The sequence below is a fragment of the Dendrobates tinctorius genome, unplaced genomic scaffold (assembly GCF_039654945.1).
Source record: "Dendrobates tinctorius isolate UK_male_01 unplaced genomic scaffold, ASM3965494v1 ptg000232l, whole genome shotgun sequence".
Lineage (NCBI taxonomy): Eukaryota > Metazoa > Chordata > Amphibia > Anura > Dendrobatidae > Dendrobates > Dendrobates tinctorius.
Window position 1 is genome coordinate 8,424,723 of NW_027361899.1, and position 72,089 is coordinate 8,496,811.

Consider the following 72,089-nt stretch of genomic DNA (forward strand, 5'->3'; position numbering starts at 1 on the left):
AGGGCACAGCCTGAGAGGAAGCCCCCCGACTGCAATGGGCGGGCAAGTTTTTAAACTTGTTTTGGCTGGCATGGCATGAATGGCTGGGAGGGGGTCAGGGGAGGAGTTTGGGGTGGGGGCAGTCTGGGCAGTGGGGAGAAAGTGCGGGAAAAGCCACATTCGTCATTTGGGAGCAGAGAATTGAAGACCCACCTTGTAGCCCACGAAGAGGATGGAGTGCGTGGATGCGCTGATGTCCAGGCTCCACGACGTGGCTCAATCCAGGAGGGGAGGATGGCTCCAGACCCAGCTGTCCTCCCTCCTCTGGGCGGTGAATGAACCGGGAACCAGCCAGCGGTGGAGAAGGACACAGCCTCCTGAAAGGTTGTCACCGGATGTGACTGCGCGCAGCAGGTGCCGGCTGCGGAGCCCCTCCGTGGACCCTGTGGGCGGCGCAATTACCGGGTCAGCTTCTCCCCTTAGCGCCCGTCCCGGCAGTAATCCACGCAACCGGCCTGCGGGCGCAAGCAGGCAGTGAGCGGGAGCCGCGCAAGAACCTCAGGCCGGACCGGAAATGAGGACATCGCGGGCGGCAGCCGAAGTACCGCGGGACGCGGTGGCGCCAAGCCGGTCCCCAGGAGCAGGAGCAGGCCGCGGCAGGCCTGCATCTCAACGGCGAGGCGGGCAGCAGGTGGAGGCGGCGATGGTGAGGACGGTGGCAGCGGCTACCACGGCAGGTGCTCCCAGGGATGAGGCCCGCTCTGAGGTGCCTGCCAGATGGGGCGCCAGACAGAGCAGCGCAGTGGGCCGGAGGGGGCAGTTTGAGGACATCCTGCCTGGCCCCAGCCCTGCATGCAGGTCGGGGAGAGCGACGGACAGCCACAAGCAGCTGTCTGGCAGTCGGCTAAAGGGTGCTACGGACTGGACAGGCCGGTCTGGGTCTAGGGATCGTCACAGGTCCCGCTCAGGCGGGAGTCCCATGGAGCACCAGGAGTCACGTGCTCAGGTCCACCCTGGTGACGAGGAGGCCAGGGGCGCAGGCCGCAAGCAGCGGTGTGAACGTCAGGATTACGGTGGACGTCGGGATTCTGGATATTCGGCTGGCGGGGACACAGCACCCGCGCAGCTATGTGAGTATGGCTCCATGTTGTGTCTGTTGTCCGCAGGGGCTGTATTGCAGGAGGTTGGGGGTAGGTTGGGGGATAGTAGGGAGCAGAGAGGGCATAGTGGGCCTAGCGGGTCTGAAGTACCCGGGCTGAGGGATATTTTGGATAATATGTCGCAAATATTGAGGAGGCTGGAGGGGGGGTAATTGGGGAGGCAGCCCCATCTCCGGGGGGGCATGGTTAGTGGGTCACGGGTCCGGTACTCCGACAGAAGGAGAGGCATTATGCCCAGTCGAGTACGACGGAGGAGCATCGGCGGGGGTATCGGTGTCGGTGCAGACTGAGACGGACAAGGGAGATATGATAAAACTGGATGACAGGGCTAAGGGAGAGGTTTATGTATGCTTTGAGGGGCCTTTGGGTGCTCATTTAAAGAAAGAGGTAATGGAAAAGATCTGGCGGGGCGAGTATGTCGAGATATTCTCCCTCCTTCCGTTGGAAAAATTTAACCTGGATAAGGCGAAGAAGGACGATAGTAAAAAAGAGGAGGAGGAAAAGTGAAGGTGGCGGCTGATTCCACAGACGTTTGTAAACTGGATGCAGGCATTCGCTATTTTGGCGAGTGTCATAGGTGAAAAATCTCCAGATAATTGTTCTGGCCTTTTTTGTTATCTAGATGCTATTGGGGAAGCGCATCGTATTTATGGGGGGCAGGCGTGGATGCGATACGACGAACAGTTTAGACAGAGGAAGGCGGTGTGGCCAGAGATAAAATGGGATCAGAAGGATATCGGGTTGTGGCTGAAGGTGATGGCTCCAGTGAGGTATGGGCAGTCCTTTCACGGGAGCGGGGACAGCAGCAGTCAACAAGCAGGACACGGAAGTGGCGGTCAGGTGACCCAGGGAGGAAAGGAAAAGTCGGGAACGTGCTGGCAATTTAACGATGGGCAGTGTAAGTACAGGAACAGCTGCAAGTTCAAGCACGTGTGCTCCCACTGCAATGGTAGCTCCCACGGGGCTTCAAAATGTTTCAAAAAAGGGAAAGGCTAGCCACATGTGGGTGCCGGTCAAGGGGGAGAGCCCGGTGAGAATTCAAGAGATGGCCCCCTTTCTAAATAGGTACCCAGCTCTGGTAGAGGCCAATGTTATTTGGAATGGTTTTGTTGAAGGCTTCAGGATCCCACCTCCCGGCCACGTGGTTCCTTTCTCGGTTAAAAATTTGCGGTCGGCACCGATTCATTCGGAGGTGGTGGATGGGAAGTTGAAAAAGGAAGTGGAATTGGGCAGGATGGCTGGTCCATTCCCCACGGCTCCAGTAACGGGTTTGATTGTTTCCCCTTTGTGGGTAGTGCCAAAGAAGGAGCCAAACAAGTTTCGTTTGATTCAGCATTTATCATACCCTAAAGGTTTGTCAGTCAATGACGGTATTGATAAAGAGTTGTGTTCGGTGGAGTATATCTCCTTTGATACGGCCGTGCATTGGGTGCGATGTTATGGTTCAGGGGCTCTGTTAGCGAAGACAGACATTGAATCCGCTTTTCGTTTATTGCCGATTCATGCAGATAGTATCCCACTTTTGGGTTGTTTTTGGAACAGAGATTTCTACCTCGATAGGTGTTTGCCGTTGGGTTGCGCAATTTCTTGTTCACTTTTCGAGATGTTTAGCACTTTTCTGGAGTGGGTGGTAAGGGATGTTGCAGGCGTGCAATCTATCATTCATTATCTGGATGATTTTCTTTTCATCGGTCCTCTGGATTCACCGTTGTGTAGGAACGCGTTGGCAGCCATGGTTTGGGTGGCGGAGCGTTTTGGGGTGCCGCTGGCATCGGAGAAGATTGAAAGCCCTAAGACCGTTATAAGTTTTTTGGGCATAGTTGTCGATTCGGAGAAGATGGAGTGTCGTTTACCAGAAGACAAGTTGTCACTGTTGAAACAAGAAGTTGATAGGATTGCGAAGTTGCGGAAAGTGACCCTAAGGGAGTTGCAATCCTTATTGGGGAGATTGAACTTTGCTTGTAGGATCATGCCCATGGGTCGCATTTTTTCCCGTCGTCTGGCCAATGTGACAGCGGGAGTGAAGGCTCTGCACCACTATACTCGTTTGACTAAGGAGCATAGGGAGGACTTGATGGTTTGGCGTTTTTTGCGGAATTACAACGGTTGGTCATTGATGCAGGAGGAGACATTGAGCAATTTTGACTTTGAGATCTATACAGACGCAGCGGGCAGCTCTGGTTACGGCGCCTACTGTAGGGGGAAGTGGAGCGTGGGGCAGTGGCCGCAAGCATGGAAGTTGTTGGGCCTTACAAAAAACTTGGCATTGTTGGAATTGTTTCCCCTTGTGGTAACCGTTTCGGTGTGGGGTCCTATGTTTGCGAATCGGAGCGTGCGTTTTCATTGCGACAACGCGAGTAGTGGCGGTGATTAACAGCTTGTCGGCCTCATCTTCCCCTGTGATCAGATTGGTTAGGGTTTTGGTTCTTCGATGTCTGGAGTTGAATGCAGGGATTTATGCAGTGCATGTGCCTGGTGTTACAAATTCTATAGCACATTCTTTATCTCGTTTTCAGTGGGGGCGTTTTCGAGAGTTGGCGCCAGGAGCAGATGCCTCGGACGTGGAATGCCCTTCTTATCTGTGGCGAGTGATTACGGAAGAGCGGGAAGACTGATTCGGGAATCGGTATCGCACCAGACCTGGTCGGCCTACGAATCCTCGTGGAGAGTATGGCAGAGTTGGGTGTCGGAATGGGGCAGGGTTAAAAGCGAGGAGTATAGGATGTTGGCAGTATTGTTTTTAGTTGGGAAGGGGGCTGACAGCGGTTGGTCCGCTGCTAAGGTTAAGAAGTTCGTAGCGGGTTTGGCTTTCGGTTTCAGACTACAGGGGATGACGGACGTGACAAAGCAATTTTTGGTTAGACAGGCGTTGAGGGGGTTTCGCAGGAGTAAAATATCCTGTGACAAAAGGAGGCCTATTTCGTTCAGTACGTTGGAAAGCTTAGGTAGAGTCCTGGAGGGTATTTGTACTTCAGTTTTTGAGTCGGCATTGTTTAGGTTAGCTTTTTCTTTGGCCTTTTTTGGAGCAATGCGCATTGGTGAGGTGGTGTCAGGTAGCAGGGTTTCAGCCGGGGGGGTGTTGGCAGAAGACGTGGAATTTTGGGCGGGGGGCATTGCTTTTTGGATTCGGCGTTCAAAAACTGATCAACTGGGTAGGGGCAGAAGGGTAGTTTTGGGGCGAGTCGTAGGGGCAGTAATGTGCCCACAGAGGTGTTTGGAGTCGTATTGGGATGAGTGGGCAGGTAGAATGGGTCCTCTTTGTGCCATGCGGACGGCACCTATTTGTCTCGTTTTCAGTTCATTCCGGTCTTGAAGAAGGGATTGTCAGAGCTGGGCCTCCCCCCGGAAATGTACGGGTCCCATTCCTTTAGGATCGGGGCTGCGACTGAGGCTGACAGTCTCAGTCTGGGGGTGGAGGTAATCAGGAGCATGGGCAGGTGGAGGTCGGATCGTTATTTATTGTATGTTCGACGTTAATTGTCGTTGTTGAATGTTTAGGGATTTGTTTTCTCCATATTTCTGCTATGTTTTTTCAGATAGCGACCCCTTTCTGGCCAGGATATTTGGACACTCGTACGTGTATTGGGGTGCGCTACGAGCTGATGCAAGGCCTGATGGTAGGCAATTGGGCTTTAGGAGGGAGCAGGTTCTGATCCGTTGGTTGGGTTTTTGAGGTATGGTGTGGAGCAGGGTGCTCCCAGAATTAGCTAAGTCCGCTCGCCTGGATAGACCCCCCGACGTTCTTGTCATACATGCAGGGGGTAACGATTTAGGGGTCAGGCTGGTGAGGGAATTGATTAGGGACATACGTTCCGATTTTCTGAGATTGTGGACGTCTTTCCCGAACGTGTTGACTGTGTGGTCGGACGTGGTACCTAGGAAGAAGTGGAGGTCTTTAAAAGGGATTAGCAGGGTGAGGGTGAAATTGAATCGAGCAGTGTCGGGATTTGTGTCTAGGAATGGGGGCATTAGTGTTAGGCATTTTGAGTTGGAGGCAGGTGTCGGTAATTTCTGGTTGGACGACGGGGTTCAATTAAATTCTATTGGAATTGATTTGTGGGCATTGGCAATACAGGAGGGGATTGAGAGGGCCTTGGTGGCTTTGGGGCACTCACGAGCCTGAGGTGGTCAGGGCTGTTCGTGGTTGGCGGGGGGTGGGGTTCTTGGAGTTGACGATGATTGGTCGGGGAAGGATTTGGAAGTAATATTCCCAACAGTTTTCAAATGGTATTTGGATCTGGCTTTTTGGTTATGGGCTCTGGACAGGGTTTTATCGCGGGAGCTCTGGTGGTTAGTCTCCCGGAACGGGAGTTACGGTGCCTTCGAGCTGGTGATGGACGGCTGAGGGTAACATGGTGGACGAGTTTTTACATTGGTTTTTGGCCAAAAGGTTTTTTAGCCAGGTCTTTTAGCTCCAAGAACCCTCCCCTCATATTTGCATTATGATTAATATATTGATGCTTAGTGTTAATGTTTTGTTTGTTAATAAACTTGGCCGCTGTAGCCAAAAAATTATCCAAAAGAATTCAAATTGTAGTGTGTGTTATTTTAGGAGTGGGGATATCGGAAGGAGTTGGGTAGGTATTGGATAATGGAAAAGGGAAAACCGGAGTCGCCATATGCGGTCAAGAAGGGGGCTGGGGAGGGCACAGCCTGAGAGGAAGCCCCATGACTGCAATGGGTGGGCAAGTTTTTAAACTTATTTTGGCTGGCATGGCATGAATGGCTGGGAGGGGGTCAGGGGAGGAGTTCGGGGCAGTGGGGAGAAAGTGCGGGAAAAGCCGCATTCGTCATCTGGGAGCAGAGGATTGAAGACCCACCCTCCCTCCCAGTTATGCCGTAATACGGGGGTAGGTGGTGTTAGGGGACGTATAAAAAAAAATATATAGAGTTGAAGGGATTTATATGGATCGTTTGTTGTTGCTGTCATCACAGTGGCTAAGGGGCGGGGGGTGGGGTTCATGGAGTTGACGATGACTGGTCGGGGAAGGATTTGGAAGTAATATTCCCGACAGTTTTCAAATGGTATGGGGGATCTGGCTTTTTGGTTATGGGCCCTGGGTGGGGTTTTACCTCGGGAGTTCTGGTGGTTAGTCTTACGGAACGGGAGTTACGGTGCCCTCGAGCTGGGGATGGACGGCTGAGGGTAACATGGTGGTTGAGTTTTTTACATTGATTTTTGGCCAAAAGGTTTTTTAGCCAGATCTTTTAGCTCCAAGAACCCTCCCATCATATTTGCATTATGATTAATATATTGATGCTTATTGTTAATGTTTTGTTTGTTAATAAATTGTCCCCTGTGGCCAAAAAATTATCCAAAAGAATTCAAATTGTAGTGTGTGTTATTTTAGGAATCGGGATATCGGATGGAGTTGGGTAGGTACTGGATAATGGAAAAGGGAAAACTGGAGTCGCCACATGCGGTCAAGTGTTTGATGCAATACGGAACTTGGTAACCGTGGTTACATGGAATTGTTATAAAACAGTTTGGGTGGAACTGGATACTTGTGCTGCGAATACAGATGTGAATTCTCTGGACAAGGATAGGTTAATTTTAGTATTATCCTTTCTAGAGCAGGATTTATTGCTGGGAGATCGGTGTCAGTAATGTCGCAGAGATTAGTGGCATTGCCATTTTTAGTTACGTTGGAGAGGGTGAAGGATGTAAAGAAGGATTTTTTTGTAAGTCAGGCCATTAAAGATTTTCGGAAAGGGTCAGCAAGCTGGGAGAGAAGGAGGCCGGTTTCTTTTGTACAGTTGAGTAGGTTGCTAAGTTGCTTATTCTCAATATGAGGTGCTTTTGTTTTCTGCGGCCTTTGCCTTGGACTTTTGTGGGGCATTTCATATCAGTGAGTTGGTAAGTCCCTCACGGTTGGTTGAAGGGAGTTTACATTTGGGTGACGTTTGATAGTTAAATGACTGGGTGGAATGCGTATTACAATGATCTAAGGCACATCAGTATAATCGAGGTAGGCTGGTGGTGTTATATGCAATGCCGGGTCATGAGGCCAGCCCTATTGATGTGATAAAACATTTTGTGGAGATTCGTAGAGGTGTTACGATTTCATTTTTGACCACCAAACTGACTGTGTACACTGCCAGGTGTATGGTGACCACCAAGCTAATTGTGCACCCCACCAGGTGTATGGTGGCCACCAAGCTGACTGTGCACCCCGCCAGGTGTATGACCTCCAAGCTGACTGTGCACCCCTATGGGTGTATGGTGATCACCAAACTGACTATGCACCCCGCCAGGTATATGGTGACCTCTAAGCAGACTGTGCACCCCACCAGGTGTATGGTGGCCACCAAACTGACTATGCACCATGCCAGGTGTTTGGTGACCTCTAAGCTGACTGTGCACCCCACTGGGTGTATGGTGGCCACCAAACTGACAATGCACCATGCCAGGTGTATGGTGACCTCAAAGCTGACTGTACACCCCTCTGGGTGTATGGTGATCACCAAACTGACTATGCACCATGCCAGGTGTTTGGTGACCTCTAAGCTGACTGTGCACCCCTCCGGGTGTACAGTGACCACCAAGCTGACTGTGCATCCCGCCAGGTGTATCGTGATCACCAAGCTGACTATGCACCCCGCCATGTGTATACTGACCACCAAGCTGACTGTGCACCCCTCTGAGTGTATGATGACCACCACGCTGATTGTGCACCCCGACGAGTGTATGGTGACCACCAAGCTGACAGTGCCCTACGCCGGGTGTATGGTGAACACCATGCTGACTGTGCACCCCTCCGGATGTATCGTGGCCACGAAGCAGACTGTGCCTTTCAATGTAAATAATAAATCCCATTGATTTTCCACCACATTCTGTGAATATTTGAAGAATAACCCTCCATCTCCTCTTACACCTCATCATCACAGCCAGGGTGCCAGTCAGTGTCGGAATGACTCGGCACCGCACTCCATCAGTAAAATTGGTTTGGGTGGGTTGCATTCTTCAGCTCGGTGCCCGTACTAGCAGAATTCCCAGCCGCTGGTTCTCCATGCAATTCAGTGTAAAGCAGGCCACAGTATTGTGCGGTCATGTCACGACGAAAGTATAATGGTAAATGGGGTCTTGCACCTCCCCCTTGTCTGAGCTTATCAGAGGCGGCTTTTATGGAAAAAAATGCCAGGAGCTCTATAAGGGATGGAAGAACAGAAGACGGAAGGGGTACTTTAGGGGTACACTGATAAAAGAAGAAGCAGAACGTGCCACAACTCCTTTTTGGGGGGTCCAACAGTGCCAGGGGCTTTATAAAAGGCCAGACACATAAAATAAAAATGGTGGATGGGTTTCTTTAAGATGGGGCACAGTAGGATTGAGGGGTACTATGAAAAGGAAAGAGCAATCAAAATGTAGAGGTGAAGGGCAAAGGCTTAGAAGGCCAGAAGGTGTGAAAAGGGGTCTTAGAGGAGAAATGGGGATGAATGAGAAATGTATTGGAGGCCCTGTTGGATGAGGAGGACACCGGAGGTTATAGGGGGGTCTGCGGGGACAAGTAAGAGGTAAAGGGGGCAGTAGGGGCATGAAACATGATGTCTTCTGCCCCTGAGGAGACAGTGTTAGCTGATGTAGTGATGTGACAGACGGGCTTCCCATATAGAAAACATTTCCCATATCAGAAGTGAAGAACGAGTGCAGTGCAGATTGCCCCATCCTTGATTTAGGGCCCACCGGGGGTCTCGTCAGCCCAGGAGTGGCGTGTACACAGGTGCATCCATATAGTTTACTAGCAGCAGACTGATAGAAATTGCCTGGCACACGAGGCACAGATGATTGATGGAGGCGGACACTTAACCCTCCAATCTGCAGCTGAATTTCCATTTCTAATTCCCAACAAACAGGTGGAAATAGCGGCTCCACTGATTACAATGTAAGAACCGACGTATGGAAACCGAGGTGTGATGGATGGGGCCAGCGATATACATACGACCTGCGCTCAAGGTCGCATACATTTCCTCCTGCAGCAGCTCATCCTCCAACCTGTCAGAAGACGAGATAATTTATGTCTGGTTATGACTTAAGAAGAAGAAATTTCTAGAAATGTCAAAGGCAAAGAACAGCCAAAGTCTTCAAGAACACGGGCGCTTCTCAGAATTGTTGTTTTCTACCAGTTGATGAACTGGATAATTCACAAATCCACAAATTCTGCCCAGTAAACTCTGGAAAATATCTGAGCTCTGCAGCATCAAAGTCCTAGAGATAAAGATACTACTCCTGCGTTACACCCTGTATTATACTCCAGAGCTGCACTCACTATTCTGCTGGTGCAGTTACTGTGTACATACATTACTGCTCCTGAGTTACATCCTGTATTATACCCCAGAGCTGCACTCACTATTCTGCTGATGCAGTCACTGTGTACATACATTAGATTACTGATCCTGAGTTACATCCTCTATTATACTCCAGAGCTGCACTCACTATTCTGCTGGTGCAGTCACTGTGTACATACATTACTGCTCCTGAGTTACATCCTGTATTATACCCCAGAGCTGCACTCACTATTCTGCTGGTGCAGTCACTGTGTACATACATTAGATTACTGATCCTGAGTTACATCCTCTATTATACTCCAGAGCTGCACTCACTATTCTGCTGGTGCAGTCACTGTGTACATACATTACTGCTCCTGAGTTACATCCTGTATTATACCCCAGAGCTGCACTCACTATTCTGCTGGTGCAGTCACTGTGTACATACATTACATTACTGATCCTGAGTTACATCCAGTATTATACTCCAGAGCTGCACTCACTATTCTGCTGGTGCAGTCGCTGTGTACATACATTAGATTACTGATCCTGGGTTACATCCTGTATTATACTCCAGAGCTGCACTCACTATTCTGCTGGTGCAGTTACTGTGTACATACATTACTGCTCCTGAGTTACATCCTGTATTATACTCCAGAGCTGTACTCACTATTCTGCTGATGCAGTCACTGTGTACATACATTAGATTACTGATCCTGAGTTACATCCTCTATTATACTCCAGAGCTGCACTCACTATTCTGCTGGTGCAGTCACTGTGTACATACATTACTGCTCCTGAGTTACATCCTGTATTATACCCCAGAGCTGCACTCACTATTCTGCTGGTGCAGTCACTGTGTACATACATTACTGATCCTGAGTTACATCCTGTATTATACTCCAGAGCTCCACTCACTATTCTGCTGGTGCAGTTACTGTGTACATACATTACTGCTCCTGAGTTACATCCTGTATTATACTCCAGAGCTGTACTCACTATTCTGCTTGTGCAGTCACTGTGTACATACATTACATTACTGATCCTGAGTTACATCCTGTATTATACTCCAGAGCTGCACTCACTATTCTGCTGATGCAGTCACTGTGTACATACATTAGATTACTGATCCTGGGTTACATCCTGTATTATACTCCAGAGCTGCACTCACTATTCTGCTGGTGCAGTTACTGTGTACATACATTACTGCTCCTGAGTTACATCCTGTATTATACTCCAGAGCTGTACTCACTATTCTGCTGATGCAGTCACTGTGTACATACATTAGATTACTGATCCTGAGTTACATCCTCTATTATACTCCAGAGCTGCACTCACTATTCTGCTGGTGCAGTCACTGTGTACGTACATTACTGCTCCTGAGTTACATCCTGTATTATACGCCAGAGCTGCACTCACTATTCTGCTGGTGCAGTCACTGTGTACATACATTACTGATCCTGAGTTACATCCTGTATTATACTCCAGAGCTCCACTCACTATTCTGCTGGTGCAGTTACTGTGTACATACATTACTGCTCCTGAGTTACATCCTGTATTATACTCCAGAGCTGTACTCACTATTCTGCTGATGCAGTCACTGTGTACATACATTAGATTACTGATCCTGAGTTACATCCTCTATTATACTCCAGAGCTGCACTCACTATTCTGCTGGTGCAGTCACTGTGTACATACATTACTGCTCCTGAGTTACATCCTGTATTATACCCCAGAGCTGCACTCACTATTCTGCTGGTGCAGTCACTGTGTACATACATTACATTACTGATCCTGAGTTACATCCTGTATTATACTCCAGAGCTGCACTCACTATTCTGCTGATGCAGTCACTGTGTACATACATTAGATTACTGATCCTGGGTTACATCCTGTATTATACTCCAGAGCTGCACTCACTATTCTGCTGGTGCAGTCACTGTGTACATATATTACATTACTGATCCTGAGTTACATCCTGTGTTATACTCTAGAGCTTCAATCACTATTCTGCTGGAGCAGTCACTGTGTACATACATTACATTACTGATCCTGAGTTACATCCTGTATTATACTCCAGAGCTGCACTCACTATTCTGCTGGTGCAGTCACTGTGTACATATATTACATTCCTGATCCTGAGTTACATCCTGTATTATACTCTAGAGCTTCAATCACTATTCTGCTGGTGCAGTCACTGTGTACATACATTACATTACTGATCCTGAGTTACATCCTGTATTATACTCCAGAGCTGCACTCACTATTCTGCTGGTGCAGTCACTGTGTATATATTTCAGTGTATATCTTTCAGTGTATATATTACAGACCCCATAAACCTTCTGGACTTAATACCCGAGAATCCAAGGATGGGAACTTTCTATATGCCTCCCAAGATTCATAAGCCAGGCAACCCAGGGAGGCCAATCATCTCAGGAGTGGGAACACTCACTGAAAAAATCTGAGGGTGGGTAGAAAACATCCTCAAGCTGCTGGTAAGGAAGACAGCCAGCTATATACAGGACACTACAGACCTGCTGAATAAGCTATCCACGATAGGTCCCCTCCCCGACAGCACCATCTTAGCCACCATTGACGTTGAATCCTTATATTCCAACATCCCACACGAAGATGGACTAACCGTCTGCCGAATGTTTCTTGAGGCCAATGGGATCCCCTCTGCATCTATAATAACACTTTCCAGATTCATCCTCACACACAACATTTTCTCTTTTGGTGAGGAGCTATACCTACAAAGCAGCCGCACCGCTATGGGAAGTAAAATGGCACCCCAGTACGCTAACCTCTTCATGGCTAAACTGGAAAATGACTTAACATCCTGCTCCATCAAACCCTTTGCCTATTTCCGTTACATCGATGACATCTTAATAATTTGGACTGAGCCTGAACAAGAACTTATAAATATCCATGACAAATTCAACAAATTTCATCCAACCATAAACTTGACATTGGACCACTCAATAACAAAAATCATCTTCCTAGACACCACCATAAAAATCCAAAATGGTTCATTCCAAACACAAGTGTATCGGAAACCAATTGATCGTCCCACATACCTCAAATGGGACAGCTTCCATCCTAAACACATTAAGAAATCCATTGTCTACAGCCAGGCCCTCAGATATAACCGTATCTGTTCCAGTCCCAAGGACAGTGATGACCACCTAACCCAGCTTAAAATGTCATTTTTAAATCAAGGTTACCATCCCACCTCCATTGATGATCAGATCGTTAGGGCCACAAGGATCCCTAGAAGTCAAGTACTTCAATACAGAAAAAAGAGGAAAATCATTGTGTACCTCTGGTAGTGACCTACAACCCACAGCTTGAAATACTGAGAAAAATGGCTAAGAAACTTCACCATATCCTACACAAGGATGACCGGTTAAAAATACTATTCAGACCCCTCCTTGCTGTGTTACAGGCAACCTCCCAATCTAAGAAACATCATTATCCGAAGTTCAATGCCCTCAGATTCACCAAGAGGAACATATCCTTGCAATGGGAGAAGATGCAAAACCTGCGTTCATATAGAGACCAAAGACAAAATCCAATCCCCAACACACAGCAGGACTATAAGATCCCCAGGACATTCACATGTTCCTCATCCAATGGGGTGTATTTAATTCTATGCAATATATGTCCTGTGGGTGGCCTCCATGTTGGAGAAACAGGACAGAGACTGAGAGCAAGGATGAGGTCTCATCGTCATACAATTACAGACAAAAAATTTTTTACCTGTGGCTAAACATTTCTGTGGTCCAGGACACAACATAGACAATATGAAAGTTGTCATTTTAAGAGGCAGTTTTAAATCACAGAAACATAGCAGGACATGGGAACACGAATTCATTACAATCTTTAATTCTATTCACACAGGACTCAATTTGTCAGGAGGATTCATGACCCATTACCATATCTGAGCTATTTCCTCCAAACAGCCCTTTGATCTCACAGAACTTTCACACCACTTATCTAATCTTACCTACTTAAGGATTCTCTCTTCAAGCTCAGTGTTTATTGAAATGTCCATGTATCACACCATGCCTGTGCTCTCTGCTGTATATAACTAAGGTTTCTTCAAATATTTTGTTATATCATCCTGATGAAGGGACGTAAGCAGTCCTGAAAGCTTGCTTTGTAACATCATTCACTATTATTTGTTAGCCATGAAAAGGTATCATACCCACAAGATTCCTATTTTGTTTCTCTCACTGAGAGCACTTTATATATATATATTTCTCCCTGTGACTACAGCACCGATGTCCCTTCCTATTACTTTGCTGTATGAGCCGGCTGGCATATTCTTGCCGTGCGGCGCGGTGTGGTGGATGAGCCGCCTCTTGTCTGTGTTCACAGTATTGCGGGTCTTGTGCACAGGATGATTCTGTGTGTCTTGTGCTTGATGTGAATGTATTTGTGTTATGGGTCCGGCGCGGTGGAAACAGATAAGACTTGTATTTGTATATGCAGAACCTGGCGCCGGTGATCAGAACCTGCCGTATAATGAGTGCGGAGCACCGGCGTTTGTTCGTTCTGGTGATGATGCTCCGTCCTTTGTCTCCTGTATATTGCGCCTTCTTACATTCTGGGCCATTGTGTTACTTTCTTGCTGAGTCAAATACAAGCAAAAGAACTAATGAATATGTTTGATGTTTTCTCGGCTGCGGAGAATAAACGATTGTCAGCAATTCTGGAGACAATCGTTTACTTATAGGACGCCGAGATTCTTATAGAAATCAGCGCTAATCATCGGGGGCAGAGAGTTCTGCAACTTTATAAGAAACTCTGCGATAGAATTCTTCATCATTTCAAATATCACAGTATGTGGTCTGTTAAGAGTAGAGTTGAGCGATACCGTCCGATACTTCAAAGTATCGTATCGGATGGTATCGGCCGATCTTTAAAAAAAAGTATCGGTATCGCCGATTCCGATACCGGAAGTCCCATTCAAGTCTATGGGACTTCCGGTATCGGAATAAGAAAAACCCTTTCCTGCCCTTGTACAGCCTCTCTGGGGTCTGTACGGGCCTTTCGGGGGGCTGTGCCGGCCTGCCAGGGGGTCTGTGCAGGCTCCGGTGGTCTGTGCCGGCCTGCCGGTGGTCTGTGCAGGCTCCGGGGGGCTGTGCCGGCCTGCCGGGGGGCTGTGCCGGCCTGCCGGGGGGCTGTGCAGGCTCCGGGGGGCTGTGCCGGCCTGCCGGGGGGCTGTGCCGGCCTGCCGGTGGGCTGTGCCGGCCTGCCGGTGGTCTGTGCAGGCTCCGGGGGTCTGTGCAGGCATCGTCCGATGGGACTACAAGTCCCATCGGGCGATGCCTGCTACCATGACAGTGATTGACACATTAGCCAATGATGGGACAGTAGTAGTCCCATCATCCGGCTAATGTGTTAAATGTAAAAAAAAAAAAAAAAAAAAAAAAAAAATTACATGCTACATACATACAACATGCATACTACATACATGCTACATTCATACTACATGCAACATACATACTACATATATACTACATGCATGCTACATACATACTGCATGCTACATACATACCACATATATACTACATACATACTACATGCATGCTACATGCATGCTACATGCTACATACATAACACATATATACTACATGCATGCTACATACATACTACATGCTACATACTACATATATACTACATGCATGCTACATACTACATGCTACATACATACTACATATATACTACATACATACTACATACATACTACATGCATGCTACATGCATACCACATACATAACACATATATACTACATGCATGCTACATACATACTACATGCTACATACATACTACATATATACTACATGCATGCTACATACATACTACATGCTACATACATACCACATACATACTACATACATGCTACATATATACTACATGCATGCTACATACATACTACATATATACTACATGCATGCTACATACATACTACATACATACTACATGCTACATACATACCACATATATACTACATACATACAATACATTCATACAATACATACATAGACATACAGTACATATAACATAGAGTAACATACTTACCAATACTTGTCACATTGTTCCCCGAAGCCATTGTCTTTCCGGAATAAATATTAACATAACAAACCACAAAAATACTCACCCACGATCCGAAGCAGTCCACGAGTGTGTCCCACGACGATCTTGGGTAGAGAACTGCAGCATCAGATGATGCTGCCGTTCTCTACGGGCTGCAGGAATCCAATGACGGAAGGTAGGTATCCTTCCGCACTGTATTCCTCCGCCACTTAAAAAAAAAAAAAGTCCCTAGTCTCACTTTATGCCATTGCTGTGTGGGAAATTCCCACGCAGCAATGGCATAAAGTGAGACTAGGGACTTTTTTTTTTTAAGTGGCGGAGGAATACAGTGCGGAAGGATACCTACCTTCCGTCATTGGATTCCTGCAGCCCGTAGAGAATGGCAGCATCATCTGATGCTGCAGTTCTCTACCCAAGATCGTCGTGGGACACACTCGTGGACTGCTTCGGATCGTGGGTGAGTATTTTTGTGGTTTGTTATGTTAATATTTATTCCGGAAAGACAATGGCTTCGGGGAACAATGTGACAAGTATTGGTAAGTATGTTACTCTATGTTATATGTACTGTATGTCTATGTATGTATTGTATGAATGTATTGTATGTATGTAGTATATATGTGGTATGTATGTAGCATGTAGTATGTATGTAGTATGTATGTAGCATGCATGTAGCATGTAGTATGTATGTAGCATGCATGTAGTATATATGTAGTATGTATGTAGCATGCATGTAGTATATATGTAGCATGTAGTATGTATGTAGCATGCATGTAGTATGTATGTAGCATGTATGTAGTATGTATGTAGTATATATGTAGTATGTATGTAGTATATATGTAGTATGTATGTAGCATGCATGTAGTATGTATGTAGCATGTATGTAGTATGTATGTAGTATATATGTAGTATGTATGTAGTATATATGTAGTATGTATGTAGCATGCATGTAGTATGTATGTAGCATGTATGTAGTATGTATGTAGTATATATGTAGTATGTATGTAGCATGCATGTAGTATGTATGTAGCATGTAGTATGTATGTAGCATGCATGTAGTATGTATGTAGCATGTATGTAGTATGTATGTAGTATATATGTAGTATGTATGTAGCATGTAGTATGTATGTAGCATGCATGTAGTATGTATGTAGTATTTTTTTTTTTTTTTTTTTTAACATTTAACACATTAGCCGGATGATGGGACTACTACTGTCCCATCATTGGCTAATGTGTCAATCACTGTCATGGTAGCAGGCATCGCCCGATGGGACTTGTAGTCTCATCGGACGATGCTTGCACAGACCCCCGGACATCAGCACAGCCCCCCGGCAGGCCGGCACAGCCCCCCGGCAGGCCGGTACAGACCCCCACAGGGTGCACAGACCACCGGCAGGCCGGCACAGCCCCCCGGCAGGCCGGCAGAGACCCCGGGCAGTCCACACAGCCCCCCGGCAGGCCGGCACAGCCCCCCGGCAGGCCGGCAGAGACCCCCGGAAGGCCCGAAATGACGGCGCATCATGATGCGCACACACCGCGCATCATGATGACGTCAGGCCGTCAATCAACTGAACTTCCGATTCCGATGCCGAATTCCGATATTGAAAAAATATCGGAAGTCGGTATCGGAATTCCGATACAGCAAGTATCGGCCGATACCCGATACTTGCGGTATCGGAATGCTCAACACTAGTTAAGAGACATCCACCTGCATCACATCAGTATTACAGCTGAGGGTTTGTTACAGATGTATCAGGTGTATACCTCCATATCTATCACCTCAGTCATACAGCTGAGGGTTTGTTGCCATTGTATCAGGGGAAGACATCCATCTTTACCATATTGGTGACAGAACTGATGCTTTGTAACAATTGTATCATTCTTTGAAGTTGCTCTGAACAAATGTCTCTCCTGTTCTGATTGTTTGGTACAATGTGTCAGTCTGGGCTGCAGTAACTTTTCCCACCTCTCTGGTCTGTACTGGGTTGAATAAATTGGTTTTATACAATGAATGTTGTCGTTTCTTTACAGCAAGCAGAGATCTTGATAATGGTGAAGAATGAGCCTCAAAATATTAACCCCTTTCTGACATCAGACATACTATCCCGTCCATGGGACCCGGGCCCCTATGCCCATGGACGGGATAGTACGTCTAGCGCGATCAGCGGCGCCCACGTGGTGAGCACCACTGATCGCGGCCGGGTGTCAGCTGATTATCACAGCTGACACCCGGCACTATGTGTCAGGGGCGGACACGGACCGCCCCTGACACGTTAACCCCTTGCACACCGCGATCAAACATGATCGCGGTGTACCGGGGGTTAAAGGGAAGCATCGACAGGGAGGGGGCTCCCTCCGTGCTTCCCTGAGCCCCCCACAGCAGCGCAATTTGCAGCGCTGCTGCGGGGGGCTCCTTCCCTGCAGGCCCCCGAATCCAAGATGGCGACGGGAACCTTCAGGGGTCTGCAGGGAGCTGACTTCCTCACTGCCTACAAAGCACAGGCAAGGAGGAAGCCTTCAGCACTGCCTGTGACAGATTGCTGATCTGTCACAGTGATCTGTGATGTGACAGATCAGCGATCTGTCACAGGACAGTGATGTCCCACCTGGGACAACCTAATAAAGTTAAAAAAAAAAAAAAGTGTAAAAATAATTTTTAAAAAATCGCTAAATAAAAAAAAAATATTCCCCCAACAAATTCATTTTTTGGAAATAAAAAAAAACAAAAAACAATAAAAGTACACATATTTGGTATCGCCGCGTCCGTAATGACCTGTCCTATAAAACTGTCCCATTAATTAACCCCTTTAGCGAACCCCTTAAAAAATAAAAATAAAAAACGAAGCAAAAAATAATGATTTATTATCATACCGCCGAACAAAAAGTGCAAAAACGTGCGATCAAAAAGACGCATATAAATATCCTGGTACCTCTGAAAACGTCAGCTTGTCCCGCAAAAAATGAGCTGCCAAACAGCATCATCAGAGAAAAAATGCAAAAGTTATAGCTCGCAGAATAAAGCGATGCAAAAATAATTATTTTTTATATAAATTTGTTTTTATTGCATAAAAGCACCAAAACATAAAAAAAACGACCTAACTGAGGTATCGCTGTAACCGTACTGACTCGAAGAATAAAACCACTTTATTAATTTTACCACACGCAGAACGGTGTAAACGCACCCCCCCAAAAGAAATTCATGAAACGCTGGTTTTTGTTCATTCTGCGTCCCAAAAATCAGAATAAAAAGCGATAAAAAATGTCACGTGCCCAAACATGATACCAATAAAATCGTCAACTCGTCCCGCAAAAAATAAGACCTAACATGACTCGGTGGGTCAAAATATGGAAAAATTATAGCTCTCAATATGTGGTGATGCAAAAACTATTTTTACAATAAAAAGCGTCTTTTAGCGTGCGACAGCTGCCAAACATAAAAACCGCCATAAATAGTAAATCAAACCCCCCGTTATCACCCCCTTAGTTACCAAAAAGTAATAAAATTAAAGGAAAATGTATTTATTTCCATTTTCCCATTAGGGCTAGGGTTGGGGCTAGGGTTAGGGCTGAGATTAGGGTTAGGGGTGTGTTGGGGTTAGGGTTATAATTGGGGGTTTCCACTGTTTGGGCACATCAGGGGCTCTCCAAATGCAACATGGCATCTGATCTCAATTCCAGCCAATTCTGCGTTGAAAAAGTCAAATGGTGCTCCTTCCCTTCCAAGCTCTGCCATGCGCCCAAACAGTGTTTTACCCCCACATATAGGGTATCAGCCTACTCAGGACAAATTGCAAAACAACTTTTGGGGTCCAGTTTCTTCTAATACCCCTAGGAAAATAAAAAATTGGGGGCAAAAATATAACTTTTGTGGAAATAAAAAAGACTTTATTTTCACGGCTCTGCATTTATAAACTTCTGTGAAGCGCTTGGGGGTTCAAAGTGCTCACCACACATCTAAATAAGTTCCTTAGGGGGTCTAGTTTCCAAAATGGTGTCATTTGTGGGGGGTTTCCAGTGTTTAGGTACGTTAGGGGCTCTCTAAAGGCAACATGAGACCCGCAGACCATTCCATCAAAGTCTGCATTCCAAAACGTCACTACTTCCCTTCCGAGCCCCGATGTGTGCCCATACAGTAGTTTTCTCCCACATATGGGGTATCAGGGTACTCAGGTCAAATTGGACAACAACTTTTGGGGTCCATTTTCTCCTGGTACCCTTGGGAAAATAAAAAATTGGGGACTAAATGATCATGTTTGTGGAAAAAATACAATTTTTTTATTTTCCCACCCGGGCATTATAAACTTCTGTGAAGCTCTTGGGGGTTCAAAGTGCTCAACACACATCTAGATAAGTTCCTTAGGGGGTCTAATTTCCAAAATAGTGTCATTTGTGGGGGGTTTCCACTGTTTAGGTACATCAGGGGCTTTCCAAACACGACATGGTGTCCGATCTCAATTCCAGCCAAAAAAGTCAAATGGCGCTGCTTCCCTTCCGAGCTCTGCCATGCACCCAAATAGTGGTTTACCCCTACATATGGGGTATCAGCGTACTCAGGACAAATTGCACGATAACTTTTAAGGTCCTGTTACCCTTGTGAAAGTAAGAATTGAGGGTGAAAAGATCATTTTTGTGGAAAAAATATGATTTTTTAATTGTACCACTGTATGCTATAAACTTCTGTGAAGCCCTTGTGGGTTCCAAGTTCTCTCCACATATCTAGATAAGTTCCTTGGGGGGTCTAGCTTCCAAAATGGGGTCACTTGTGGGGGGTTTCCACTGTTTAGGTACATCAGGGGCTCTCCAAACGTGACATGGCGTCCGATCTGAATTCCAGCCAATTTTGAATAGAAAAAGTCAAACGGCGCTCCTTCCCTTCTGAGCTCTGCCATGCGCCGAAACAGTCGTTCCCCCCCACATATCAGGTATCAGCATACTCAGGACAAATTGCACAATAACTTTTCTAGTCCAATTTCTCCTGTTACCCTTGGTAAAATAAAAAAAATTGAACCTGAATTATTTTTTTTGTGAAAAAAAGTTAAATGTTCATTTTTTTTAAATATTCAAAGAATTCCTGTGAAGCACCTGAAGGGTTAATAAACTTCTTGAATGTGGTTTTAAGCACCTTGAGGGGTGCAGTTTTTAGAATGGTGTCACTTTTGGGTATTTTCTATCATATAGACCCCTCAAAGTGGCTTCAAATGTGATGTGGTCCATAAAAATAAAATGGTGTTGTAAAAAATGAGAAATCGCTGGTCAACTTTTAACCCTTATAACTTCCTAACAAAAAAAAATGTTGGTTCCAAAATTGTGCAGATGTAAAGTAAATAAGTGGGAAATGTTACTTATTAAGTTTTTTGTGTGCAGTATCTCTGTGATTTAAGGGCATAAAAACTCAAATTTGGAAAATTGCAAAATTTTCAAAATTTTCGCCAAATTTCCGTTTTTTTCACAAATAAACGCAAGTTATCTGAATGAAATTTTACCACTAACATGAGTACAATATGTCACGAGAAAACAATGTCAGAATCACCGGGATCCATGGAAGCGTTTCAGAGTTATTACCTCATAAAGGGACGGTGGTCAGAATTGTAAAAATTGGCCCGGGCATTAACGTGCAAACCACTGTTGGGGGTGTGTAAAATAATGCATATCCTGTAAAATACTCAGGACTAGTTACCAGATAAAAATATAGTGGTTTATTTGGATTCTTCCATCAAAGAAAGGTTATTACAGAAAAACAGGTGAATAAAAATAAGTGAAAGAGAAATTGTCCATTGTTCATAGCAAAGCAACATGTATTCTTCTTCTCTCCGAGATCTCACATGGCAAATGGCGTCTGTTTCTCAGTTCGGCTTCTTCGTAGTAAAGTAACATACCAGCTGTTATGTCATGTCATGGCCCAGAACAGATGACATCTTCGTGTCTGTCTCTCATGATGGTGAGGGAAGAAGAGCGACCTCTACAGTTAGCCATGAATTATATACGTCTCCTAAAGCACGTGGTCTCTACATATATGGAGCTGTCTTTCTACCATGAGCCAAGCTTAAAAATAGCCTATGTCGTGTAAGCTAAAGCAATGTACAGAACTGAGTCTTATAAGAAATTAACGGATTATTAATATTTAACAATTCCCCCTTTTGAGGGAGACAGACATTAATTGGAACCCTTCTTTCTTCTTTTCTTCTTCTTTGACAAAATAATTTAATATCAATAATAATAATAATAATAATAATAATAATAATAATAATATCAGATTACCGTTATAAGTACTCAATGACATAATTGATGTGAATTCATGTTATGGTAAGCCGTGAACAATATTCATATAAAATATGTATAATTATACTTCCCTAAGTCTAAATTGAAGCATCTCAGGTCCAGTCATCATCTGATGTCATCTGGTCTTCATTTTGATGTCTTCTGTCTTCTTCTTGGTTCTTTTAAAAATACAGTTTTCTTATAGCATATAGATGTTGTAGAAATCGTGTCGTGTATCAAATCAAAGTCCATAAATTCAAATGTTAATACGAAAACAAAGTCTATAGATGAAATGCAGCTTTAATATCTGTGTAGTGTCACCTTTATAAACCTGGGCTTACATTGGCTCGCCTTGGATATTCTGGAATCCTCCATCGGTACTGGTCTTTGAACAGATGTGACGTCTTTGGTCAGCAAAGCAAGGGTTAAAATGACTCTTCCTTGCTAAACATAGCACCATAACCAGTCCTTGTCCTAATGCACAGGACATATGTCAGGGTTAATTACCTTCATTGTTCACCAGCCTTCATCAAAGCTTTCCAGGTGATTGAAAACTTCTGGAACTTGATAAGAACGTGATAACACAGTTCATCTCAGCATCATAGGATCATCGTCCTCTGGTTGTCAGGTTAGACACTTTAATCGTGACTGTCAGTGGTGGATACTGCACTTGTAAGTAACACAGTATATTACCCGGTAATCATAGCTTTGTTACCTTCTGGGACTTCTGGATCGCGGCATTCTTCTTCTTGCAACTGATAAGAATCAATGAAGTTTAGAAATGTGAAAAGTCTTTATTAACGTAATTTCAGTATCTTGCTTGAAGTCTTCATTCCCTATTCTATACCAAATCTGGTAATTTTCCTATCCTATAATATCACAGCGTACCATAGCAATCAGTAATATCCATATAATTATTATCAGAATTTGTACCATATATGGATTTCAATATTTGAAATAATAATCCAATAATAAGTGATAATACATTATTATCCGTATTTTTCATGTGATAGAACATTTTTTATGTCATAGGTGTAATTACCTTTTTCAACCCATAGGTGTCACTGTGTTTTATGTAACCAGTGTTATCATCTTTATTAATAAGGAATATATTTATTATACTAATAATATGTAGGAATGTAAAGCCATGAACCAAAATAAGAATATATGAGTGAGCGAATTAATGAATAAAAGAATTGTTGCATATAACTCAGAAGTGAAACATTTCCTTAGTAATAGAACCATATAATTGCTATATTTAATGAAGCAATATTCTCAGCAGATATTACTTTACTAAATATTGCTGAAAGAATTAAAAATAATGAAAAATAAGAATAAAAATAAAAATAAGAATAAGGCCTTTATGTTGATGCAGAGTAGTTATGTCTTCAGTAACATATACCCTTAATATTTCCATGATCTGGATTATTTCATAATTGTCATAAACTTGTGTTACCAAAATATTCAAATTATGCAACTTTGCATGTAATTCCTCTTAGTGTAAAGAAATGACTCTTTATAATACTTGTTATTATACCCAATACTTATACCATTGTACCTTATTAATATTTTTTCCTATTAAAATGTGTGAAGAAGAGGTATTAATCAAATGTGATGATGTAGTCAGGATCAAAAACATATTTTCCCCCTTAATACCAAAAAATATTGTTCTATGAAATAATTCATTTATCAAAACCAAAATTAAAAATAATTAATGTATAAATTATGTGAATTTATACTTGCTTATACCATTATTTGTCTGAAGATGTGTAACCATCAAAATTAATTTGAATATCATAAAATTATCCTTTGGAAAAATTAATTTGCATAAACCATTTTGATGTGCGATTGCACTTTGCACTTATCCACTATTAACTAAATCAAGAAATAATAATTACTATAGAAATATAGAAATATATGTTGTATAGATAATATTTCATTATGTATCTTAATATTCTAATAATTTCCTAAAGATAAAAGCTTTTGGGGTTTTTTTTTTCTTTCTCTCATGCATTCAGGATCCTGAGGCCTCACAAACGTATCACATTACTCGCTCAGCAGCTGCTCATACACTCAGTCACTGTCACTCAGACTGTGTCACATATTAAGTTTAAACCAAATACCTCACATACGAAGGTGTGATGAATACACGTATTTTAACCCGAATTATCCTAATTATCAATGCATTGTAAACTATTTCAATTTAGTCTCTTAATATTTCTTTGAATATTCCCCAAATACACATGACATAAATATATGTATATGTATAGCTATACTTGACATTTAGGCCTGGAAAAAAAAATTCCATTGCTTTGCAAAAGTTGAGACCCCCTTTAAAATTCTTTTCCTAAGGAACAGGGACATAGTATACTGGTCTGGTATACTTATTATTAGAACAAGGTACAAATTCCATATGCTGTGGTAGTCATTCAAGCCATGCGGAAAAGGCATACACCCAGAACACATTTAAAAATGCAATTAGTTATTTCCTTTTAAGGGTTAGATATATAAAATCATGCAATTATTGCAACTTCCTGTGTAAATAAAGGCATAAATCCTTATAAGAGAATTTTTCCCGATTAAGTCCTGCTTTGAAATGAAAATTCTAAGGAAACATAAAAAATAAGGTTAATATCATATTCATATTCTAAATATTATTACTGATGTAGATTTTAATTTTCATTAAAAAAAAATACAGTTCTACTATTTCTACTTCTACAAACACTCTATATATACAGTATGAATATGTATATATCCACAAACCATAAAACTACAGGATTATAACCTATAAAATAATTACATATAACTCACTAATTGTATAACACTGTTACACAATATATATATATATATATAATTACTTTTTCTAGCCAATTCCTACACCCATACTTATTTCTCTGCAAAAAATATCCTGAAAGGTTCTTGCCATTTTAAAGCTGATAGATTCTTGGAGCGGAGTATTCAGTTTACAGGCCATGATGTCACTCACCACCTGTTTCTGTCTGTCAAGTTCGGCCATCTTGGTTACAGAAAGAAGATCAAAACTCATCATTTTTCTTAATTCAATTTGTGTCTTTTCGGTGTTCCTTTGCATCATTCCATATGGCTTATAACAAACATGTGATTTTCTTTTTCTTTCTTCGTAGATTTGATTTTGGGGAAAACTCATTTTAGAAGGTTTTGCTAATACAGGCTTCTGATAAGATTTTACTCTGCCTGTCTTCACAAAATTAGCACAATTTACTTTCCTTTCACGATTCTCGTGTTTTCTGGCAAAATCAAGGGATTGCGCACATTCAAACAAAGAATCTTTTTGTGACGCAATAACACGAGATGCAGGATTTAAAAACCAAAATTTGCTTACAAAACTCCTTATGAGGGACGGTGTTTTGACATTCTCACTCAGCATTCTATACAAACGTTCATATATGGACATGAACGTAAAAATACATTCCTTCCGACCAATCCTTAATTTTTGAAGAATATCAATATCTGGATGATTTTCATTTGATGAACAAAAAATGAGAATTTTTAATCTGTCTTTATCAGTTAAATTCTCATGTGTTTCACCAGATAACTTTAAAGTCAATCTCCTAGCAAAGTTTACAGGGATCCACATTTTGAACAACTGATTCTTCTCCTCGTTAGATAAATCAAATTTATCAACACAACTTTCAAAAACCTCAGAGTTTCTACAAACATCTATTTTGTTTTCATATGCAGGAATTATTTCGCATATCTTAAGCAAAATTTTTCTTACTTTCTTTCGGGTTTGGGCCTGTGAGTCGTCTATTTTTAGTGGTACGTCTTTCCCTTGTACGTCCTCTACGTCAGTTCTGAAGTCTCCTCCTACTTCTCCATCTTGTTCCACGTCTGCAAGGTCACCTTCCATGGCTGCTGCTACTTGTAACTGTTTCTCCACATTACAGTAAATCTCGGGAATATCACTATCCTCTACACAATCATTTTTAGATTTCTCTGACACAGATCTATGAAATATATACCATCTGTAGAATATTTTTTAATCTCTCTCTTTCTCTATTGAAAAACTTAGAATCTTACCTTTGATTCTCGAGTTCACACTTGGCATATAAACTCAACCATAAAACTTCTGAATTAGAATTGTCTACAGACTTAAATTTCAATCTACTCTGCTTAGCATAAGAATTAATTACATCCATTTCTCTTACCTTGAAATTTCTCAGCTTGTTCCTTTGATAGACAACGCTGGGCTCTTGTCTTGGTTTCAGCACGTCTGGCACTTTGGCACTTGTAGTACTTCTCAATCTATCTGGCAATTCTTACTTCTAGGTTCTGTGTGATTCTTGTAAGTAGTGGAATTCCCGATAACTTGCACATATGATTTGACGTTAGCAAAGTCCAATCCCCCTTGTGGGCAAGTTGAGGGAAATCCGCAAAAAAAAGTACAAAAATTCAGATCTGGCTGGCTCTCCAATGTAAAATAATGCATATCCTGTAAAATACTCAGGACTAGTTACCAGATAAAAATATAGTGGTTTATTTGGATTCTTCCATCAAAGAAAGGTTATTACAGAAAAACAGGTGAATAAAAATAAGTGAAAGAGAGATTGTCCATTGTTCATAGCAAAGCAACATGTATTCTTCTTCTCTCCGAGATCTCACATGGCAAATGGCGTCTGTTTCTCAGTTCGGCTTCTTCGTAGTAAAGTAACATACCAGCTGTTATGTCATGTCATGGCCCAGAACAGATGACATCTTCGTGTCTGTCTCTCATGATGGGGAGGGAGCGACCTCTACAGTTAGCCATGAATTATATACGTCTCCTAAAGCACGTGGTCTCTACATATATGGAGCTGTCTTTCTACCATGAGCCAAGCTTAAAAATAGCCTATGTCGTGTAAGCTAAAGCAATGTACAGAACTGAGTCTTATAAGAAATTAACGGATTATTAATATTTAACAGGGTGAAGGGGTTAAAAAGCTGCAATACTCTATTATACAATTAATAGAGTGTTATTTCACTGTTACATTTAATTAGAATGTTCTTCAAAATTTGACTACAATCTACTACTCACTGTTATCAGCCACCAAGGCCATGAAGAAGCTGGCTGTATGAAAGCTTAAGATCTACTGCTCCCTGTTATCAACCATTTCATGCTGCAGAGTGCTGATTGTACGCCTCTGTTTCTTACTGTGCATCACATACCTCCAAAGATTAGAGTCACGCAGAGTGCAAAGGATTTCAGGAGAGGAGAATGTTTGTTTTGCATGAGGTCACAGTCACTCAGAGCAAAGTGGAAGGAGTAAGGATCCCCAGTAGTGCAGAGTATTTCAGAAGAGGAGAGTGCTTATAATATGGAAAGGCAAAATTGCACAGTGCAAAATGTAGTGTTTTCCAGCAGTACAGAGTACAGTTGTGGCCAAAAGTATTGACACCCCTGCAATTCTGTCAGATAATATTCAGTTTCTTCCTGAAAATGATTGCAAACACAAATTCTTTGGTATTATTATCTTCATTTAATTTGTCTTAAATGAAAAAACACAAAAAGAATTGTCCTAAAGCCAAATTGGATATAATTCCACACCAAACATAAAAAAGAGGGTGGACAAAAGTATTGGCACTGTTCGAAAAATCATGTGATGCTTCTCTAATTTGTGTAATTAACAGCACCTGTAACTTACCTGTGGCACCTAACAGGTGTTGGCAATAACTAAATCACACTTGCAGCCAGTTGACATGGATTAAAGTTGACTCAACCTCTGTCCTGTGTCCTTGTGTGTACCACATTGAGCATGGAGAAAAGAAAGAAGACCAAAGAACTGTCTGAGGACTTGAGAAACCAAATTGTGAGGAAGCATGAGCAATCTCAAGGCTACAAGTCCATCTCCAAAGACCTGAATGTTCCTGTGTCTACCGTGCGCAGTGTCATCAAGAAGTGTAAAGCCCATGGCACTGTGGCTAACCTCCCTAGATGTGGACGGAAAAGAAAAATTGACAAAAGATTTCAACGCAAGATTGTGCGGATGTTGGATAAAGAACCTCGACTAACATCCAAACAAGTTCAAGCTGCCCTGCAGTCCGAGGGTACAACAGTGTCAACCCGTACTATCCGTCGGCATCTGAATGAAAAGGGACTGTATGGTAGGAGACCCAGGAAGACCCCACTTCTTACCCCGAGACATAAAAAAGCCAGGCTGGAGTTTGCCAAAACTTACATGAAAAAGCCTAAAACGTTTTGGAAGAATGTTCTCTGGTCAGATGAGACAAAAGTAGAGCTTTTTGGGCAAAGGCATCAACATAGAGTTTACAGGAGAAAAAAAGAGGCATTCAAAGAAAAAAACACGGTCCCTACAGTCAAACATGGCGGAAGTTCCCTGATGTTTTGGGGTTGCTTTGCTGCCTCTGGCACTGGACTGCTTGACCGTGTGCATGGCTTTATGAAGTCTGAAGATTATCAACAAATTTTGAAGCATAATGTAGGGCCCAATGTGAGAAAGCTGGGTCTCCCTCAGAGGTCATGGGTTTTCCAGCAGGACAATGACCCAAAACACACTTCAAAAAGCACTAGAAAATGGTTTGAGAGAACGCACTGGAGACTTCTAAGGTGGCCAGCAATGAGTCCAGACCTGAATCCCATAGAACACCTGTGGAGAGATCTAAAAATGGCAGTTTGGAGAAGGCACCCTTCAAATATCAGGGACCTGGAGCAGTTTGCCAAAGAAGAATGGTCTAAAATTCCAGCAGAGCATTGTAAGAAACTCATTGATGGTTACCGGAAGCGGTTGGTCGCAGTTATTTTGGCTAAAGGTTGTGCAACCAAGTAATAGGCTGAGGGTGCTAATACTTTTGTCTGGCCCATTTTTGGAGTTTTGTGTGAAATGATCAATGTTTTGCTTTTTGCTTCATTCTCTTTTGTGTTTTTTCATTTAAGACAAATTAAATGAAGATAATAATACCAAAGAATTTGTGTTTGCAATCATTTTCAGGAAGAAACTGAGTATTATCTGACAGAATTGCAGGGGTGTCAATACTTTTGGCTACAACTGTATTTCATAAGAGGAGAGCGCTTACCTTGTGAGATGTCAAAGTTACACAATGCAAGAAACAGCTTTCCCCGCGGTACAGAGTATTTCAGAAGTGTCGCTTTGACCTTGCAGGAAGAGCAGGCTATGGGCCAGAGACATGCTATGGATATGAAGAAGCCGAACACTTCCACTGTCACAGCGCGGACTCCGTGCCCCCGCGCCTGTGATTAGCGCAGTACATTAATATGCAGTTACTCATTTAATACTTTTTTTCTTAGTAAGTTTGTCTAAAGATAGTGAATGATTCACTGCAGAAATATGCAAATTGCTGCTAATTATATGTATCTAGACGGTAATTGGTCACATCAACAGGCTTTAAACAAACAGAACTTTATGGCTCATGTTTTGTAACGAGGGACTAATTGCCGCGTACATTATAAAGAGTGTGTCATTATTATATTGGATCTTGGAAATTACATTCAATAACAAAATGACTCAGATTCCGACTCAATCACCACAGATGGGAGAAGGAGGCGCCGAGAGGAACGTGAGATACAGTGGAGGCGTCCAGCTGTAGATAGTAAGAATCCACCTGACGTGGCCTAAAGTAGCCGATGTCCAATCATCACCTCCATGTGGACTCCGCCGGGCCTGCATGGAGCCCACCCTCATGGCAACATTCACCTTTCGCTCTGCCTGACCTGTGACCAAGCTCCACATCTGGGCACTCAGCCGGCACAAGGAAATGGTGCCCGAGACTCATCCAGCTCTCCATGACCTGGAGAAGTGGTGGACATGGATAGAAAAGGTCCCTATACAAGAACAACATATGGGCCCTCTGGGGCCCAATAGCTCCTAATAATGTACAGCCACCTACTCTGTAGGTGGATGTGGCCCCCTGATCTCTGTGGCCACTATGCGGCTGCACAAGTTGCATCAATGATATGTCCGCCCCTGATCTGGAGGGATGGATGGAGGATGGCAGACGTTGAAGAGCTGTGGTAGCAGAGAGTAGTCCTACTAAGAGGTGGCAAAATCGGTAAAGAATGGTGGGGGGAGGGAGGTGTGGTACTGTGAATTAGACAAAAGTGGAGTCAAAGTAACTCAGCTCAGGCATAGCAGGAATGGAGTAGTTAGACGAGTAGTCAGAGGAGTAGTCAGAACAGTAGTCAGAGGAGTAGTCATAGGAGTAGTCAGAGAAGTAGCCAGAACAGTAGTCAGAGAAGTAGCCAGAACAGTAGTCAAGTAAGCCAAGGTCATGTAACAAAGCACATAAAGATCTCTGGTATTCAGAAGAGTAGTCAGATAAGCAAACGTCAAGTAATAGGGCTTAGTCATGACCGGTACATGGTACGTGGTGTAGCCACGAGTCAGGGTAAAAAAGCAGAGCTTAGACAAAAATCAGTATAGAGAACTAAGTAGTCATCAGAGTAGTCATCGGAGTAGTCAGACAAGCTAAGATCAAGTAATAGGGCTCAGGCATGACAGGTATGGGGTACATGGGGTAGTCAGAGGAGTAGTCAGAAAAGCCAGATGGGTGTTGCAGATTACAGACAGCGGCCAAAATGGAAAATAACCAATATAATCAATTCAGAGTCATCTAAGATCCCTGGGTCATCCCCATGGGCCGGGTGACCCCCCCATAGGCTTGGTGATCCCCATGGGCAGTGTGATCCCCATGGGCCAGGTGATCCCCATAGGCCCGGTGATCCGCATGGCAAGGTCATCTCCATGGGCCGGGTGATCCCCATAACCAGATCATCCACATGGGCCAGGTGATCCCCATTGGCTGGGTGATCCCCATAAGCCGGGTGATCCCCATGGCCAGGTCATCCCCATTGGCCAGGTCATCCCCATGGGCCGGGTGATCCCCATAGGCCGGGTGATCCCTATAGGCCGGGTGATCGCCATGGGCTGGGTCATCCACATGGAGAGGATGACCATGATGTGGGACAGCACATGTGCCATCTTGCAGCCGATGCAGACTCTAAGGTGGACAAGCCTTTGAAGTTTATTGGTAGCACAGTCTGACTGAGGATACCGTAGGTCAATCACCCCCATAGTATTACAGGCCGGCAAGGAGATGTGGATCGATGGACAAAACTATGAATGTATAAACTTTGTCTATGTTACAGTAGCATTTAGTTCCTAGGAGACGTCCAAAGACAAGACGTTGGGTACGTGCGGAAGAGTATGAGATGTGGAAATGCTTCAACCTCATCATGAGCCCTGACAATGGTCTCAGGCATATAACAGGGTTACTGGACCTTATATAGGGGCATGTAACAGAGTTTGCACTGGTCCGCTCTGCATGCAGTTGTACAAACTGGAGAGAAGCGAATCTCTACTAGAACTAACATCTTTTCTTACTTAATTCATACAAATCCAGCAAAAAGATAGCTGCCCACCATTGTGCTGTAATTAGAACGGCTGGGAAGGAGTTAAATATAAAATATTACTTATCCAGCCTTTATCTGTCTACTTTGGTGCAGTCAGCGGTGTTGTCGTCACTTCGCCATCTTCAGCGTCTTCCAGCACCATTCTCCTGCCTGGACCACAAAGTCTTCACATGACATCAGCGGAGAAGACGCCAAAGATGCCGATGCCGGACAACGCTCCCTTGAAGATCACATCAGTGACCTCACCAAAAAGAAGCCCAGACCCAAGCAGAACTGAATGGCAGGTGAGTATCATTTTTTTTCACATCATTGAATAAATTCAACGCAAATCAAATTTCCTGCCCAAATTTGAGTGAATGCAGAATCCGAGTTTTGTCAGATCCGCTCATCACTAGGACTTACCTTGAGGTTAGTGCTGCTGGGAGAGGGGAGGAGAGCGCTGCCTCCACCATTGTCTGGACACAGTGTTTGTCATAGAGCCATTGTAGAGGCTGCAAAATGGTAAAACTGGGGGAAATTCGAAAAAAAAAGTGATCCTTTTGCATGGGACTGCGTTAGTCCCCCTCTTATTTTAGGGGTTAGGATTAGGAACCTTCAGCTTTTTTCCGGCAGAATTCTGTTCTTACAATTATTTTCAGAGTCTTATTAAATATTGCAGACCTCTGGCATGGCGGTGATGCCACTAAGCCGCAGCGGCCGGAGTAAGTCGCTTGTTATTTGTTTTCCGGTAATTGAGTCTCCTTATTGGAAGTGGTTTTTTATTAAGGAATAACTCAGCTTTATATAAGTCTGAATCTCCACAATCAGAACTTTCAGCCCAGGAAATCCCAGCTCTTCTCTTCCACAATATCAGAATTTTATTTCTTCTCTTTTTTAAGATTTGCTGTATTTTATGTCAGAAAGTTGGAAGCTGAAATACCGAACATAAAGCATTAAATTGTAACTCAGCGGTAACAATGTCGTTCATCGTTACGGATGGCTCACATCATCGGATAATGAAATAATACAGAAATGTATAGAAAAAGCACAAGAAAAACTCCATCTGCTAAAGGAAAGCTACAAAATAAGCAAAAATTCCTTTGTGCCTATTCATTAGGGAGTCCTCGAGATTTTTACCTTCCCTAATGATTTTTTTGTGCCTGTTTGTCGCCAGATAGTGCTCCGTATATGCATCCAGCCCGTTGCCTAGCAGCAAATTCTCCGTCCCGCGGGTGACACAGCTGGACACCCGAGCTCCCATGGAGAATAACGGTGTCGCTTAATGCAACAAAGAAGGAAATCCTCAGAATTTGTTGTTATTTTTATTTTTCATCTTTTTTTACATTATATTTCATTTTTGAAGCTGGAGAGAGGCACGACCATCATGGAGTTAGTGCTACATAATGTCACGTTAAGAAAAAGCTATAGTTGTCTCCTGTAGGTCTGGAAGTTTACAGTAAAATCCACTTTCTTCTCCTTTTCTCATTATTTCTGCTTCCTTTGCAAAGAGAGACAGCAGTTTCTGTGCCTACATGATTTACAGGGTGCGAGAGAGGGAGGCAGTACTATCTGTGCCTAAATAATAAATCAGGGGAAACATGGAGGCAGCACTATCTGTGCCTAAATAATATATTAGGGGAAACATGGAGGCAGCACCATCTGTGCCCAGATAATAAATCATGAGAAACATGGAGGCAGCACTATCTGTGCCTAAATAATAAATCAGGAGAAACATGGAGGCAGCACTATCTGTGCCTAAATAATAAATCATGAGAAGCATGGAGGCAGCACTATCTGTGCCCAAATAATAAATCATGAGAAACATGGAGGCAGCACTATCTGTGCCTAAATAATTAATCAGGAGAAACATGGAGGCAGCACTATCTGTGCCTAAATAATAAATCATGAGAAACATGGAGGCAGCACTATCTGTGCCTAAATAATAAATCATGAGAAACATGGAGGCAGCACTATCTGTGCCTAAATAATAAATCAGGAGAAACATGGAGGCAGCACTATCTGTGCCCAAATAATAAATCATGAGAAACATGGAGGCAGCACTATCTGTGCCTAAATAATAAATCAGGAGAAACATGGAGGCAGCACTATCTGTGCCTAAAAATATCAGGAGAAACATGGAGGCAGCACTATCTGTGCCTAAAAAATAAATCAGGAGAAACATGGAGGCAGCACTATATGTGCCTAAATAATAAATCAGGAGAAACATGGAGGCAGCAATATCTGTGCCTAAATAATATATCAGTGGAAACATGGAGGCAGCACTATCTGTGCCTAAATAATATATCAGGGGAAACATGGAGGCAGCACTATTTGTGCCTAAATATATCAGGAGAAACAAGGAGGCAGAACTGTCTGTGCCTAAATAAATCAGGGGAAACATGGAGGCAGAACTATCTATGCCTAAATAATAAATCAGGAGAAACATGGAGGAAGCACTATCTGTGCCTAAATAATATATCAGTGGAAACATGGAGGCAGCACTATCTGTGCCTAAATATATCCAGAGAAACATGGAGACAGAACAATCTATACCTAAATAATAAATCAGGAGAAACATGGAGGCAGCACTATCTGTGCCTAAATAATATATCAGGAGAAACATGGAGGCAGCACTATCTGTGCCTAAATATATCAGGAGAAACATGGAGGCATCACTATCTGTGAGTACATTTGGTCAGTACTTTACATTAATATTTGTAAGCCAAAACCAGAAGTGGAACAATCAGAGGAAAAGTCTAATAGAAACATGTCACCTCTTTTGTATTTATCACCCACTACTGGTTTTGGCAACAAATGTTGATGTAAAGTACTGACCAAATACTGAACATGTGAATGTGGCTTTATAAAGAGAAACAGCAAGCCAGCAATATCTGGAGAAACAGCAAGGTAGCAATATCTGTGCCTACATAATTTATCAGGTGAAAACAGGGAGGCAGTGATATTTACATTAATAACAGGGAAGCAGTACTATCTGTCCCTACATTTTTTATCATAAAGAGACAGGGATCTAGTACTCCTTGTCTACATTGTTATTAGAATAAATGAGGAGCTAGTACTTTTTGTGTACACATTATGTAGTAGGAGAGACATTGGTATAGTACTGTCTGTGCCTGCATATTTTTGAGAGAAAATATGAAGGCAGTAATATCTGTGCCTGCATAATTTATCAGAAGACACAGCAAGGAGGCAGCACATTTTGTTTGTGAATGCAATTTGTTTCTATGTAATTTACACAAAGAGACAAGGTTTCAGTAATATCTGAGCTGCCATAATATACAGAGAGAGAAGGGAAAGCAGTATTAATTTACAGGTAGAGTGTCATGATCCATGCTGGATCATGACAGATAAAAAGCACATGTAACCTGTTTTTTTTCCTTAAGCTGTGTGCTTAATTTTGGTTTTTGCCCCGGTGACCAATAGGATTATTACACAATGGTATCTTTTGTTCTAGTTTGCCCCCGGTGGTGGTGAGCATCATTGCACTCTGGTTTCTTTAGCTTAGTGCATGTGATTAAGCAGGTGTGATTGCTGGCTCTTACCTATAAAAGAGTGTCAGGTGTTGCAGTCACTGTTGTTGATAGTGTTCATTTCAACCATCCTTGGTGGAGGAAGGATCTAGAGAGAGGTCCTGGCAGCTCAGTCAGAGCCCTGTTGTGCAAGGAATAAGAGGGGATTTCCTTGCAGCTCTGACAGAGCTTGGTGGCAGCTATTCAGGAGGAAAGCTGCATTCTGGTGGTGGACTCTGTTGCCGTCTGTATTTTTCCCTGCTGTGTATTAGTACAGCGGTGGGGCCAGTGCCTGCATCACCCAGCTCCCTAGCAAGGGATAGGTGTAGGGGGTGCTAGGGTGACAGGTATCCTGATCGGCGCCCAGTGCGGAACCGGCCTAGGAAACGTTTGGAGTGTGAGGGACACTCACTCAGGGGAGTGCAGGAGGTCTCCACGCCCCCGTTCCCTATCGCAGGGTCCACCGTTGTAACTGTTTTCCCTTCCCCCGTTTCTTGTTGTCTTAGTTACCGACCTGCGGGTCATTTCACACAGGACGGGTCCACGTGACATAGAGATGGGAAGGCAGCATGATCTGTGCCAGAATCATTTATAGGTTAGATAACAGGAAGACAGTAGTACAGAAATCAATGCAAGGGAAGGGCAGGGAAGCAGCATTAAATGCGCCTTTATAATTTATTGAGAAAGAAAGGGAGATGGTACTATGTGTGCCAAATCATATACAGGGAGAGACAGGGAGACAGTACTAGCTGTGCCTTCCACATTTATTAGAAGAGACAGGGAGGTAGTATTTTCTATGTTTGATTTAAAGGAAAGACAGTTGGGCAGTACTATCTTCTGTACCCCCGACTTGTATTAGGAGACACAGGGATGCAGTATTGACAAGGAGTGAGGGGGAGGCAGCACTATCGGAGTATAACACATCCAGTCTATATTATGTTCTTGGAGTTGTCACCATCATTGTCTTCACCATGTACAAAGCAGAGGATGACACTATTGTGCCTACTAATTTTTAGACAACCAGGACCCAGAGAGACACAGAGGTGGCTAATTATTGTGTTATAGTATGTATCACCTAAATATGTATCACCTAAATATAGACTAGAGGATCTCTGCATGTGAGCAATCTTGCACTGCTGCATGGACACTCCAGATCTTCTAGAATTCTGGCACTGTTACGTGGGGTCTTGGCATCAGTAGACCCTGCTTCGCACTGTTTTTGGTACACGCTGTTGTATGCTGTGATGTAGATCCTCTGTCACTGTTTACATGGGTACCTTGCATCACTAGACCCTTCTTGGCACTTTTCTTGGCACTTTTTTGGGGTCACCCTGTCACTGTGATGGGGCGACTGATCTGATTTCTTTGAGCAGACATTGACAAATCCAGAGGCGAGTGAACACCTGGACATGGCGGCACCACTACCATCTGTATTCATGGAGTCTCTTTATTTGTCACTGTGATGGGTCACTCTTTTGTAGATCCATTGGTCTTGGGGTCTCTCGCTGGAAACCCTTTGTTCACAGATGCTCTTGTCAGGGGGGATCAGAGGGGGTACGGAGAGGAAATGCTTCTTTATGGCCCATATGCCCTATAGCTTCTATACCAGCCCCTTGTATCAGTGCCCCCTCAGCAGGAGACCTGAGCCCTCGCTCCCTGTTTGCAGGTCGTTCTGTACATTTTTCGTACATTTCCTCCGGGCAGGATCTGGGGGCGTATTTATAGGAGCGTGCACGTTATCGGTAATTATATCTGCCGAACAGCGATGTCTGGGACGTCCCTGTTGTGATTGGAGATGACATGGCTGCTTGCTTATTCTGCTGGAGTAGAGGATCTCATCATGCTCCTTACTGCATAATTCACCTGCAGCCCCCCGTGGGGTCCACAAGGTTACGCGGCTGCTGCCTTTCATTATTTTTCAGACGCAAGGTATTTGCATTCTAAAGTCATCGGCGGCGCTCTCCCCGCTGCTGGCGTCGGGCTCGATTATTCCTCTTACACCTGGCAGAATGCAGGTGGGGATGGATCGCGTCTGCTAAGTGTCTGTTTCTCCACGTTGTGAGGAAGAAGTCGGAGTCGATATTAGAATGACTTCAAGGGTTTGGCCGATCATATACAAATAAAAATGTATTACTGCAAAATCAAAAGTTCTCCAACTTTTTTTTTTTTTTTGCAGGGTAGATTTATGCAGACTGGAGCTTCATATACCAATATTAAAGGGGTAGATGTATTCTCCGAGTAGGTCATCAATATCAGGTCAGCAGGGGTCTCCCACCAACCAGTTGTCGGCACCTCCCGATGTATGCTGTGTACAATGCACCCCGACTCCATACACTGACTACAGGCCGCTTGCCGTACAGCAGATCTAATCACATTTGCTTTTTTTTGGAATCTAAGTTGCAGTACCAAGAATGGCCATTATACAGAGTGTGGCGCTGTGCTGCTCAGGCTCCATGCACTGTACAGTACCGGCCACTGCGGGAGCTGCTAATGGAGGATTAGTGGGGTTGTCGGGTGTCGGACCAATTGCCCATCAATATCAAAGTCCTGGTCAGCCCTTTTAGGTCCTCAATGTCTAAGTCTGTTAGGTCTTAAAGGGGTATTCCAAGAAAAAATTACTAGATTGGTGAATTGGGGGGGGGGGTTTGTCACAGGTTTTAAAGAAAAAGTGGACAAGCATTGCTGACTCATTCATTCTCTATGTGACTGATGGGGTAAGCGGAGTCCAGTGCTCGGCTATCTTCACCATTTCGTTGGGTGCCACAGGCAATGGAGGTGCAATATTTCACTCCCCTGCTCCTTTGACACATAGTCTGTACTGTGAAGAAGCAAGCGTGCAGTGAGTGCCCACCTGGAGCTGCCTATGTAGAGCTCAGCAGTGAGATGAATTTGTCATCGGCTGCTGCACTCTGCATAGGCAGCAACTGAAATGACGAAAATCTCATCATAATGAAGTGAGCTTTGTCCTCTTAATTGTTGCTCATGCTGAGCATAGCAGTCAAGTACAAACTCACCCAAGTCTGCTGCGCTCTGCATAAGAAGCAATAGAGGTGACAAGAGATGAGAAAATAATGAATGAAGACAATAAGAGTTCTCCGATTCAGTTTCATTCCATTGCTTCTCGTGCTTCCATGTGTAAATGAGAATAATGATGATCCCTCTACCCTGTGACAGCCTTTCAGATATTTGTAGACAGAAATTAAGTCTCCTCTTAGCCTTCAGTTTTGAAGCTTAACATTCCCAGATAATTTAACCATTCCCTGCAAGACATACTTTGCAGTTCGCTCACCATCCTGGTCGCTCTTCTCTGAACTTGCTCCAATGTCTTTTTTATAATGTGTTGCCCATAACTGGACACAGTATTCCAGATGAGCCCTTACCGGGGAGGAGTGGCAGGGAATAATGACTTCGCATGATCTAGATTGTATGCTTCTCTTAATAGATCCTAGAACTGTGTTTGTCTTTTTGCTGCTGCATCACACTGATGACTCGTGCATTCTGTGATCTATTGCATACAGCCAAGTAAGAAGATGAGACAAGACGGAGTCAGCGGTGTGTGGTGCCCTTTAAGGCCGGAACTATCGGGACTGTCACCACTGCTAGCGGGGGGAGATTTCCTCTGAGAGGGAGAGACCATCTAGTCAGACAGCAGGGGATATGGGGTACTTAAGGGGGCCTGAGCATGAGAACGGGTCAGACTTGGTGGGAAAGCAACAAGAGATGGTTGACTCCCTTTCCGCAGCTTCTACTGACGACTCCCCTGTTTCCAGACCTCCGTGTCCTGACTTGGTGATTACCCCTGATGCTATTAAGTTACCGTCTATATCCAAACCACTGAATACCTCTGCTGCACCTGAGATGCCGGTACCACAAGTCAGAGACTACTCCCAAGAAACCACGGATTGTTGTGGCTAGTGCAAGTGTTCATGACCCGTACCAGCGCCATTTCTGGGACATTCTTGCAAAAGATTGTTTCCTCGTTCCAACACACAAGAGACAAAGAGGACTGAATCCTTCGGCACTCTCGGGCGGCAGTGATGCTCGTTTCTTCGGAATAGAGCCAGAGACTGTGTGCACCGTTTGAGACACTGCCGGAGATATTCCTGTCTTCCCCCTGTCATAACCAATAAGTTTACCATTTACCTTGTATATTCTCTTTGTTATTATCTTTACCTCCCTGCAAGGAGTATTGCTGTTATCATTGTTTAGTAAAAACTTGTTAACCCCTTCTCTGTCTCCGGTTACTCACTGCATCAAACCAACTGCTTTCTCCACTTACAGCCACTTACAGGGTGCACATTAGGTTACCATGTTAAAACTGATGTACAGTTGTGGCCAAAAGTATTGACACCCCTGCAATTCTGTCAGATAATACTCAGTTTCTTCCTGAAAATGTTTGCAAACACAAATTCTTTGGTATTATTATGTTCATTTAATTTGTCTTAAATGAAAAAACACAAAAAGAATTGTCCTAAAGCCAAATTGGATATAATTCCACACCAAACATAAAAAAGAGGGTGGACAAAAGTATTGGCACTGTTCGAAAAATCATGTGATGCTTCTCTAATTTGTGTAATTAACAGCACCTGTAACTTACCTGTGGCACCTAACAGGTGTTGGCAATAACTAAATCACACTTGCAGCCAGTTGACATGGATTAAAGTTGACTCAACCTCTGTCCTGTGTCCTTATGTGTACCACATTGAGCAAGGAGAAAAGAAAGAAGACCAAAGAACTGTCTGAGGACTTGAGAAACCAAATTGTGAGGAAGCATGAGCAATCTCAAGGCTACAAGTCCATCTCCAAAGACCTGAATGTTCCTGTGTCTACCGTGCGCAGTGTCATCAAGAAGTGTAAAGCCCATGGCACTGTGGCTAACCTCCCTAGATGTGGATGGAAAGGAAAAATTGACAAGAGATTTCAACGCAAGATTGTGCGGATGTTGGATAAAGAACCTCGACTAACATCCAAACAAGTTCAAGCTGCCCTGCAGTCCGAGGGTACAACAGTGTCAACCCGTACTATCCGTCGGCGTCTGAATGAAAAGGGACTGTATGGTAGGAGACCCAGGAAGACCCCACTTCTTACCCCGACACATAAAAAAGCCAGGCTGAAGTTTGCCAAAACTTACCTGAAAAAGCCTAAAACGTTTTGGAAGAATGTTCTCTGGTCAGATGAGACAAAAGAAGAGCTTTTAGGGAAAAAGCATCAACATAGAGTTTACAGGAGAAAAAAAGAGGCATTCAAAGAAAAGAACACGGTCCCTACAGTCAAACATGGCGGAGGTTCCCTGATGTTTTGGGGTTGCTTTGCTGCCTCTGGCACTGGACTGCTTGACCGTGTGCATGGCATATTGAAGTCTGAAGACTACCAACTAAGCTGGCTGTTGCAACAGAAGCATGGAAAACTTACAGGAAATCTGTCAGTAATATCAACTCTATAAAAATGAGCTGTTAAGAGCTCTGGGCTGGACATAGATCTCCCTGAGAATTTGCCTCAATAGATTATTGTAAATGAACGATGCTATTACCAGTGTCAGACATGTAGATCAGGACAGAGGACTGTCTGGAGGCAGATTCTTGGGGAGATCTATGTCTAACCCATAGATCTTAGCAGCTCTTTTATATTTTAAGGAAAAGCGTGGATTTCTCTGGAATAAGACATCAGATCATAGATATCAAGGTATCACTTTTTTCCGCTTTCTATGACCTGTGTGCCCATATAGACAGGTTAGGAAGGTTGATTCTACTGACAGATTCCATTTAAAGCCGATGTTGGGAAATATCCTGGGAAAATAATAAGCTACATTTACAACCCCTGGCTTTCCAGTGTCTGGTGCCAGTTGGGACCCAGCTCTATTGGGTCTATTGGGAAGTTCTTAGTGTACAATCTGCTGAGACTGATCCAGTCTGAAATATAACCCTACAACGGTGAGTCCAAATTTTGTTCTGCTTTCTTAATTACATTTCCCATCTCGACTGTGTACAGAGTAAAATCCCCAGACATACGGCAACGATACAAAGGCGAATCTCCTGCTCCGATGATCCTTTTATGCCTCATCACAAAGAGCGATCATAAAAGGTTAAGGATGCTACAAAGGGCTGTTTTTATACAAGGTTTGTGTCTTCTGCTTTGAAGCCTTTTTCTTTCCATGAGAATAGTAATGATGGGTGCAGACGAGAGGTACCCCGAGCACTTAAATCAATAACACCAAAGCGAGCACGAGAGCTCCACTTCAAGAAACCTCAGAAAGTAAGAAGGAAGAAGGAGTTCAGCGTTAACTAGATTTCTGAGTAATGGACCGTATAATTAGAGAGCGCTACTTATTCAATCAGTTGGACGTAATACTGAGACATGTGCAAAAGTCTCATCTGCAAAGCCAGAGGGATGGGATCAGTAATGGCCGACAGATGTGCGGAGCTCTCACTTCTTTCCTTTTGAGAGGAGGTACCGACAAGCTTAGGAAGTAGACAGTCCATTGAGGTACAAGGCAAGGTGACCGCAGGGTCACAACCTGGCTTCTCCGAACATCTCCATGGAGCCAGGTGACCGGTGGGTCCCAATCCTGGCTTTCCCAAATGTATCCATGGGGTTAAAGTGGGTCCAAATCCTGACTACCACAAGCATATCCATGGGTTCAGTGATGGTCAATGGAGCAGATCTGTATTCTTTCAGCTGGGACCTTGGTCCCCAAAGCTGGCATCCTGTAGAATGTCAAATCTGTGTCCCTGGTTCTATGGGTAATCAACATATCAGCAAACATCATTGTTCAGTAACCCTGCATCCCTGTTTTGCAAAAATAGCAGTACAATAAACTGTCGGAGCTGATACTAAAGGTAAATAACAGCCATTCATCAATTTACAAATATCAATTTAATCTACAAGAAGAGCCAACATTTCAGATTCTTGACCAATCAAATAAAGAAAACTTACATTCAAAAGTCAACATATAGATAACAGTCTATGCTTCCTGGCTTACTGAAAATAGACATCTGGATAATTGTGACGACTCCTGGAGTGGACCCTCTGGGTCGTGACACCAACCCTCCTAGGGTGAGCTGACCTAGTGAAGACCACCCCCTATACAGGGAGTGTCAAGGGCAAGCCCCAGGGGGTGAGGTACCACGACTGCTGGCACCAGGCGGCCGGCTCACAGGAGACACGAGTGGGTGAGTGTGTCTGCAGGAAAGTGTAAAGCGTGGACACGGGAACACGTGGTATACAGAGACTTCGTACGTCCAGGTGTGAGTGAAGCAGGATGCGTGCAAGGAGCATGTCAGAGCACTGAGTCAGGCAGCAGGTGTGCCAGGAGGTGTAACAGAGTACAGGAGCAGGGTGTGTGCCAGAGGGCACAACTGAGCATAAGACAGAGTGCAGGATTGGAACGTGTGCCAGGAGGCACAACTGAGTAAGAGACAGAGTACAGGATCAGAGCATGTGCCAGGAGGCACAACTGAGTATGAGACAAGGCACAGGGTCTGAGTGTGTGCCAGGAGGCACAACTGAGTATAAGACAGAGCACAGGATCAGAGTGTGTGCCAGGAGGCACAACTAAGTACAAGACAGAGCACAGGGTCAGAGCGTGTGCCAAGAGGCACAACAGAGTGCAAGGCAGGGGACCTGAATACAGTGCACAGCCAGGCAGGGACACGGCAGACCAAGCCAGGAAGCACAACAATTATCAGGCACTTCCCCTAGGAAGAGGTAGCCTTTTATAGCACATGATCACGAGAGCTTCCGGGTCAAGTCCTCCAGTACCATAGAGAGGACTGACCTGGAGACCGAACTGAGAAAAGCGCGCAAGCGCAGACATAACATGAAGCAGACAGGGACCTAGGTACGAGAGGTGCGCGTGCGCACCCGGCGGGACCCCCGGAGTGACCGCAGCTCCGGAAGAGATGACGTCGGGGCTGAGGTCCCGCCCCCAGGTGAGCGCGGCGTGACAATAATTAAGATAAAATGCTGTGTTGTCACAGTTAAGAAATATATCATAAGACAGACGTGGTAAGCAATGAAAATGTAGCATATTTAATGTATAGAGTGTGAAAAGTGTTGTTAGTACAGTATGCAATTTACAGTGTTGTGAATATAATCTGCCCAGCTACATACTGTAGGGAGAGACATAGTTAAAGTTTGGGACTAGCCCATATTGAAAGGGATAAGTCTCATAAAAAGGGACTGCTTCCAGATAGTTACACATTTAGGAAGGTACCAAGTTAAATTTCAAGTGCAGTGGACTGCTAGTTGCCACAGGAAGCTATCGTTTGAGGCAGTGGGAGGCCAACCTGGAAACTCTTGTGGGCATTCCTGCAATGTCTGGCGCACAAGACTCAGTACAGGTACGATGAAGAGTTCCATATCCTCTAGTGTACAGGGGACGATGGACGTGGAATCAAATGAAAGAAAGGAAATGGATCCCTGGTGTACTGCGAGAAAAGATGGGAAATCCCTGGGGCTGAAGGAATCAGTAAGCGTAAGGATAGTCCAGGAAGAACAGATAGCAATGCTGAAAATCACCTGTACTAAGGAAATGAGAAACAAAAAGGGTTGTGCCCAATACTGCGCTTTACAATCTGCTGACCTTCAACTGTCTAGTAAATTCTTGGTTGTTAAAATGAACCGGTGACACTTAAACTATGTAAGGCGATGCCTGAAGATGAAGGCCTGGAGACAGCGGAGGCCTGCGGCCTACAACACCCCACACATGACAGCACATTGGGACTGGAACACTGTATTCCTGAAAAGTGCCAGGGTGTTATGGAACAGCACAACCATGACTATGACCCATGGTCACCTTACATATACGGTGACTGCACCACCAGAATAGTGAGTGCAGCTCTGGAGTATAATACAGGAGGTAACTCAGGATCAGTAATGTAATGTATGTACACAGAAACTGCACCAGCAGAATAGTGAGTGCAGCTGTGGAGTATAATACAGGATGTAACTCAGGATCAGTAATGTATGTACACAGTGACTGCACCAGCAGAATAGTGAGTGCAGCTCTGGAGTATAATACAGGATGTAACTCAGGATCAGTAATGTAATGTATGTACACAGTGACTGCACCAGCAGTATAGTGAGTGCAGTTCTGGGGTATAATACAGGATGTAACTCAGGATCAGTAATGTAATGTATGTACACAGTGACTGCACCAGCAGAATAGTGAGTGCAGCTCTGGGGTATAATACAGGATGTAACTCAGGATCAGTAATGTAATGTATGTACACAGTGACTGCACCAGCAGAATAGTGAGTGCAGCTCTGGATTATAATATAGGATGTAACTCAGGATCAGTAATGTAATGTATGTACACAGTGACTGCACCAGCAGAATAGTGAGTGCAGCTCTGGGGTATAATACAGAATGTAACTCAGGATCAGTAATGTAATGGATGTGCCCAGTGACTGCACCAGCAGAATAGTGAGTGCAGCTCTGGAGTATAATACAGGATGTAACTCAGGATCAGTAATGTAATGTATGTACACAGTGACTGCACCAGCAGAATAGTGAGTGCAGCTCTGGATTATAATATAGGATGTAACTCAGGATCAGTAATGTATTGTATATACACAGTGACTGCACCAGCAGAATATTGAGTGCAGCTCTGGGGTATAATAGAGGATGTAACTCAGGATCAGTAATGTAATGTATGTACACAGTGACTGCACCAGCAGAATAGTGAGTGCATCTCTGGAGTAGAATACAGGATGTAACTCAGGATCAGTAATGTAATGTATGTAAACAGAGAATAGTGAGTGCAGCTCTGGAGTATAAGACAGATTATATTGTATACCGATTTATCCAATTGTAAATGTGATAAGTAGAGTTGAGCGAAACAAGTCGAAAAAATTCAAAAGTCGCCGACTTTTGGCAAAGTCGCCGACTTTTGGCAAAGTCGGGTTTCATGAAACGAAACCCGACCCTAGGATGTGGTCGGCCACGAGGTTGGCGACTTACGCGCCAAAGTCGCGTTTCAAAAGTTTGTTTTGCGCTCTTTTTCAGCCAATCAGGATCCACGGACACTGTGGGCAACGTGATGACATAGGCACGGGTCACCACCATCTTTCAGAAGGGCATGCAAGTGATTGGCTTGCTTTGGTGGGCGTCACAGGGGGTATAAAAGGGCGTGCACGCCGACCGCCATCTTACTTCTGCCGATCTTAGTATAGGGAGAGGTTGCTGCTGATTCTGTAGGGAGAGCGTTAGGCAGGGAAGAAGACAAAAAAACTGCTTCTGCTGCTAGCGATTTGGCCTGCACAACACACCAGTCACTGTGTGTGCAGTGCAAGGGGAGGCTATATAGTGGTGTATCAGTGGTGTTGGTTGTTGGGCTGCCTTCTAAGGCTTCCTGACTTTCCTGCATTGCTGTTTACCCACTGCTCCGCAAACTGCTTTTTTAAAAGCAATCCAATCTCCCTTATCCTCTAGTCACTTTTGTCACAGCTGTGCCATCGAGCCTGTCACATAGCGCTCAGATGTTCATTGGGCCTCACACAATCCAAAAGTGTCCAGTGTCCAAAAGTGTGTGCAGAGATTCAAAATCTCCCTTATCCTCTAGTCACTTTGGTCACAGCTGTGCCATCGAGCCTGTCACATAGCGCTCAGGTATCAGTGGGCCTCACACAATCCAAAAGTGTCCATCCAGTGTCCAAAAGTGTGTGCAGAGATTCAAAATCTCCCTTATCCTCTAGTCACTTTGGTCACAGCTGTGCCATCGAGCCTGTGACATAGCGCTCAGATATCAGTGGGCCTCACACAATCCAAAAGTGTCCAGTGTCCAAAAGTGTGTGCAGAGATTCAAAATCTCCCTTATCCTCTAGTCACTTTGGTCACAGCTGTGCCATCGAGCCTGTCACATAACGCTCAGATATCAGTGGGCCTCACACAATCCAAAAGTGTCCATCCAGTGTCCAAAAGTGTGTGGAGAGATTCAAAATCTCCCTTATCCTCTAGTCACTTTTGTCACAGCTGTGCCATCGAGCCTGTCACATAGCGCTCAGATATCAGTGGGCCTCACACAATCCAAAATTGTCCATCCAGTGTCCAATAGTGTGTGCAGAGATTCAAAATCTCCCTTATCCTCTAGTCACTTTGGTCACAGCTGTGCCATCGAGCCTGTCACATAGCGCTCAGATATTCATTGGGCCTCACACAATCCAAAAGTGTCCAGTGTCCAAAAGTGTGTGCAGAGATTCAAAATCTCCCTTATCCTCTAGTCACTTAGTCACTTTGGTCACAGCTGTGCCATCGAGCCTGTCACATAGCGCTCAGATATCAGTGGGCCTCACACAATCCAAAAGTGTCCATCCAGTGTCCAAAAGTGTGTGCAGAGATTCAAAATCTCCCTTATCCTCTAGTCACTTTGGTCACAGCTGTGCCATCGAGCCTGTCACATAGCGCTCAGATATCAGTGGGCCTCACACAATCCAAAAGTGTCCATCCAGTGTCCAAAAGTGTGTGCAGAGATTCAAAATCTCCCTTATCCTCTAGTCACTTTGGTCACAGCTGTGCCATCGAGCCTGTCACATAGCGCTCACATATCAGTGGGCCTCACACAATCCAAAAGTGTCCAGTGTCCACAAGTGTCTGCAGAAATTCAAAATCTCCCCTGTCCTATAGACACCTTGTACCTTGTTTTACATTACTATATAGTTTGTTGGATTTTGTCTACATTTCTACCAAAAATGAGGAAGGCTGGTGGAAGAGGCCGTGGAATTGGGCGGGGGTTGGCAGCTGGTAATGATGGTGTTGGTGGTGGATCTGATGGTAGTGGCAAGAGCAAAATAGGACCGAATGCAGGAGGTGCTGACCCTGCGTCATCGTCTGGCTACATAAGGCCTCGAACGCTTAGTTTTCTAGGAGTTGGCAAACCGCTTTTAAAGCCAGAGCATCAGGAAAAAGTTTTGTCTTACATTGCTGACTCAGCCTCCAGCTCTATCGCCTCCTCTTCTTCAGTTGTAAAAAGTAAAAGCACTGAGTCGTCATTGGAGGCTCATGTTCATGAACCACACCTTTCCTTGTGTCCTTCACCCCAACCAAGATTGAAGGATGATGCAGGCCATACTACTGATTACTCCATGGAGCTGTTTTCACATACCATGCCTGGATTATCAAGTGAAATGGTGAATTACCCAGGCCAAGATGAATCTGACATGGAGTGCACTGATGCACAGCCGCTGATGGATGATTCTGCTGGTACATTCACTCAGAGCACTACATTGTCCTCGCAGTGTACAGAGCCAGATTCTGACCCTGATGAGACTCAGGTGCCCCTTCCCGCACACTATACCACCATACACGGTGACACAGAGGAAGGTGCACATGACATAGAAGAGGAGGTGATGGATGACCCAGTTGTTGACCCAGATTGGCATCCATTGGGGGAAGAGGGTGCTGCTTCCAATAGCTCAGATGAGGAGCATCCACAGCAGACATCGACATCGCAACAGCTGTTATCCGGCAGGCCCGGAGCACTCCAAAGACAGATTCCAAACATCAAAAGAGTTGCTGGACAGCTTGTCCAGAGGGTCAAAAGATCACAGCGTGCTAGGCCGCAAAATGTCTGCCAAAGTAGGAAGAGTGCAGTGTGGCACTTTTTTGAACAAAATCCTCATGATCAGGCCAAGGTTATCTGTAAGAAGTGCGCAAAGACCTTTAGCCGAGGGAAAAATCTGAAAAATTTGAATACCAGTTGCATGCTTAGACATTTAACCAGCATGCACTTGCAAGCGTGGACACAACACCAAACCTCAAGTGCCACATGTGCAACTGATCACAACGAAGGTAGTCAGCAACGCTACATTGTTTCTCCCACTGTAAGCCCATCGGTTAGCACAGCAGCAAATGTTGAGGTGTCGTTGCAAGACCACAGCAGTCAGGGAATCCCAGTGTTATATCAACGAAAGACTGATTCTAGGCCATCAGAAAGAACACCAACTCCATCACCATCATCAACCCTCTCTCAGTCCGCCCTGTCCACCGCTACTTCCACCATATGCAGCTCTCAAGTCCAGCTCACCCTCCCAGACACTATGAGTAGGTCAAGAAAGTACTCAGTCTCTCATCCGCGTACACTGGGTTTGAACGCCCACATTGCCAAACTAATCTCGTTTGAGATGATGCCCTTTCGGTTGGTAGAAAGCACAGCTTTCCGCGAACTCATGGCCTATGCAGTACCACGCTATGACCTACCCAGTCGCCACTTCTTCTCTCGCAAAGCCATCCCAGCCCTCCACCATCATGTGAAAGACCGCATTGTCCATGCACTCAAGCAGTCAGTGAGCGGAAAGGTGCACCTCACAACTGATGCATGGTCCAGTCGGCATGGCCAGGACCGTTACGTGTCCATCACTGCGCACTGGGTTAATGTGGTGGATGCAGGGTCCACAGGGGACAGCGGTGGTGGGACAGTGCTGCCTAGCCCACGGTATAGGAAACAGTTGGCTGTAGGCGTTCGACCCTCCTCCTCCTCCTCCAGAAGCGAAAGCTCGTCCACAGAGCGCAGTCGTACGAGCACTCCATCTGCAGCTGCCACTGTTGCACACGATGTGTCCCCCTATCGAGCAGCTAGTGGAAAGCGTCAGCAGGCTGTGTTGCAGATGATGTGTTTGGGTGACAGACACACCGCCGAGATGCTGGCCGAGTACTTGAAGCGACAAACTGAGTCATGGCTGGGCAGTGTACATCTTGAGGCAGGCAAGGTAGTTAGTGATAACGGCTGTAATTTTGTGGCAGCCATAGCCCTTTCAAAACTCAGCCACATACCTTGCTTGGCTCACACCTTGAACCTGGTGGTGCAGTGCTTCCTCAAAAATTATCCGGAGTTAACAGTCCTGCTCCAGAAGGTGCGAAGACTGTGTGCGCACATCCGCCGGTCGCCTGTACACTCCGTTCGTATGCAGAAGCTGCAGCGATTGCTCCACCTTCCCAACCACCGCCTCATTATCGACATTGCAACAAGGTGGAACTCCACCCTGCACATGGTGGAGCGGCTGTGCGAGCAGAGGCAGGCCATAATGCATTTGTGGGAGGATACACGGCCAGGCACTTTGAGAGCAGACATGGAGTTGACAGGTGTACAGTGGTCGAAGCTGAAAAACCTTTGTAAAGTCCTTCAGTGTTTTGAGGAATGCACACGGCTGGTAAGCGCAGACGACGCCATCCTAAGCATGAGCATCCCACTTATGCGTCTGCTCATGCAAACTTTGACGCACCTTAAGGAGCAGGCGTCTGCAGCCAATGTTGATGAGGAGGAAGAGGAGGAGGGAATCCTTGATGACATTCAGCCATTGTCTGCTCAGGGACCTCTCCTGGACGAGGTGGAGGAAGAAGAGGAGGAGGATGATGATGATGGGGATGATTACTTAGGGGAGGAGGATGCATCTCGTGGGGCAAGTGAAAATGTTGGCGTGGCAAGGTCTGGTACAGGGTTTGTGCGTGACTGGAGGGATGTGGATTTGCCAGAAAGTGCTCCTCCACCCAGCACTCGCAGTGCATCATTGACACCGGGAACATTGGCCCACATGTCAGATTATGCCTTGCAGATCCTAAAAAGGGACCCCCGCATTGCCAAAATGATGAACGATGACGACTACTGGTTGGCCAGCATCCTGGATCCACGCTATAAAGGCAAATTACAAAACATCATGCCACAGGAGAACCTTGACCTAATATTGGCTAATAAACAAGCAACTCTGGTAAATCGGTTGCTTGAGGCATTCCCAGCACACAGCAGCGGTGATGGTTCTCACACGAGCCGTACGGGCCGGGGGCAGCTTGGCAGAGGTGTTCGTGGTGCACACAGCAGAAGTGGCGTTGGAGACAGGGGTTTCATGACAATGTTGTGGACTGATTTTTCAAATACCGCTCACACAACTGGTAATACTGCATCGATGGAAAGTGACAGGAGACAGCAGTTGTCAACTATGGTTACAAACTACTTTTCCTCCCATATCGATGTTCTCCCACACAGGTCATTCCCCTTTGACTATTGGGCCGCTAAACTGGACACCTGGCCTGAATTGGCCCAATATGCCTTACAGGAGCTCGCTTGCCCAGCTGCAAGTGTGCTATCGGAAAGAGTCTTCAGTGCAGCTGGATCAATCCTGACAGAAAAAAGGACCCGTCTGTCAACCCAAAATGTCATTAAAATGAACCACGCATGGGTTTCCAAGGATTTTGTCCCACCTTCCCCTGATGACACATAGGGTGACAGAAAAATGGCTTGCTTTGGTCCACCTCTTCCTGGTACTTCACCTATTTCGCCTTTTGCATCAGCTGAATGTCCAACATCAACATATGCCACTTTCTAAAACTCCCTAACTGTGCTGCCTCCCCCCCATGGCCGGGGTCACCACCTAGCGCACGACACCGTGTGAGTGCCGTTGCCCTGGACAGGTGGGTAGGCCGACTCTTGGGCGCGGGCACTGGCACAGGGTCCCTCATAGTGCAATCAAGTGTCTCTGACGGTGGTGGTGCACACCCGCCGTCAGACACACCGCTGTACTATGAGGGGCCCAGTGCCAGTACCGACGCCCACGAGTGGGCCCCCCTTGCTTGGGCAGGGCCCCAGCATTTGCAATCTTTACCTCTCCCTGCTCCTCCGCTGTGTAATCTGGGCCGTCAAATCCATACTGTGCCTGACACCGTCTGAGCCTGCCTCCTGATGTATAGACATATATTTTGAATGTGTACGCTATCCATACATGTTATCCGGGGATACGGTACCCTTTCTAACCTTTGTGCAATCACGTGCAATCCATACTGGGCCTAACATCGTCTGAGCCTGCCTCCTGAGACATATATTTTGAAAGTGTACGCTATCCATACATGTTATCCGGGGATACGGTACCCTTTCTAACCTTTGTGCAATCACGTGCAATCCATACTGGGCCTAACACCGTCGGAGCCTGCCTCCTGAGACATATATTTTGAATGTGTACGCTATCCATACATGTTATCCGGGGAAACGGTACCCTTTCTAACCTTTGTGCAATCACGTGCAATCCATACTGGGCCTAACACCGTCTGAGCCTGCCTCCTGAGACATATATTTTGAATGTGTACGCTATCCATACATGTTATCCGGGGATACGGTACCCTTTCTAACCTTTGTGCAATCACGTGCAATCCATACTGGGCCTAACACCGTCTGAGCCTGCCTCCTGAGACATATATTTTGAATGTGTACGCTATCCATACATGTTATCCGGGGTTACGGTACCCTTTCTAACCTTTGTGCAATCACGTGCAATCCATACTGGGCCTAACACCGTCTGAGCCTGCCTCCTGAGACATATATTTTGAATGTGTACGCTATCCATACATGTTATCCGGGGAAACGGTACCCTTTCTAACCTTTGTGCAATCACGTGCAATCCATACTGGGCCTAACACCGTCTGAGCCTGCCTCCTGAGACATATATTTTGAATGTGTATGCTATCCATACATGTTATCCGGGGATACGGTACCCTTTCTAACCTTTGTGCAATCACGTGCAATCCATACTGGGCCTAACACCGTCTGAGCCTGCCTCCTGAGACATATATTTTGAATGTGTACGCTATCCATACATGTTATCTGGGGATACGGTACCCTTTCTAACCTTTGTGCAATCACGTGCAATCCATACTGGGCCTAACACCGTCTGAGAATGATAGATGGGGCCCACCATACACTGGAACATTCCAAAGGTGGACATCAGACACTGGAGCAGCATTTACAGGGCCCATTATACACTAGAGCAGTAGAAATGGGGCCCATTATGTTTGGAGCATTATTTGGGCCCATAAGATAGTGGAGCTTCATCCATGGGGACCAACATATACTGTAGCATTATGTGGAGCTCATCATATACTGTTTCAAACATTATATGGGACCAATGATTCTGTATGGAGAAATAGATGGGCCTCGTCATGAGATGTAAAAAGTGAGGTATTTTTCATTGTACTATACCGCTATTTCTCTGCCGTATCGGAGCATGATGAGTTGTGGTATGTGTTAAAGGGGCGCTCTTTCGCCCAGGGCACATGAAAACCTGGAGCCAGCCCTCCCCCCCCACAGTTTGTAGCCAAATAACCCCCATTTTTCAGTGCGTAACTTGTATTATGAAGTTAATTAAGGTTGACAAGCTTAAGTAAGAAGAATTGATGCTTTTGGCATTCAAATGGGCACTGTAGGTGTGTTTCCTGTCCTCCTCTCACTGCCGACTTTTATTCCCCATTGACTTACATTGGGTTTCGTGTTTCGGGACGACCCCGACTTTTCCCTATAATCGGACGATCTTGCTCGACCCGACTTTTGGAAAAGTCGGGTTTCACGAAACGAAACGCGACCCTAAAAAACCAAAAGTCGCTCAACTCTAGTGATAAGTATTGGTCTTACTCTTCATACATCTGTGCTCCACTATCTGCACATCTTGCAGTGCGCCTTTTCCCCTTATTTGCTGTAGTATAATGTAACAAGGCTTCTGTTTCCTCATTCTCCAGGCACCAATATATTTGGGATGTCAGCCTCCATCGCTGGGCACTTCTAGGTCAGGTTCTAAGTGCTGAATGCCCTTTCTTCTGGGTTTATTGTCAGTCATTGTGCCTTTTCTCTCTGTCGCTCTCCGGAAGTGTTTGCAGCAAAAAGAATTTCTTTCAGATACAGAATAACAATTGTCAGAAGCAAAATTGCCTCCTGCTGAGCCTGTAATGTACTAATGATGCCCTGTACACGGAGATGTGGCTAAAAATGGCTGCAAAAAGTCTGCGGCTCACACATCACCCCGGAAGCTGCGGAATGAAAGATCTAATGATTCCCACAGACGATGCTTCATACAGGAAAGTGCAAATGTGGAATGTAGAATATTTTCACTGTATCTTTCTCATATTTTTATGTTCGTTTTTTCCTTACTTTGTTTTATTTTTAACTCTTAAATCTGGAAACCGTCATCAAGTAGGCTGAGATTCTTCACTATGGGTATGTACACACGGAGTTTTTTGGCTCGGCGGATTTTGTAGTAAAAACCGCAGATAAATCCACACAAGAAGTATGCCGCAGCCTACTTGGATGACATTGTCATTTTCAGCCCTGACTGGAGTTCACATCTGCCAAAGGTACAGGCAATCCTCGATGCATTGAGGAAAGAGTAATTCACCATCAATCCCAAGAAGTGTGCCATAGGGAAGGAAGAGGCCAGGTACTTAGACTATATCGTCCGGAGAGGCGAAATCAAGCCCCAGTTAAATAAGATAGAGGCCTTTGAGAAGTGGCCACAACCGCTCTCCAAGGAACAAGTGAGGGCGTTTCTTGGGATTGTGGGGTATTACCGGCCTTTCAACCCGAACGTCGCCATAATTGCCGCACCGTTAACAGATCTCCTTGTGGTCACCAAGTCAACGATGGTGAAATGGACTCCTGACACATGGCATTTCAAGAACTGAAGTGGGCTCTGCGCAAGCATCTGGTTCTGGTCGCACACGACTTTAGTAAAGAACTCATGATCCAGACTGATACTTCAGAAGTTGGGTTGGGAGCCGAACTACGCAATAGTTGAGAAAGAATGCTTAGCCATAAAGTGGCCCATTGACACTCTGAAGTACTACCTGCTAGGCCGAAGGTTTCAGATAGTGTCAGACCATGCCCCTCTGAGATGATTGAGAGAGAAGAAGGGTAAGAACACCAGGGTGACTAGGTGGTTCTTAGCCCTTTGAGACTTCACTTTCCATGTAGAGCGTAGGCCAGGGAAGTTACATGGCAACACAGATGCTCTCTCTCGAATTCCCTGTTTAGTGTCTGAAGGTGCCCAAACCCCTGGCTTTGGGCAGAGGGGGGGGATATGTGACAGGGTCACTGACACAGTGTACAAGGGGACATATGTGTCACTGCGCATGTTGTCGTCATTGGTATGAAACCAGGATATTTTTCCTTCGGCACACTACGTGTTGGGAGGGTTAAAGAAAGCTGCATACATGGGTTGGTTTTATGTGAGCACTCATAGAGTGGGAGGGATCTTGCTCACCATATCTCTTCCTGCAGAGCCCAGGACTTGTGATGATGTCATGGTCAGGTGATCATCACATGGTCTGGGTTAAAAAGCCTATCTGGAGAGTCAGTGTGTGTCTTGGGAGTGGAGGTACTCCCACAGAACTCCAAGGAGGAGCGGAGGACATATCCAGGAGTCTGTAGGCCGAAACCTGCAGAGAAAAGGACTCTGTTACACTTTATTTGTTTTATTAAGCCAGAAGGGCTCTGCTTTTGTTTTCTGAACCCTGCCTTGGTGTATGCTGACTTCAATAAACCAGCAGGTGTTTCACTACCAAAGTGTTCCTGTGGAAGCAGCTAAGTTTGGCAACCCCTCACAGAGCATATGGGAATTCACTAGCCCCTGTTTCTGTGTATATGGGTATTTGAAGATGGCTTTAAGGTGCATTGATACACTGCGCTGCTGTAGGTATGATTCAAGGAAATTTATTGGTGCCTACGCGTTTCCTGAGCTGTCCCAGCTCACTTCATCATGCCCTGATGAAGTGAGCTGGGACAGCTCAGGAAACGCGTAGGCACCAATAAATTTCCTTGAGGCTGTGTGCCCACGCAGCGATTTTTAAGCGTTTTTGCCGCGATTTTCGGCGCGAAAACGCTGCGAAAACGTTTAAAAATCGTGTACAGAACGCCCCCCATGCATTCCTATGGCATTCCGCACTTTCTGTGCTAATGCTGCGCTTTTTTCCGTGGCGGAATCGCATCGCGGAAAAAATCGCAGCATGCTCATTCTTTGCCGCGATTCTCATTGCCGCGATTCCGCACCCATAGGAATGCATGAGAATCGCTTACTTCCCGCATGTGGCTATGCCCACCATGCGGGAAGTTAAGCGTCTCATGTGCGGTTGGTACCCACGGTGTGGAGGAGAGGAGACTGTCCTCCAGGCCCTGGGTACCATACCCCTGTAAAAAAAAAAAGAATAAAAAATAAAAAATCGGGGTATATTTACCTTCCGGCGTCCCACGCTGTCATCCCGGCCTAAGCGTTCCCAGTAATGCCTTGCGGCAAGGCCCTGTAATGACGTAGTCTCGCGTGACTCCAGCGGTCTCGCGAGATCGCTATAGCAACGCGAGACTACGTCATCACAGGTCTCGCAAGGCATTACTGGGAACGCTTAGGCCGGGATGACAGCGTGGGACGCCGGAAGGTAAATATACCCCGATTTTGTTTATTTTTTTTAGCATTTTAACATTCTATCTTTTACTACTGATGTTGCATAGGCGGCCTCAATAGTAAAAACCTGGTCACACTTGTCAAACACTATGTTTGATGAGTGTGACCAACCTGTCAATCACTTTCCAAGCGATGCTTCAAATCGCTTGGAAAGTGCTTGAGAAAATCGCACGCGAAAATCGCGGCAAAATCGCAAACATAATCGCGGTAAAATAGCGGTGAAATGGCGCGGAAAAAACGCACGATTTCTGGGAAGGCGTCCGGTTATTAGTGAGCGTTTTAAAACGCTACGTGGGCACATAGCCTGAATTATACCTACAGCAGCGCAGTTTATCATTGCACCTTAAAGCCATCTTCACTTACAAGTCCTTGGACCCTGTGCAGACTGCAGCAGCTGTTTCATGCGTTTGTAGGTGTTGTGACCGAAGTTTCACAACCCTATCAGGTGAGTCTCTCCTTGCCTCACCATTACAATTGTGTTTTAAAGGTTTCACACAGTGGATGCGCCCTGTTTTGTTTCTTTTATATGGGTATTTGGGAATTCACTAACCCCTGTATCTGTGTATCTGAGTATTCTGGAGTCCTCTAGCCCCTGTATCTGTGTATCTGAGTATTTTGGAGTCCTCTAGCCCTGTATCTGTGTATCTGAGTATTCTGGAGTCCTCTAGCCCCTGTATCTGTGTATCTGAGTATTCTGGAGTCCTCTAGCCCCTGTATCTGTGTATCTGAGTATTTTGGAGTCCTCTAGCCCCTGTATCTGTGTATCTGAGTATTCAGGAGTCCTCTAGCCCCTGTATCTGTGTATCTGAGTATTTTGGAGTCCTCTAGCCCCTGTATCTGTGTATATGAGTATTTGGGAGTCCTCTAGCCCCTGTATCTGTGTATATGAGTATTCTGGAGTCCTCTAGCCCCTGTATCTGTGTATCTGAGTATTCAGGAGTCCTCTAGCCCCTGTATCTGTGTATATGAGTATTTGGGAGTCCTCTAGCCCCTGTATCTGTGTATCTGAGTATTCTGGAGTCCTCTAGCCCCTGTATCTGTGTATCTGAGTATTTTGGAGTCCTCTAGCCCCTGTATCTGTGTATCTGAGTATTCTGGAGTCCTCTAGCCCCTGTATTTGTGTATCTGAGTATTCAGGAGTCCTCTAGCCCCTGTATCTGTGTATCTGAGTATTTTGGAGTCCTCTAGCCCCTGTATCTGTGTATCTGAGTATTCAGGAGTCCTCTAGCCCCTGTATCTGTGTATCTGAGTATTTTGGAGTCCTCTAGCCCCTGTATCTGTGTATATGAGTATTTGGGAGTCCTCTAGCCCCTGTATCTGTGTATATGAGTATTCTGGAGTCCTCTAGCCCCTGTATCTGTGTATCTGAGTATTCAGGAGTCCTCTAGCCCCTGTATCTGTGTATATGAGTATTTGGGAGTCCTCTAGCCCCTGTATCTGTGTATCTGAGTATTCTGGAGTCCTCTAGCCCCTGTATCTGTGTATCTGAGTATTTTGGAGTCCTCTAGCCCCTGTATCTGTGTATCTGAGTATTCAGGAGTCCTCTAGCCCCTGTATCTGTGTATATGAGTATTTGGGAGTCCTCTAGCCCCTGTATCTGTGTATCTGAGTATTTTGGAGTCCTCTAGCCCCTGTATCTGTGTATATGAGTATTTGGGAGTTCTCTAGCCCCTGTATCTGTGTATCTGAGTATTCAGGAGTCCTCTGGCCCCTGTATCTGTGTATCTGAGTATTTTGGAGTCCTCTAGCCCCTGTATCTGTGTATATGAGTATTTGGGAGTTCTCTAGCCCCTGTATCTGTGTATCTGAGTATTCAGGAGTCCTCTAGCCCCTGTATCTGTGTATCTGAGTATTCAGGAGTCCTCTAGCCCCTGTATCTGTGTATCTGAGTATTTTGGAGTCCTCTATCCCCTGTATCTGTGTATCTGAGTATTCAGGAGTCCTCTAGCCCCTGTATCTGTGTATCTGAGTATTTTGGAGTCCTCTAGCCCCTGTATCTGTGTATATGAGTATTTGGGAGTCCTCTAGCCCCTGTATCTGTGTATATGAGTATTCTGGAGTCCTCTAGCCCCTGTATCTGTGTATCTGAGTATTCAGGAGTCCTCTAGCCCCTGTATCTGTGTATATGAGTATTTGGGAGTCCTCTAGCCCCTGTATCTGTGTATCTGAGTATTCTGGAGTCCTCTAGCCCCTGTATCTGTGTATCTGAGTATTCAGGAGTCCTCTAGCCCCTGTATCTGTGTATATGAGTATTTGGGAGTCCTCTAGCCCCTGTATCTGTGTATCTGAGTATTTTGGAGTCCTCTAGCCCCTGTATCTGTGTATATGAGTATTTGGGAGTTCTCTAGCCCCTGTATCTGTGTATCTGAGTATTCAGGAGTCCTCTGGCCCCTGTATCTGTGTATCTGAGTATTTTGGAGTCCTCTAGCCCCTGTATCTGTGTATATGAGTATTTGGGAGTTCTCTAGCCCCTGTATCTGTGTATCTGAGTATTCAGGAGTCCTCTAGCCCCTGTATCTGTGTATCTGAGTATTCAGGAGTCCTCTAGCCCCTGTATCTGTGTATCTGAGTATTTTGGAGTCCTCTAGCCCCTGTATCTGTGTATGTGAGTATTCAGGAGTCCTCTAGCCCCTGTATCTGTGTATCTGAGTATTTTGGAGTCCTCTAGTCCCTGTATCTGTGTATATGAGTATTTGGGAGTTCTCTAGCCCCTGTATATTGGTGTATAGCCCCTGTGTAGGTGGGCACTCTCCGTATGTGTATGAAGTGCTGTGCGCAGTCCATCTCTCGGTCTGGACGTGGAGAGGTTGGTTACCTTGTATCCATCTCACTATCTTGTTGCTATTACTTACCACGCGTTATTACTTTCTCTATCGCCCTCACATTTGCTGTATCCAATACAAGGTCTCGGATTGTCGATCTCCAGATTTTATCTCTTCATTATTTCCCAGAAGTTGAAGAATTCTCCTTATTGAGATAAAGTATTTGACAGCATTCAGGACATTGAGGTCTCGGCCCTCATTAGACAGAACTTTACATCTTGTGAGTGAGCAGCGGATTTTTTGGAGCAGTCGCGACGTCTGTAATTTATCATCATTTTCCTGTGTTTAGAGCAGAAGAAGGAAAGGGTAATTCATTGCAAAGCAGATCATAGAGAAGCCATAATCTGCAGTAATTCCCACTAATGCCTCCCTGATAACTGAGCCGTGGAGCGCTGATGCAGCCGCAGTAAATAACGGCAAGCTGACCGAGACGGTGCACCAGGGCTCGCTGCATCTCCAGGCAGCAGCGGATGATGCTGAAAATGGTTTACAAATTTAATTCACCTTCACAACCAATATTTTTTGTTTAATGAGAAAATGAAGCAGCTTTACAAGTACCTGTAATTAGAGAAATCACCTCCCGTTGTGTGTATACAGCACCCATGCTCACCAATGTCTCTCTGCTTACTCATTGCAAGCAAACCTTGTCAATCTTTCTGTACCTAAAATTAGTTTGATCATTAAATTGACCCAATCAAGTCCAATTGCAAAAAAAAGCAAAAAAAAAAATGGCTCTGCTAGCCATCCGGACGAAATCAGCCATAGTCTTTTTTAATAAAATTTGCTTCCTACTTGACTAATTTTCATTCAGGAAACCGTGTTTTTTCCGAAACTAGTCGAAGAGGAATTGGTCCACTGTGCTCCCTGTAATCTATCACGTGACCGGTGACATCACGAAGGTCCTGTTGGCTCATCTCACGCCACAGCTTCACATCGTGCACACTGCACGCCGGCGCGCCGCTGGAAGAGGGGAGCGTGGAGTGTCTGTCACCGGCCGGGACAGCACTCCTGAAGAGCCGTGGTATTAACCCACGTTTATCTGGCAAACATCATTCAATCTGACTTCACATCAAGGCGCACAGCGCTCTTTACTGGTCCTCTGGAGTCCAGACATTCGCTCCGATTACACCTTAAGGTAATAACTACATAACTTGGAGCAATCCAATTCATTTGTGTGTATTTTTTAGGTTACTACAAGCTAAAGGGTTTCATTATTAAGCGCAAATTTTAATTATTTAATTAAATCCAGAAAATCACCTTGTCTGATTTGGTAGGATTTATTTTGCAAATTATGGTGGAAAATAAGTATTTGGTCATTAGCAAAGGTTCATCTCAATATTTTGTTATATATCCTTTGTTGGCAATGACAGAGGTCACACGTTTTCTGTAAGTCTTCACAAGGTTGGCACACACTGTTGGTGGTATGTTGACCCATTTCTCCATGCAGATCTCCTCTAGAGCAGTGATGTTTTGGGCCTGCACTGGGCAACAGTAACTTTCAAATCCCTCCAAAGGTTTTCTCTGGGGTTGAGATCTGGAGACTGGCTAGGCCATTCCAGGACCTTCATATGCTTCTTACAAAGCCACTCCTTCGTTGCCCTGGTGGTGTGTTGGGATCATTATCATGCTGAAAGACCCAACCACATATCATCTTCAATGACCTTGCTGATGGAATGAGGTTTGCACTCAAAATCCAACGATACATGGCCCCATTCATTCTTTCTTGTACACAGATCAGTCGTCCTGGTCCCTTTGCAGAGAAAAAGCCCCAAAGCATGGTGTTGCCACCCCCATTCTTCACATTAGGTTTGGTGTTCTTTGGATGCAACTCAGCATTCTGTCTCCTCCAAACACGACGAGTTTTGCTTCTACCAAACAGATCTACTTTGGTTTCATCAGACCATATGACATTCTACCAATACTCTTCTGGATCATCCAAATGCTCTCTAGCAAACTTCAGACGGGCCCGGACATGTACTGGCTTAAGCAGGGAGACACGTCGGGCACTGCAGGATCTGAGTCTCTGGCGGGTTAGTGTGTTACTGGTGGCAGCCTTTATTACGGTGGTCCCAGGTCTATGCAGGGAATTCACTAGGTCCCCCCGTGTGGTTCTGGGATTTTTGTCCATCGTTGTTGTGATTATTTTGACCCTACGGGGTGAGATCTTGTGTGAAGCCCCAGATCGAGGGAGAGCATCAGTGGTCTTGTATGTCTTCCATCTTCTTATTATTGCTCCCACAGTTGATTTCATCACACCAAGCTGCTTGCCTATTGCAGATTCAGTCTTCCCAGCCTGGTGCAGGGCTACAATTTTGTTTCTGGTGTCCTTCTACAGCTCTTTGGTCTTCAACATAGTAGAGTTTGGAGTGTGACTGTTTGAGGGTGTGCACAGGTGTCTTTTATACTGATAACAAGGTCAAACAGGTGACAATACTACAGGTAATGAGTGGAGGACAGAGGAGCCTCTTAAAGAAGAAGTCACAGGTCTGTGAGGGCCAGAAATCTTGCATATTTTTAGGTGACCAAATGCTTATTTTCCACCATAATTTGCAAAATAAATCTTGCCAAGTCAGAGAAGGTGATTTTTTGGATTTGTTTTCTCATTTTGCCTCTCATAGTTGTGGTCTACCTATGATATCAAGGCCTCTCTCTCATCTTTTTAAATGGGAGAACTTGCACAATTGGTGGCTGACTAAATAATTTATTTTCCCACTGTAGGATGGATGTGAGGTCTGTGTTTCTATTCCAGTAGTACAGGCTGGATGTGAGGTCTGTGTGTCTCCCCCAGTAATATAGGCTGGATGTGAGGTATGTGTGTCTCTCCCAGTAATATAGGCTGGATGTGAGGTCTGTGTGTCTCAGTAATATAGGCTGGATGTGAGGTCTGTGTGTCTCTCTCAGTAATATAAGAGTCAGTGATAAGCGGTCATAACTTCCACCTGATAAAGACGGATCCTCCGTCGAAACGCGTTGTGTTTTAAACCCATCTCTTGTCTGAGTCTCTTTCCTGTGCTTCTAAGACCGATTTCCATTTTCTCATCTCTCAGTAATATAGGCTGGATGTGAGGTCTGTGTGTCTCCCCCAGTAATACAGGTTGGATGTGAGGTCTGTGTGTCTCTCCCAGTAGTATAGGCTGGATGTGAGGTCTGTGTGTCTCAGTAATATAGGCTGGATGTGAGGTCTGTGTGTCTCTCCGAATAATATAGGCTGAATGTGAAGTCTATGTGTCTCTCCAAGTAATATAGACTGGATGTGAGATCTATTTAATATAGCCGATACAATGGGTAATAGAAAAATTCCGTATTCCCCTAAGGGGACGGGCAACTCCCAACATAATCAAAATTCACACATATACTGTACGGAACATCCAGCCCTACATAAACCATAACACAAAATTGTATGATATTAAAAATAATTTTTATTCAACATCACATAAAAACACAATAAGCATAGTAATAGATGAAAATGATTGGTTTATAGGGAACAAACAGAGTGCCCCGGAACCACTCAAAGCTAAAGTACAATAATATGCACCGTGAAAAAGACCTCCAATGATATATGTAATACTGCAGGCCACAAGCCTGTTTATACTAATGCTCATAATCAGAATCTCACCCTGCAGATATATTCAAGTAATACATCAACTAAACTCCAGTATGAATCAGGGATAGGGGACCAATATAGAGCAAAGAAGCCCAAAAAGAGGGGGTCATAAGTGTGGCTAGTGCAAGTAAATAGTCCAGAGGTAAATCCTTGTACGAGGGTAGTATGCCTTAATACATAAAGTAACAGTGCAGATTAAAGTGCCCTTTAATGCTTAACCATATAGGTGAGTATCCTGGTTCCAGGAACGTGCCCCGACGCACGTTTCGCCTACTGGCTTCCTCGGGGGGCATGTGATGTCTGGATGGATGTGAGGTCTGTGTGTCTCTCCCAGTAATATAGGCTGGATGGGAGCTCTGTGTGTCTCCTGTTGTGAGTTCATTTTCCCCTTCACTACTGAGGCCCGATGAACTCCCTCTTCTGTAATGAAAGGTAGTGAGCCTGATTATCAAACACCTGAGCCTAATGATGATGACTGGCTGAGTGGAGTTACTGACTGGATATAAGGCCGCCGACGCCCTTCTGCCCTGCGGGTGATGTCTCTGTGGGATCCTTGGAGACCAGTCTGAATTCCTGCTCTTCTGAAGCTAAGTTTTCTGCTCGGCTTTTTGCATTTGTGCTTTGACTTTGTTTTGCTTTGTTTTTCTGGATTTCTGCCATTCTCTGCTGGGGTGAGCTTAATTCCTTTAGCTCTGTCTTCTGAAAATACCTGAGTGCTGATTTAGTTTTTGAAGCCTAGCTGCTTCAGGGTCTTTTTCCATATCAGCTTGTTGGCTTATGTTTTTGATAGGGTTTTGGCAGATTGCAGACAGCAACCTTCCTTTCCTGTTCTGTTTAGTTAGCTTGGGCCCCATTGTTTGCTCAGCCTATCTTTCTATCTGTGTGAGTGTTTTTTCATCTTGCTTCACCGTCATTATATGTTGGGGGCTGTCTTTTACTTTGGGGTCTGCTCTGGGGCAGTTTAGATTTCCTTTTCTGTATTTAGGCTATTTAGCTCTTCGGCTGTGATCGAGGGGTCTAGGGCACCGTAGGAACCCCCCACGGCTACTGCTAGTTGTGTTGATAGGTTCAGGGGTCTGCAATCTGATAGTTGCCAACTTCTCTGGTTTTCTGGACGTAGCTTCTATTTTTGTGTCTGCCTCCTACGGTGACTCAATCATAACAGTCTCCCAGTAATATAGGCTGGATGTGAGCTCTGTGTGTCTCTCCCAGTAATATAGGCTGGATGTGAGGTCTGTGTGTCTTAGTAATATAGGCTGGATGTGAGCTCTGTGTGTCTCTCAGTAATATAGGCTGGATGTGAGGTCTGTGTGTCTCTCAGTAATATAGGCTGGATGTGAGGTCTGTGTGACTCTCTCAGTAATATAGGCTGGATGTGAGGTCTGTGTGTCTCTCCCAGTAATATAGGCTGGATGTGAGGTCTGTGTGTCTCTCTCAGTAATATAGGCTGGATGTGAAGTCTGTGTGTCTCTCTCAGTAATATAGGCTGGATGTGAGGTCTGTGTGTTTCTTTAAGTAATACAGGCTGGATGTAGGATCTATATGTATCCAGGGCTCTGTAGGCTTCTTTCTTTAAATATCAGCACAGACTAAAATGTAAATATTTCGGCCTAAATAGTTCCCTCCTTATTTACTGCTTTTTATTTGCCATCCCTAAGACTGTGCATGTTTCTTCCCCAATGTAATTCTGTGTATACCGTTCTCCCCTTCCATGCTGATATCTCTAAAAGTGCCGCAACAGAGGAGGTGAGAAGAAGTGAGTCAGAACTAGGAGTGGGAGTTGTGACAGAGTTGTAACACTTTTGCAGAAGCGTTCAACTAGGTAAAAGACTTACGGACACACATCAGCAGCAATGGTAGAAAAATACAATAAACTATTTAGAAAGTTTCTTAATTTTTCACTGCTGAGAACTGTTTGCGATTGTATCTAGTTTAGCTGTTTCTTCATGTTTCCTCACCTGATTTCACAAAATATCAATGTAAGAAACACTTATCTGTTTGCTCTCTGTTTCTGTTGCAGATCAATGTCTACATTGGATACAAATTGTGATAAATCCTTCATATGAGATGTGTTAGGTCAGTGCAGCGCCTGTAAGGCTATGTGCACACGTTGCAGATTTGCCTGCAGAATTTTCTGCACAGAATCTGCACCTCTTGGCAGAAAACGCAGGTAAAACTCTGTGAGTTTTTGATGCGGATTTTCATGCGTTTTTTTTCATGCGGATTGTATGCTTTTTTATAAGCTAAATAAAGATATGTTATTTAGCAAAAAAAATATTTGTGATGTCATTTCTGTCCAACCTCCTCTTTAACATTTGTCCATCCATAGATATATCTATAGATATATCTATCTTTTGATATATCTATGGATAGATATAGATAGATAAATAATAGCAAGGTCAATGCTTATTAGTAATGAACAAGCAATTTTCTGTGCCACAGAGGGAAAGCCGACGGCCGGGGACCAATATTTGTAGCCTGGGAAGGGGGTAATACCCATGGATCTTCCCAGGCTATGAATACTAGCCCACAGCTGTCTGCATAGCCTTTACTGGCTATTAAAATAGGGGCGCCCCCCAAAAAATGACATGGGGTCCCCCTATATTTTATAGCCAGAAAGGCTATGCAAACAGGGCTGATATTTATAGCCTAGGAAGGGGCCATGGGTATTGGCCCCCCTGGCTACAAATACTAGCCTGTAGCCGCCCCAGAAATGGTGCATCTGTACGATGCGCCAATTCTGGCACTTAGTCTCTCTCTTCCCACTGCTGTGTAGCAGTGACATATGGGGTAATAAGGGGTTAATGTCACCTTGCTATTGTAAAGTGACATTAAGCCCGGTTAATAATGGAGAGGTGTCAATAAGACACCTATCCATTATTAATCTTATAGTAAGAAAGGGTTAAAAAAAACACACACATAAGAATAAGGTATTTTAATGAACTAAAACACGACACAGTTTTTCATAATTTTTATTGTACGCCTAAATCCATTTGAGGCCCTCGATCACCTGCAAAAAATTTAAAAAAACAAACCAACAATATACTCTATACTCCCTGTCTGATGTAATCCCATTAATAATGATTGTCCCATGAAAATCTCCCCTATAGAGCTGTCACACATGAGCAGATGTGACCGCTCTATAGGCCTACGATGACACACTGACCGGAGATAACCCTCCAGCAGTGTGTCATCGGAGATAAGCCTCTCGCTTTAAGGCATTACAGTGTGAAAAAATTCTCACGCTGTAGTGCCGCAAAGTGACGGGTGAACTCAGGTGACCTGTCAGTGGTGGAGTGATACAATGCGGAGGATTAGCTCCATCACTATATCACCGAAGCCCCTGGAGAGCGGTTGCATCAGATGATGTGACAGCTCTCCAAGGGAGATCATCGTGGGACAATCGTTATTAATTAGATTATGTCGGACACAGGGAGTATATTGTTTGTTTACTATTTTACTGTATTATTTACTGTCCCATCATTTGCTAATGTGTCAATCTCTGTCACTGTAGCAGGCATAGCCGGATGGGACTTGTAGTCCCATCAGACGAAGCCTGCATACACACAAACAAACAAACAGCCCCGCAGACCCCCGCATAGCCCCGGCAGACCCACACACAGCCTCGGCAGACCCCCGCACAGCCCCGGCAGACCCCCACACATCCCCGGCAGACCCCCACACAGCCACTCAGACCACCACACAGCCCCGCAAAGCCCTGGCAGACCCAAGCACAGCCCTGCAGACCCCCGCACAGTCCCCCGCACATCCCCGCAGACCCCTGCACAGCCCCGCAGACCCCCAGGACAGCCCGCAGACCCCCGGACAGCCCCAGCAGACCCCCGCACAGCCCCGCAGACCCCCACGCAGCCCCTTAGACCCTCAGACAGCTCCGCAGACCCCCTGACAGCCCCAGCAGTCCCCCACACAGCCAAGCAGACCCGCAGACAGCCCTGCAGACCCCCCACACAGCCCTGGCAGACCCCCACACAGCCCCGCAGACCCCCCCACACGCGCACACACACACATAGCCCGCACACACCATACACGCACACAGTCACCGCCCACACACTATACATGCACACAGTCACTGCCCACACTCCGCCTACACACTTCCCCCCTCCCGATCTGCAGCGTTTCATCTGCAGCAAAACCGCAGATCTTTTTTAGACCCGCGGTTTTGCTGCGGAAGTGCCCGACTCAGTGAAAGTCAATGGGAGCAGAAACGCAGCAGATCCGCACAAAGAATTGACATGCTGTGCAAAATAAAACACTGCGAATCCGCGCGTTTTTTCCCGCAGGGTGTGCGCAGCGTTTTTGGATTTCCCATTGATTAACATTGTGTGCAATCTGCATTGCGGAGTTGATGCAATTCCGCGCGTCCAAAAATGCCGCGGAAATGCATCAAAATCCGCAACGTGTGCACATACCCTAAGTAATCTATTGAATGTCGATTCACAAGGAAAGGTAATTTCCTAGCAAGTCTCGACAGCTCTCCCTTCCGTGCATTACACACTTTTTAATTTGGGCGAATGAGAACAGCTCGGAGGAAGAGAAGAAAGTGATTTCCGCAAAGCAGCGAAACTTGATGAAATCTGATATTGACAGAATCTAGATTTTATTTATTGTTTTCTGCCCTCAGCAGTGGCGGAAATTAAACTAGAAAAGCTCCGCATTCTGCTCACAGGAGTGAATGATCTATTGTGCTCACAAACGGGTGTCACGACGTATTTTCGACTTCAGTTTATGTTGATTTTTATATTTTGTGTGTAAATCCCCAGCTAGGTAATGAACTGTTAAATAAAAGTATTCCTGTCATATAACCTTGATTACATCTCCGCTTTAGATATCAATGGTGTCTGACAGATGATCTCCCGGCACCTGACACTGGAATGTTCTGGAAGTATCTAATTATTGTTTTAAAAACATCCCAATAATTTCTCATTGGCAGCGAATATTTATAGCTAATGGGAGGCAGTTAAGATTTTACATATCTGAGTAAAAAGCAAGTTATCTCCCGAAGAAACACAACGTCCTCCGCAGTAAGCAAAATACTGTGTGCTGAATTATGTATATACAGTGGGGGGGGGTATTTGATCTCTTGCTGATTTTGTAAGTTTGCCCACTGACAAAGACATGAACAGTCTATAGTTTTAAGGGTAGGTTAATTTTAATATTGAGAGATAGAATATCAACAATAAAATCCAGAAAATCACATTGTATAAATGTATATATATTTTGCAGTGAGAAATAAGTATTTGATCCCTCTGGCAAACAAGACTTAATACTTGGTGGTAAAACCCTTGTTGGCAAGCACAGCACTCCCGACGTGTTTTGTAGTTGATTATGAGGTTTGCGCACATGTTAGGAGGAATTTTGCTCCACTCCTCTTTGCAACTCTTGGCAACTCAGCGCTTCACCTCCTTCCATAAGTTTTCTAAGGGATTAAGGTCTGGAGACTGGCTAGGCCACTCCATGACCTTAATGTGCTTCTTTTTGAGACACTCCTTTGTTGCCTTGGCTGTATGTTTTGGGTCATTGTCTTGCTGGAAGACCCAGCCATGACCCATTTTTAATGTCCTGGTGGAGGGAGGTTGTTACTCAGGATTTTACGGTACATGGCTCCATCCATTCTCCCATTGATGAGGTGAAGTAGTCCTGGGCCCTTAGCAGAGAAACACCCCCAAAACATAATGTTTCCACCTCCATGCTTGACAGTGGGGATGGTGTTCTTTGGGTCATAGGCAGCATTTCTCTTCCTCCAAACTCATCAAGTTGAGATAATGCCAAAGAGCTCAATTTTTGTCTCATCTGACCACAGCACCTTCTCCCAATCACTCACAGAAGCATCCAGGTGTTGCACATGTGCCTTCTTGAGCAGGGGGACCTTTACGGCGTAATGTGTGACCAATGGTTTTCTTGGTGACTGTGGTCTCCAGTGCCTTAAGATCATTGACAAGTTCCTCCGTGTAGTTTTTGTGCTATGTGCACATGCTGCGGTTTTTGCTGCGGATCTGCAGCAGTTCTGCAGACAGTGTACAGTAGCATATTATCCTATGGGATTAACATTCTGCTCTGCACACGCTGTGGATTTTTAACTGCGGAAAAGCTGCGGTTTTAAATCCGCAGAAACAATTGACATGTCAATTATTTCTGCAGATTCTGCTGCAGTTTGCCACCTATTCCATTGTCCAGGTGGCAAACCGCAGGGCAAAACCGCAGGCCAAACCGCAGTTATTTTACCTGTGGTTCTGCAGATAAAACCCGCAGGTGAATCTGCAGTGTGTGCACTTAGCCTTAGGCTGATCTCTCACCTTCCCCATGATCAAGGATACCCCACGAGGTGAGATTTTGCATGGTGCCCCATATCGATGTCGACTGACAGTCATTTTGTATTTCTTCCATTTTCTTACTATTGCACCAACAGTTATCTCCTTCTCACCGAGCGTCTTATGGTTTTGTAGCCCATTCCAGCTTTGTGCAGGTCTATGATCTTGTCCCTGACATCCTTATAAAGCTCTTTGGTCTTGCCCATGTTGTAGAGGTTAGAGTCTGACTGATCAAGTCTGTGGACAGTAGTCTTTTATAAAGGTGACTATGTAAGACAGCTGTCTTTAAGGCAGGTAACGAGTTGATTAGGAGCGTCTAACTGATCTGTAGGAGCCAGAACTCTTAATAGTTAGTAGGGAATCAAATACTTAAATTGTATAAATTTATACAATTTATACAATGTGATTTTCTGGATTTTATTTTTAATATTCTATCTCAAAATGTTAAAATTATCCTACCCTGAAAATTATAGACTGTTCATGTCTTTGTCAGTGGGCAAACTTATAAAATCAGCAAGGGATCAAATACTTATTTCCCCCACTGTAGTATATATGTATTATACACTGTGTGCAGAATTATGTATATAGTACACACGTGGTGAAAATTATTGGTGCGCCTCGTTTAATGACAGAAAATCCCACAATGGTGACAGAAATAACTTGAATCTGACAAAAGAAATAATAAATCAAAAATCTATGACAATGAACAAATGAAAGTCCGACATTGCTTTTCGGCCATGCTGCCACAGAATTCTAAATAATGGGAATGTGATCTCTCTCTCATCCATTGTCATTTTAATGGTGTGAAATAAAGAAGGTATTTTTATTCAGCAAGCGGATTCTATTTTTTCTAATAAGCAGATATCCTCTTCACAGAAGAGACCAGAATCTGCAGCGCCACCCATAGGACCCGGCGATCCGACAGCTCAATATTCACTCTTAACCCCATAAAGCTGCAGCCGATTTTCGTTATGCGCCTTTGTTTTTTCCGCCCCTTCCTCATACAGCCATCGCTTTCTTTATTCTTCTGTGGACATCCCCATAAGTATGAAGACTTGTCTCTGCAGAATGATTTTCAGTTTTGATTGACATCTTTCATTTCACTGCATAATGTACTAAGAAAATAGGAGGAAAATTCCAAGTGAGGAAAAGGAGAAAAATGGAATTCCACCATCTTTCTTTGATTTTTGCTTTTATGCTGTAAAAACGACCCAATAAAGTGATTCTCCAGGTTTGGTTACATTGATGCCAAACATGAATTTTTTTTTCTTTTTATTTCAGTGGTGTAATTCTGAACGTTGCAAATAAAAGGATTGATTGCTTTTTATCGCATGTTTTTGTGGTGATGTGACCAAAATATGACAATTTTAGCATTGCGATTTTTTTTTATGGACGTAAAGTACAGGTTAAACAATCTTGTATTTTGATAGATCAGACTTTTTTTGGATGTAGCGGCGCAAAGCATAAAGTATGTGGTTAACGGCGCAAAGCATAAAGTATGTGGTTAACGGCGCAAAGCATAAAGTATGTGGTTAACGGCCACACTCATAAGAGATACATCAAGATCTACACTTGCATCCTTCTACCAAAGTTCACCACAGTTGGAAGGAACAATACAATAAAGGAAAGTAAAAAAAAAATTCAAGCGATTTTTTTTTAACGTTTCAACCAAATTTGCAAAAGGCTTCAGAAAAGGAGACAACGCATTTAGTATATTGGTGGTAGTGGGTCACCGGGTGGCTTCAATGCAGCCAGTGTCCTCAGGTCATTCCTGTAGTGTGAGGAGCGTCCACTGTGGAAGGAGCAAAACATGTTTATTTTACTTTCTTTTTTTAAAGGACGGTGATTCATTTTTTTTTTTCACCTTCTAATAACTTTTCTTTTTTATTATTCCCCATGAGAGATTTTATCTTTTGATCTTTTTATACATTGCAGCGTGCAGTGCTATGATTGAGTCACCGTAGGAGGCAAAAACAGAAATGCTAGCTAAGTCCAGAAAACCAGAGAAGTTGGCAACTATCAGATTGCAGACCCCTGAACCTATCAACACAACTAGCAGTAGCCGTGGGGGGTTCCTACGATGACCTAGACCCCTCGATCACAGCCGGAGAGATACATAGGCCTAAAGAAGGAAAGGGGAAATCTAACTGCCCCAGAGCAGACCCCAAAGAAATAGGCAGCTCCCCACATATAATGACGGTGAAGCAAGATGAAAACACTTACACAGACAGAAAGACAGACTGAGCAAAGATGGGGCCCAAAAACTACCTAGATAGGAACGGATAGGAAGGCTGCTGTCTGCAATCTGCCAAAACCCTATCAGAGACAAAAGCCAACAAGCTGATATAAAAATGGCCCTGAAGCAACTAAGCTTCAAAAACTAAATCAGCACTCAGGTACTTTCAGAAGACAGAGCTAACGGAACACTGCACACTCCAGCAGGGAGTGGCAGAATCCAAAAAGCAAGAAAAACAAAAACAAATCTTAAATGCAAAAAGGCAAAACAGAAAACTTAGCTTTAGGAGAGCAGGAATCAGACTGGTGTCCAAGAGTCAACAGAGAAAACACCCGCAGGGCAGAAAGGGCGTAGGCTGCCTTAAATCCAGTCAGTGACTCCACTCAGCCAATCGTCTTCATTAGTCCCAGGTGCCTGATAATCAGGCTCACTACCTTCCTTCACTAGAATAGGGAGTTCACCAGGCCTCAGTGACAGAGGGGAAAATGAACTCACAACAGTACTCCCCCCTTGAGGAGGGGTCACCGAACCCTCAACAACGCTACCAGGGCGATCAGGGTGAGCCAGATGAAAGGCACGCACCAATCTTTTGGCATGAATATCAGAGGCAGAGACCCAGGAATTATCCTCCTGACCATAACCCTTCCACTTAACCAAATACTGGAGTCTCCGTCTAGCCAGACGGGAATCCAGAATTTTCTCTACCTCATATTCCAAGTTACCTTCAACCAATACAGGGTCCGGAGGTGCCACCTCAGGCACAACTGGCTCAACAAACCTCTTCAACAAGGACTTATGGAACACATTATGGATCTTAAAAGTGACAGGAAGAGCCAAACGAAAAGAGACCGGATTAATAATCTCCAAAATCTTGTAAGGTCCAATAAATCTAGGCTTAAACTTAGGAGAAGCCACCTTCATAGCAATATTTTTTGATGATAACCACACCATATCACCAATCTTAAACTGGGGACCAATGGTCCTATGTCGATTGGAAAACCGCTGGGCCTTTTCCTGGGAGAGAGATAACTTATCTACCACTTGGTCCCAGATCTGGTGCATTCTCTCCACCACAGTGTCAACACCTGGGCAGGCAGAGGGCTCCACCTGCCCTGAAGGAAATTGAGGATGAAACCCAAAGTTACAAAAAAAAGGTGACATCAAAGTAGCAGAACTAGCTCTATTATTTAAAGCAAATTCGGCCAAGGGCAAAAATGAAACCCAATCATCCTGATCAGCGGAAATAAAACATCTCAAATACGACTCCAAGGTCTGGTTTGTTCTCTCTGTCTGCCCATTGGTCTGAGGGTGAAAAGCAGAGGAGAAGGACAACTGGATTCCCAACTTGGAACAGAACGTCCTCCAAAATTTAGACACAAATTGAACTCCTCTGTCAGATACAATGTTCTCAGGAATCCCGTGCAAGCGAACCACATGTTGCAAAAACAGGGGCACCAACTCAGAGGAAGATGGCAACTTAGGGAGTGATACAAGATGAACCATCTTAGAGAACCTATCACAAGTCACCCAAATAACAGTCATTCTTTGAGAGACCAGCATATCAGAGATGAAATCCATTGAAATATGGGTCCATGGCCTCCTGGGGACCGGCAAAGGCATCAACAACTCACTAGAGCGAGAACAAGATTTAGACCGGGAGCAAGTCCCACAGGACTGCACAAAATTCCTGACATCATGAGACAAGGTGGGCCACCAAAAAGAGCGACTCACCAGATCTCTAGTACCAAAAATACCTGGATGACCAGCCAATGCAGAGCAATGAACTTCAGACATTACTCTCTTCTTCCACTGGTCAGGAACATACAACTTTCCACTGGGGCAACGCTCAGGTTTGTCCTCCTGGAACTCTTGCAGAGCAAGTCTCAAATCGGGCGAGATGGCAGAAAGAACTACCCCTTCGCCTAAGATGGTAGCAAGCTTGGTCACCACAGGAGAATCAGAAAAGAAACTCCTAGAGAGGGCGTCTGCCTTGACATTCTTAGTTCCAGGAAGGAAAGAGACCACAAAATCAAAACGTGTAAAAAACAAGGCCCACCTAGCCTGTCTAGGGTTCAAGCGTTTAGCCGACTCTAGGTAAATCAAATTTTTGTGGTCAGTGAGGACCACAACTTGATGTTTGGCTCCCTCCAACCAATGTCTCCACTCCTCAAATGCCCATTTCATGGCCAACAGTTCCCGATTCCCCACATCATAGTTACGTTCAAT